The sequence below is a fragment of the Lissotriton helveticus genome, chromosome 2_2 (assembly GCF_964261635.1).
Source record: "Lissotriton helveticus chromosome 2_2, aLisHel1.1, whole genome shotgun sequence".
In the NCBI taxonomy this organism is placed as follows: domain Eukaryota; kingdom Metazoa; phylum Chordata; class Amphibia; order Caudata; family Salamandridae; genus Lissotriton; species Lissotriton helveticus.
In genome coordinates this window covers 403,577,514-403,649,602 of record NC_136060.1, presented here as the reverse complement: position 1 = coordinate 403,649,602, position 72,089 = coordinate 403,577,514, and positions in this window count along the sequence as shown.

Genomic DNA, 72,089 nt, shown 5'->3' with positions numbered 1-72,089 from the left:
GGCCCCTAAGCTCCATCTGAAGCAACATGCTGCTTGGGAGAGATTATTATTATCCTGGGCCCATATCTCCAATCTCTCTAATAGGACCCTCCCAAAGATTTTCGCTGATGAATCCAGCAAAGAGATGTGTCTATATAATTTTTGGTCCTGTTTGGAAGCTATTTTGAATATAAGTATGATCAGTGTTTCGGACCAGGCTGAAGGCGCACTACCCCGCCCAGCCCCATTACACACTAGTGTGAGCAGCGGCACCCAAAGGTCCGGAAGAAGTTTGTGTACGTCTATAGGGGCTCCATGCGGTCTGGGTGTTTTCCCCAGCGCCGATTGAGCCAAAGCTCTCTGCACTTCCTCGATATTAAAAGTAATGTCAGTTTGAGTGATGTCCAAACGAGGTCCGTCTTCATAATCTTGCTCAATAGGTGGTGTAAAGATCGAGGAGAAGTGATCCACCCAGGCGTCTGCCATCATTGAATGTTCAAGATTCTAGCGTATTGTCTTTAAGAAAGGGATTGTTAATGGTCTTCCAAAATAGTATATTATCTTTAATTTCAGCTGCCTATACTCAACTAGCCCATGGTATGCCTTGCAATTTCTTCTTTCTCGTATCAATGGCTTGTTTGTATCATAGTCTAGTATTTTGGATGGCTACTGATCCCTTGGATAGGCATGTAGGAGTTAAATAAATCCCTAGATGTCTTTGTACAATGGTGATCAAACCATCCCTGCGGCCTTTATTTTTTGCCTTTGATTGCCTTTGTTAGATGTTGAATAACAGATTTAGAAATCATAGTATGTAACTTAATAATTGTGATGGTATCTGCGTTGTCTTCCAGACACTGGCATAGTAATTTTAGAATACTATTCTTTAATTTCCTGTTGTATAGCTGGCATTGCTAAAATAGGATCCCCTGTGAGGGAGCATTTATTATATTTCCTGAATATGGGAGGTGAGAAGTTCCAATTTATTCTCGCATCTGGTAGGCCACATGGCCATAACATCAGCAGAAAGAACCTTTCAATACATAGCAGGCTTGAATAAAATATTGGAAAGTGGAGCTGCCTCCTTCTTAGGGGTGATATTAAAAACAGTGGCATGGCAAGAGGGCACTAGTCCAAGTGCAGACTAAGGACGTGTGCCTTCTGTCCATGGTTTGGTTAGTAAAATACATCCCTAAAATGGGTGCAATGGGCCGCACCATTGGCCCGATGCCACTTCACCTGATGAATGAAAGCCACCCCCATGGTGCCAATTTAACATCTTAAAATCAATAGCTGTGTCACACTTACAGGAGTGGTCAGAGGTTGGATGCACACATAATTACAATACACTACAGCGGGGGTAGAGCTCTTTTACAAAAAGGTTTGTTTAATAAAGATTCTCAAGATACATTTCACGTTTCCAATACAAGAGGATTATTTTAAAAATAAGTTAATAATTAAAAATGTAGACTAACTACTCTAAATCTTTACATTTCAGGAATGGCATGTCAGTTAATCATTGATTTCGAAATATTTGCTTTCTACTCTATCAAAATAGTACATCCTGTGTCTGGCTGAGTATTGGACTCTCTCCAGGGTTGCCAATTTGGTGAATTAATTCACCCAGCCATCCACTTTAGCACGGCATCTACTTTTCCACTTCACTATTAGGACAAGCTTCTCAGCAGCCACTACTACAGAATAGCAGAATAGCAGAATGCAGCACGCATAGAAAGAGGAAAAAAACGAGGAGAAATAAAATTATTTCTCCTCGTTGCGTCACTCAGGCGTAGGATTCTGATGCATTTCCAGGATTAGAAAACATTGTAAATCTGGCGATGTGGCAGGTTTCATTCATGTTGCGTGGGAACACCCATGGAATGCCCCTTTCACGCAGAGTAATGTGTGAAAGGGGGCCATATTTACGAGGCCATGAAAAGTCACACAGGGTAACTTTACGTGGCCTTGTAAATATGGGCAAGCCTACTGCACTGCCGGTGGGTCAAAAGTGATGCATTAGCGGCGTAATCGGCTTGTAAATGAGGCCATAGGTTCTAAGACCTTGTAATTCCATTAAATGGCATATCTTGCATAAAGCACCTGACCTCATCATGACATCGCCAGCTAATATTGGATTGCAACAATCCCCGATTTCACATTTTCACTGCATTCCAATGCATTCTAAAACCGCATTTTTGGTTGTGACTGCCTTCCTGGTGCATCACTCCTGATCTAGCTGCGGTTTCTTTTGCTCTGTCCTGATCCACTGCTGGTCAATATTACATCAATGAACTAGACACATGGATGCACTGGCTGAACATCAAGGTAACTTTAAACAAAGTCACACTTCCATAAGCTCATCAATGAATACAGTGTCCACCCCTACCTTGCAACAAATGGAAGACCTGAAATTGACTCAGTATAGGTAGCTTTCCTTTGCTGCTGATAAATATTACTGTCTAGTCAATAAAATCACCAGAGTGTAACTGGCGTGTATGAGCTTTTGCACAGATAATTAAAGTACATTGTTCTCCTGTCTAACAATTACTGGCACTTGAGCAGACAATGACAAGGTCATCTCGTGAATGAGGTCGTCAATCACCAGTGCAAATGCCTTAATAAAGCAATAACTGCGAAGTTTAGAAAGCAACCTCTGAAGGAACAGACAACAAGATTAGTTTCACTGACATATGCTTTCTTAATTGCATAACTGCGAAGCAGCCCAGTAGTTTACACAGTAGGTAATTGGGGTTAATTTTCTCCCTGTCTTCACCGTGACTGGATATTCTGCTGCAATCCTTGCATAAGAAATTCTCTTTCAGAGGGCAACAACATTTGTATCTATTTTCATTAGAAGAATGTGTCATGGGGTTGTCCTGCCGCATTTGTAATTCCAGACAATTAAGTTACCTCACACTAAGTACTTTTAGAGTTTTTAATAGTGTGTATGTGTGTTGATGTGCAGGTATATACAGTGCTTAATTTATGGCGGTAATTACAGGTGGTCGCCACAGACCCAGATTTTGGAGAGACATTTTTCATCATCACATTGTGTCCCAATACAAAAGGAGGTCACCTATCAGAGTGTGTCTGCTGCAGTTAACATGCCTGTGAGACCTAGGTCAGGACCTGAGATGTTCAGAGGCCACATTATCATTGGACCTGAAAATGATTACCAAGTACACTCCTGTAAACCTTATTTATTTATTCATTTGTAGAGCGCTTGGTTACACCAGGATAGCGGGCGGTGCAGTCCAAGGGTTACTCCGGGAGGTGATGAGGGCTAGACACTTACAACTGAGTAAAGGAACCACAACCACATAATTAATCATTATCCATTTGTTACACACAAAACAGAATACTGTACACGAAATCAAGTTGAACTAGGAAACGACAGATCTTTCGAGGCCAGCGTCAGGGTCCAATAGCCTTTATAGGGGTAGGTGCTAGCACTAGAAATGTATTACACGTGACTCAAAGTCAGTGCTTAATTTGTAAAAGAATCAGTGCCATAGCCCTCATCGCGTGGCCACTGCAGCTTGACCACACATTGCCCCTACTAGCTGCCAGTGACAGTAAAAAACAAAGCTACTAACCATCACACTCTTACAAGTGTGACAATTCACACTATTCTAGGCCCCCAAAGCTATAAGAATGGGGTGGGAGGCAGGTATTAGTCATTGTAAATATACATTTAACTAATAAATGGCTGTTATTGTGCTCATACCAAAAGTAGCCAGACAGCGCCACCATGTGGCAGACTGTCATAAGTTCCTGTGCTGGCAAATAGGTGCCTGTGCCAAGCACCTGAAACCACCAGCACAAATTAAGCACTGCTCAAAGTCAGATTCTCTTTTTTGGTACTGGTTAATAATGTATCCATGATCCTGAAATCCTGGATCTTGAAAATGTGAACCCTGACAATCAAATATGAAAAAATATACTCAGGTCTTTTCAGATGTGACCACACAATATAGTTGCTGTGGACTTTAAAGAGGCTGTATAGTTGTGTTTAGCTGAGCGGGAGAGAGGTTGTGCCCCACTTAGAGGGCACAATGTGTCTTAGTGTCTCTGCACTTGCATGCCAAGACCCATTTAGCTCCAAGCCCACCACCCGAATGGCAAGAAATGCCCAACCAGAACTTGCAGAGGTAGTTACAACACAAAAGTGGGTGGGGAAGAAGAGGGCAAGATTCAGATGCCGGGTGCCTCAGATGGAACATCATAGGAGTTCACAAGTTGGCACTCTAAAGTTGGTCCAAGTGTCCACACATTGGGACGCACACACTTTGAAGGGTTGTTCCAAGAGAGCTTAATAGCTTGGTAATGGCTGACCGCATTAAAATTTTATGTTTGGGAATGAGGAAATGTTATTGGCACAATCAGTTTTTCCCATGCCAGTGGTGTCTATCTGTACAGGGAGGGAGCAAAGACCGAGTCATGAAACAAAGATTTCACTGCTATTTCCTCAGCAACCATGCAACTGAATTTTATGAGGTTTGTAGGTTGAACTTAGCAAATCCTCACCTAGCGCTCTCTCAGACAAGCTGCAGGCTAGCAGTTGCATCTCCTCTGCAATAGTGGAGGAGCATCGTCCCACTAGCAGCAAATGAAAAATAAAATGATGTTCTAGCATCGTTTTGTTTTTCACTTGCCGGCTCTGAGCCAGTCTGTGCAACACGGCAGGAGGAGTGCTATGTTTACCCCCTAAGTGTGCATATGTGTTTGGACAACTCTTTCAGGCCGACCAACTACACGTGCGCACTTAGGTTCTCCAGCCCAGATGCATTGAACAGCCAGGCTGGAGAAACCCCCACGGACTCCCTGGCGTGAGCAGAGCATCTTTCCAGTCTGCTCAGGCCAATCCAGGTAGTGCTCCGCAGCACGATGATTGGATGGGAGTCTGTCACAGGGGCAGTCGGGACCAGGAAGAGAAAAGGAAGCAAGACGCATGAGGAGGCGGGCAGCTTCAGGTAAGTTCTTTTATTTTTTTATATATTCTAACACCCCCCCTAAGCACTTCCCCCATTGCGCTCCCCCTTCTGCGTTCCCTCCACCCGACTCACAACCCTTTGTTTGTGGAGGCCGCCACTGGAGGCAAGAAGCGAGACAAAGGTGATCCCCAAGGTCTCGTATAGGGAACTATAGGCACGCTAGTGGGGTGAGGGACAAAAAGGGTCATAAAAATGGGCTTGCATGGCAAAGACTCTGGGAGCCTATTTCTTGTGATGTTTGCGACGAAGGGCCAGGAAGAAGGAGGAAAATGATGAGTGGTATAAAAAACCTCCTGGAATGGACTGTGAAGATCCAGGTAGCAAATGAAAAATGGGTTCAGGTGGCACCACACAAGACAGCATAGATACTGACTGTTCGGAAGGGTATCAAACCTCAAGAACAGGAAACCAAAGTTGCTGATCCGAAGAGGATTCAGAACGCTGAGGAAAACAGGGACAAATAGGAAAACAAGGGGCGATTACACACATGAAAAAAGTACTCTGACTGCTTTGTGATGCAGTGAGAGGTGCTGGCATCCTTCTATAGGGGCTGTACTGGAACCTTGTGTTCGGTTTCCACTAATTTGTTCTGTGCAGAGGAAGCCATAGAAGAATGGTGTCTTTGGAAAAAATAAATTATTGGAATGAACATCCTGGTGGCAGAATGCAGGAATGCCATATGTATATCTTGCGGGGTGCATTGGTCTGCCCACAGGTCCCCGTGGAATTGCCATCAAGCTCCTTGAACTCCTTGTATGATGCAATATCAGGGAGGAGGACCCTCTCCACCTGCTTCACTCCAATGAGAAAGAAATCTGCCACCACGTGGCACCCATTGAAGAGACCAAACTTGTGGCCTACCTTTGAGAAACAGAGCTACTGGCTCCACCAGTCCTCTAAGGTGACCTTCAGCATACCTCCACCATGCAAGTCTTGTAAGTCGAAAAGAACCCCAAGTGTTTGCCATGCCTGGTGCAAAAACACAACAGGCCACATCAAGCCACTGAAGGCAATGATCTAGAGCACAGTATTTTATCACATACACTGGTATGCAGTTCCTCATTCGTCAATGAGAATTCTTGGAACTCTGATTGGACCTGGGAGACCAGGTCTTATCTACAGAGCTTAGAATTTATCTGTGGTGTATAGTTCAAATGTTTGAGGTCTCCTACAATCTTGTCTTTCATACACACTTCATAATCTGTAGATGGCAGGGTAAAAGACCACAGCATTTTCATCAAGAGGTTCCAACTGTTTATTATTAGGAGTTGGACGGATTTTGGTGTGGAGTTTCTGGTACATTATCAGCACTTTCCTCAGCAGGAAATTCCGGCCATTATGAGTTTTTTCCCGCCAATGGATAGTAACTTTTCCAGACCGAGGGTTACTGTTTGCTTTACTGGGCAGTTTTCCCCGATTTTGTTGAAAAAACTGCTAAAATGTTCCTTCTGTTCTGAGTGCCAGTAGGGGGTAGAGGGGCATTGCCTGTTCCTCCCACACTACTGGGTAGAGATCGAGAATTGTTGCTGCCCGCAGCCCCTGGTTCTGCTGCACTGAGAATTGAGGCTTCAGGCCTAATAAGACAAGGCATCTGCCGGACTTAATCTTAACAGACTCTGTATCTTTGTCCTGTGATTCCCCCATTCCCTACTTTGGATGGATCACTCCCTTATCTGTTTTCAAATTCCTAAGAAAACAGCAGTGACAAAAATACATATAGCTAAGAAAAATACTACTAGGCCTTGGTGCAAAGTTACTCTGGATTCCTTTACAAAAGAATATGAGTTTAACACTACGTCAGTAAACTTAGATGTGGATCAAGCACTCCTAAACTATCATAACACTTTAAATCAGGCACTTGATAAAATTGCCCCTCCAAAATCCGGTGTACCATTCCAATATGGCACTCACGCACCATGGTATACATCTGAATTGAGAGCAGAGAAAGGCTCTTGTAAAACACTGGAAAGTTGTCAGAGAGAATTATGAAGCATCCTTAATAAACCTGGGAGTGCCATATCTCCAATCAACAGAAAGGTGGGTAACTCCTTTAAAGATCTTTTCAAGGTACTTAACGATTTTATCAACCCCGTGCCTATGCAGAAGAAATACCTGCATCACAAGAATTATACGACTCTCTTGTGACATATTTCGATGACACATGAATTGGAGTTATCAATATTTCCTAGTCCGCCTGACCTGGTCCACAAGGAGATTAATGCCAATTTATCTCCTTCCAACCGTGCTACAAACTTAAGTAAGTTTAGCCTTTTTCACTGGAGTCACTTCAGCAGATATTGGCCACAGCTAAGTCAGGATCTCCTTTGGACATTTTTCCTCCCAGGATTGTTGCTAGTCAATCTGATCAGCTTGCTCCTTTGATTTGCTTACTATTTAATCTATTGTCAGTACTAGAATGATTCCGTCGGTCTGGAAAGCAGCTTAGTTTACGCCGATCCAAAAGAAGACTAACCTGTCACCTAAGAATATAACTAATTACTGACTGATCTCTTGGCTTCCTTTATTGAGTAAGCTGTTGGAGGGTCAGATAAATAATTAACTGAGGTCAATAAAATCGTGGGCCCGTCTCAGTCTGGTTTCAGACCTTTTCACAGCACTGGGACAGCTTTAGTTGGGTCTCTGAGCACATTAGATGATCCCTCGACGTCCATTCCTTGTATGCTTGTGAGGTTCACTACTGTGTCTCTCCACAGGCTGATACAGAGGCTCAAGGAGATTGAAATCCACAACTTAGCGTGAAAATGGTTCAAGACTTTTCTTGCAAATAGAACTCAAACTATTGTTTTGGGTTCTTATAAATCTTGCACCTTGAACCTGGACAAGGAGGTGCCATAATGCTCATATTTGAGCCCCACGCTTTTTAAAATCTATGTGTCCCCCCCCTTGCAAAGATCATCAGAGTCCCTGTATTTGAGGCAATATGTTACACTGTTGATACGCTACTGAGGTCGGATGTCGTTACAACGCATTCCATTGCAACACATGCCTTTACCACGCATGCGTTACAACGGAATGCTTTTTCCTCGCATAACCTTTACCACAAATATTCCTTTACCACGCATAGATTTACAACCATTTTCATTGTAAATTTATGCTGGTAAGGGCATGCTCTTGGTAAAGGTTATACCCCTTCCCTGTACATTTATGTGACCCCCAGCCCCCACTCCTTATAATTACCTCTGCCCTTAACCCTTAATCTTTTTTTTTTAAACTAAAATTCCCCTTACCTCTTCACATCGTCCCCTCTCCTTCATCTTCCCTGGTGCCGTTGTACGTCGTAAAGAGGAAACGGAAGTTTCTTTCCGTTTCCTCTCAAACGACGCCGATTGCCTCTGCTTCGTCACATCAGATGCATTTTTTTGGTGGGGCTACCCCCCAACCCCCTTTTTATTCCCACACTTTTTTTTTATTTTTAGGGGGTAGGCCCCCAAACCCCCTTTTTCTATTTTTAGCCTTTACCACACATGCCTTTACTACGTATCTCGTAGTAAAGGTATGCGTGGCAAAGGCTTTCGTGGTAACCACGCATGCGTGGTAAAGGTTTGCGTGGAAACAGGCGTGTTGTAGTGGCCGTTTCCCCGCTACTGATAATCCTTCGACAAAGATCCAACGTTAAAGAACGTTTCTCAGTCGAGATGAGAGCAGTTGATGATTTGATGACTGAAAAATGTCTACAGATGAACTGTGGAAAAACAGAGATATTGTTATTTGGCAAGGCCCAACAATTCTGGACTCCTGACTGGTGGCCTATCGAACTTGGCGTAGCTCCACTTTCCAAAAAAGTAGTCAAGAACCTGGGTGTCCGATTGGACCAAATTCTCGCCATGAAGGTGCAGGTCTTGTCTACTACTAGTACTGACTTGTTTTCACATGATGCGCTTACCAAGGAGAGTTTTCACCTTCCTTCCACTTTCAGTGAGGAAAACCTTGGTACAGGTATTGGTCATACGTCGATTAGATTATGGCAATGCAATAGTGGCCTCTGCAAATGGGACACTGTTATCAAAACTTCAAGTTGTGCTGAATACTACTGTCTGTCTCATCTGCAATCTTCCCTAAGGAGCAGCATCCTCTCCTCTCTTGCATTCACTTCATTGGTTATCAGTCCGAAAAAGAATATATTTTTTAATTTGCTGCATAACACACATCTCTCTGAAATGGGAAAGGTCTCAGTTACTTATCTTCTAAGCTTACCTTTTACCGCCCTGCTAGCTCCCTTAGATCCAGTGAGAAACCTTTATTGATGGTCCCACGAAGCAAAAAACCCTGCATAGGGGGTAGATCCGCTTCCTGCATATCCCCTCTCTATTGGAACAGGCTACCCCTTCATATTCGAATGTGCACACAACACTCTAAATTTAGGAAATGACTTAGAACATTGCTGTTTTAATCCTATGCAGTTACCGCTTAGCCTGTATTTTTGCTCTACGCCGAGATACCCCTCTCAGGATGCTTCGTGCTCGATATAAATTATACTAACTTAGGTTATTGCTCTGGGTGAAATATCTTAACTCGCAATGAGAGGGTTAGTGTATTTGCTGGTCCACTGATTGAGTATGTTTGTACCAATGTTAGTGAATTTCTTTTCTTTGTTTCCGTGTTCCGTGTAGGTGTATTTCCTACCCCATTCTACATGTATTTCCTTACCAAGTTTCCTTCCCCATGTAAACATAACACTGTTCTCGTATTAGATTCTTCCTTATTACAATGTAGTTAATACTCATCCTCAGTCGGTGTATTCCTTGTATTCATGTTGGATTTTTTCATTTCACCATGTAGTTGTGTTTCCTGTCCCAATGCTGTTGTATCCTCTGCCCCAGTATGTACATCCCTCTTTTCAATTATCTGTAACTCCTTTGCCACTTACTGTGATGTCCTTGTTTGCTTCAGTTGGTGGTTTCCTAGCGTACATGTATCGCAATCCAAGTCCCATAATAGTTGTTTTCATCACCCAGTCTATTTGCCTCCCTGTTACAGTATCCATGGTTTTTCTGATCCAGTGCCTGTGTATTACCCATCCCAGTGTCAGTCAGTGTTTTCCTTGTCCCAAGTTGTGTGTTGACTTGTCCAGGGCGTTGCTCATCCCCCATTACCCAGATGTGAATTTCCTCATTAACCAATGTTATGGTATTCCTCACACCAATGTACCTTTCTCCCTTTCCCTCTGTCAGTGACTCCAGCGCCAGTAAATATGTCTTCTTCTAGTGTCTGCATGTTCCCTGTGCCAGTGTCATTATCAGGGGCGTAGCATGGTTAGTAAGATTGGGGGGGGTGTGAGCTTTTATTTTCTAACAATCACACTGGCATATAATGTTAGAACTAAATTATATGACAAGCAGGGTGCATGAGAGGGGCCAAAGGGGCAGTGGAAAGGGACAGAAATGCAGATTGGTATGGGGACTGAGTGAGAGAAAACACAACTTTAAAAAAATAACCAACTGTTTTGAGGAGTTTCAAAACAGTAGAAGAGAGAGTGTGTGTGCATTTTTGTCTGCGTGTACGTAAAGATTCCTGGTGAAATCCGACAGACACCTCACCGTACCCAACTGAAAGCACTTGTACCCAACTATTTACCAGAAAATACATTTTATTAGGGGGTTGTAACCTCCCAGCCCCCCACCCTCCCTGAAGCTTCACCCCTGGTCACCATACTCTCTCTCCCAAAGCACTTGACTTGTCCCAGTGCTAGTGTCTTACTCTATTCCCGTATTGGTGTCTCTCTGTCCTAGGATACTGTCTGAAACCCTTGCGCCCCATGTGTGTGGTTGAGGCTCTGAGAATCCTTTTGCTTAGCAATGACAAGCCTTCTTGCTAGTTGAAGGCAGAAAGACACAATTTGATGGTTGTTACATCATGGAAGCTGAAGGTGGTTTTAGTGGTTCGATTTTTTAAGTGATGGAGACTTCAGCCGTAGCTGTGAAGTTAATGTAGAGGGTAGCATGATGTGGTACATCCTCACTTGAGATATTAAGAAGAACATTAGCTGTGTGGATTCCGACATGAAGAGTGTCTACATTGTCAGTGCAATAGGCTATGAGATTGTCACAGAGCTTTTGAGACGACAGGGGTAAATATGGTTTCCTGATAGATTTAAAATAATTCTTTAGACTATTTAATAGGAGACGAGAATTTTCAATATGTAATATTTTGTCTCTATGGAAAAAAGGAATTAAATGGGTATTCACACATTTATGCTATCCCTAGGACTGGTGATGTTCTTCTCTATGAACAAACAAGCCTACTAGAATTTAGGGAGAGGATGTAGCCTTACGTCTAGAGCTGTCGACCTCCAAGGTGGGGAACCAGGTTTGATTCTCGGCAGGAACACTCAACATCCTGTGATCTTGGGCAAATCACGTAATCTCCCGGCACCTAACAAAAATTAATGTGTCCATCTGTAACGAAACTGGTGCTCATATAAAGCGCTCTGATATCTTCGGGTCAAGTTCGAGCTATATAAAACTCTAAACAATTTTTTAAAAAGACTGATAGCCTGTTAATTCCTGAATCCAAATAAATACTTCCACGTACGTCAAAGATCTAAGCCTACGATTTTGAGATCTTCCTAATTTTTGCTTATTGAACTCTAAAGGAACATGCATGGATCTGCAAATTTCCATAGACCTGAGTACTGGGATCTATTTTGGAGAACGAGAATGAGAAGCCCAAGGTGACCTCATTCTTTACATTTGTACATATTTTTTTACTACATCTAAAAGCATTATGTTCGAAATTGCTGTTGTTAGCGCCTAACCTAATGTATACCATTGCAATACTAATAAATTGTATATGATCCGTTCCAATGGCAGTTTGCGGAGGAAATATCCATTATTAATCTCATTATGTGCAACGTGCACAATATAATATATCCATATTGCAGAATGTCTTCTTACGCCTAATTTACATCTGCTAGTAAACAATCAAATGTGAATAGTAATAACCATCAGCTCTGAATGTAGTAATCACAGTGGTTCCTTTGTATGAGTACATTTAGTAGTGGAATAACTTACATTCAGGTTGGAAAGTCACACTCCATAGTGTCGCTCTACAGACAAAATCTATTCAAGCCAAAATAGTGATCTCATCTACTTTTTAGTTATGATAATATTTACATTCTTAGTCCAATATTACCATATTTCATTTATCTACACTTGTTTTTGTAACAACCCCCTTAGATTTGTAATAAAGGTGCGCTTTGCACTGCATTCTATATTGTTGCATAATCTGAATATGCACATAAGAGAGTTACGTTCCACCTAAGGTACATTATATCCTAGGAATTGCATTGACAAATATTTTGTGAACCCCCTCCTATAACAATCTTGTCCAACCAGCTGAAGTTTTACTCTTAAATTGAAGCTAATTTAAGACATTCTTGAAATTCACAAATAATTTCAGGAGTACTGCTCGAAAGCAGCAACAGTTTGCAACTTTTTTTAGAATTAGTCACATGCATAGAAAGTACACATTTAAAAATGTAACAGTAGACCATTTCTGAAAGGGGAAATGTAATGTATAACTGCATATGCTAACTTTTGGTGATCCCAACAATCTGTGTAAAGTTTATAAAAGTCTTTAGAATTTTTTTTAGCAGCAGTGCTTGTAATAAAGGCTAATAAGTTGGGCAGAGCTCACGGGAGTAGTTCCACAATATTTTGAAGAACAATGCGCATTAAAAAAATTATTGAGGGGCGATGCCCGTGGAACCCATAAAGAGATGGCTTGCTTGCTCCACTCACTGAGTTCAAGGAAGATATTTGAGCAACATCACTTTCAACGTTCATCATCCGCCACTGATATGCACTGTATTGCATATTTTAGGTGTGCCACTACACCTTAAAATGTGTCCTCAAAAACTCCAAACAAATACTTTGTCTCCGAAGAAAAACCTCTTCTCTGCGGTGTCCCTCAGGGCTCAGCACTTAGCCCTCTTTTCTTTAATATTTATCTTACTCCTCTGGCGGAAGTGGTTGAATCCTGGGTGGTCAGAGTGATCTCTTATGCTGATGATACTCAGCTTGTGTTTTCCTTTAGAGATCACTCTGACGGCAGCCTGGCCAACTTCAGATGCTGCCTTATTAACATCTCCTCTTGGATGACTTCTAACACCCTCAAGCTCAATACGGATAAGACCGAGGTCTTATTCTTCAATCAAAACTCTCCACTTCCTTCTCTATTGTGGTGGCCATCGGAGCTAAACCCCCCTCGGGTACAAGTCAAATCAGCTCGTAATTTGGGCTTTCAATTTGACAACGACCTGTCTTGTAAAACTCAAATTAATAAAGTCACAGCAGCTTGCTTCGGTAAACTCCGCATGGTTAGGAAAATTCTACCTTTTCTTCCCCTAGACTCTCGCAGGACCGTCATACATGCTCTAATCACCTCTCATCTAGATTATTCCAATAGCATGTATGTGGCAGTTCCAGTTTATCTGATCAGTCGGCTGCAGATTGTGCAGAATGCCGCAGCTAGGCTGATATGCAACACCCCTTATCGCTATTCTATTACCCCATACTTGTTGAAATTACACTGGCTGCCAGTTACCTATCGCATTCGATTCAAAGCACTGGTCTTGGCCTTCAGGGCCCTTAATGACCTTGGCCCGGCTTATCTGAGAAATAGGCTAAAGCCCGTTCAGTCGACCCGAGCTCTCAGATCTTATCATCTTGGCCTCCTCTGTTCCCCTATTTTTCGCCCTTCTACAACGGGGGGTAGCGCCTTTGCTGTGGTGACCGCAAAACTATGGAACAGCCTTCCACTGGGCCTACGACTGATTACATCTGAAACACTGCTGTTTCGAAGCAAATTGAAAAACCTGGCTGTTTTCCAACCTCTAGCCGCGCCTGACCTCTACTGTTGCTCTTCGTCGGGACACCCCCGTTAGAGGTAGCCGTGCGCTTTCGGCTTTACAAGCTTAAAAAAAAAACGTAGAATATTGTTTGTCTCTCTTTAAATGACATTTGTTAATTAGCTAGTAAAGCATATCCTTTATAAAGAAGTCTGTTTGCCATTTTAAAATTATGGTTTTCAGTATAAGTTTTCTGTTTACTTTATTTATTATTTCTTTTGAATTTTTTAATTAAGAGAAATTATGAGATGGCCTATGTTCGTGCAACTGCATCTCTTGGGTGTGTGAACACTAGATCCTATTTCACAAGGCAGAACTTTAGAACGGTGAAATAACCTTAGGATATGGCTACATTACAGGCCGGACTAATCAACCTGTAATACAATATTTCTGATTACTCCTGAAATGTTCACATAATTTTTTCTTTTGCATTACCATTTTCATGTACTCGTTTGAAAGACTATTGTGAATATATATTCGTCTGTACCTTAACTGTCAAGAGTCATTGCAGTAATATTTAGGGATTGTTTATGTTTTATTCTTGTCGCAAACCGTATTAAGCCATGCTTTTAAAATCAAGCGTCATTATATTTTAAATAGTTATGTTACCACATTCTGGTTTAGGGCACGTGACAGAGACGATTATAACCTCAAATAAATGCATTCAGTATTAGTGACATCGCCTGTCACATAACTGATGCGCGCACACGACAGTACCACAGAATAAAGATATTAGGCCTGTCTCATGCATAAGCAGTTCACTTGTCAGCTCCATCGCTGAGCTGTGGATTGGACGGTCCCATATTCCCGGCCTCACATCAATCAGCTTCCGTCACGTGACAGGAGCACAGATATGCTGAAGCAAGCCTCTCAGCTGGGGATTCTGGTAGCATTCCCAGCCACAACCACACGGAGTGGTACGCTCCAAAGCGGGAAACAACCTTTACAATGCACTACCATTACAACAAAACTTTTACAACGTAACATCCATTACATAGCATGCCATTACAACGCAACCATTACAATGCATGACACTACAACGCATACCATTACAACGCATGTCATTACAACGCATACCATTACCATCCAACACTTACCCTACTGTTGCACCCCCTGGAGTTAGAATAGTAATTTTTACCCCTACACTATCCATCACTTACCCTACTGTTGCACCCCCTGGAGTTAGAATAGTACATTTTACCCCTACACTATCCAACACTTACCCTACTGTTGCACCCCCTGGAGTTAGAATAGTAATTTTTACCCCTACACTATTCAATACTTACCATACATGCAATGTAATGTTATGCGTTGTAATGGTATGCGTTGTAAAGGTATTATGCGTTGTAATGGAATGCGTTGTAAAGGTAGTTTTTAATAATTCGTTGTAATGGCATGCGTTGTAATGGAATGCGTTGTAATGGATGTTGCGTTGTAAAAAATGCATTGTAAAGGTGTGCGTTGTAAAAGTATGCGTTGTAACGTCATACATTCCTCCAAAGCAGCCACGGAGTAATCTTTTGTTTACAGTTAGATCATTCCGGAGACAGAGTTAAACGTTGCTTCCAAAAACTAGCCTAACTTTATGGTTTGTATGCATTGGCAAAGGGAAACATCCTTTACAACGAAACTTTTACCACGCAGTGCTGATACAACGCAAGTATTACAACGAAAACCTTCACAACGCATTACACTGGGGGGCGCTCTAGGATAGGGAATAGTTTTAATTTACTATCCAACACCTTCCCTAGTGTCCACGGGGACTGGAGTTGGAATAGTAAATTAAACTATTCACTATCCAGCACCCCCAAGTGTAATGCGTTGTAAAGGCTTGCGTTGTAATACTTGCGTTGTAACAGCATGCGTGGTAAAAGCATGCGTTGTAACGTCATACATCCATTGGCAAAGTCAATAGGTCTGGACATTTGTTGTATTACTGATAGCAAGCGCACAATGGCTCTAACACACTCATGCTGACATCAAGCTTCCTCTTAACCCTTTCACGTCCTCCGCCACGGTGGCCGTGTGCCAAGGACGTAACTATTAAGTCCTCTGCACACATTCAGGAAACCCCTCTGCTGTTTATATCAGTGGGATTTCATTTTTTTCATTTTTTTTTGTTTTATTTTTCCAGTCTTGTGAGCAGGGGAGGAGCTTTCCCTGCCATTTGTATCGGGAGACCTGGGGGAATGCTGGATGGAAGTAAGTTTGTGGCTCCCTGCAGATTCCAGAACTTTCCATAACAGAAATGTGAGTAAAATGTGTTTTTATAGTTAATGTTTGAGGTTTGCAAGGGATTCTGGGTAATGAAACGTGGTGAGAGCCAAGCAAGTCAGCCTACCCTGGATAGCCCTTGGTTGGCTAGGTTTCTCTGGGTGCTATTACCATTTTTTCCGGGACCAGGGAGCATTCACCTGCTTGGCATGGTCCAGAGGCAAAGACCGGGCCCAAGAGCCCAGCAAGGCGCCGGGCTGGCCCTCCCACCCTGGACTCCATCCTCCTGCCTGACGCACTGCCAAAGGCCTGGGACGGGGTTTCATCCAGCCCGGAGAGGCATCCCCTGCTTGGCTGGATTCACAAGCTTTAACTGGGTGAGGACCCTCCCATAATGGGCTCCGTCTTCGTGCCCACAGCGTGGCAAAGGCTTGGGACGGGGTCCTGTGGGCCATGTGAGGCCTTACCTTTACGTCTGGGCCCCGCTGGGCCCCAAATCGGGTGCTCCCATCGTGGTCTCTGTCCTCCGGCCTGCTGTCCTGACAAGGGCCCGGGAGGTAGGTCCGGTGTCCACTGCCTGGCTTGGTTCAGAAGCTCTGACCGGGGCACCAACGGGCCCTCAGGTGGGTGCCTCCCCACCCTAGTCTCCGTCCCCCGGCCTGCCACACAGCCAAGGGCCTGGGACAGCTTGGCTGGGCTTAGGAGCTCCGACCAGCGCCCTTATGGGCCCTGGGGTGGGTGCCTCCCCATCCTGGGCTACTTCCTCCGGCCCGCCATATGACAAAGTGCCAGGGACAGGATCCCGGGGAGGCCTTCCCTCTGCGTCCGGGCCCAGAAGCTCTGGCCGGGACTCAGGGTGGGCACTCCTGCCTTGGGCTCCATCCCCGGCCTGCTGCATGGCCAATGGCACAGGACAGGTGTCCGTCGGGCCCGTGAAGCTTTCCCTACTTGGCCGGGATCAGGAGTCCTGACCAGAGCCCGAAGGGCCCCGGGGTAGGTGCCTCCCTGTCCTGGGCACTGTCCTTTCACTCAGGATGTGGTAAAGTGCCAGTAAAATGATCCCACGAGCCTCGGGAGGCCTTCCCTTCACATCTGGGCTCCCTTCGCAGCTCCGTGCCTGAAGCCCAGGTGGGGCAACAAGCCCCCGGGTTGCAGAGCCCCGGTCCTCTCCAAGGGCAAGCGGGAGCCCTTATCATTAAGCACAGCGCAACCAGATGTATTTCCTTTGGCCCGGCCATCTATTCATACGCAGAGCCTTCCAATGCCGCTACCAGATGGCCGGGCCGCACTAGAAGTCCTGATGGGGGTTCATTTGCTCCCTAGATCCCAGCCAGGGCTCTAGGAGGCTGGGTGCTTTTGCGGCTTCGGTCCCCTCTCTCAATCGGTGTGCACAGATGACAAGAAAGGGGGGTAGCCTTTCTCCGGAATACTAGGCACAGGGTACTCTGGACCCCCTTGAGGTCTGGCGGTTCTCATCCAGTGACCAGATGGGCATGGACTGGCCCACCTCCATCCTGGGCTCCGTTCTCTGGCCTCCCTCCCTGCCAGAGCACCTGGGAAATGTTTCTGCCAGCCAAAGGAGGCCTTGTCTGCATGTTTAGGGCCCGGCGCCCTGTCGAGCCCTGGGGTTCCCTCCCTGGGCTTCGGCCTGCACCAAGGTCCCGGGACTGGATCCTTCGGGCAGGGCAGGCCTCCTCTGCCTTTACCTGCATGTCAAGGTGCTTGGGGGGAGCCCAGGTCGGGGGTCTGCCAGGGTGGGGGTGGTGAGGGATTTCACAGGTGGCAGCTGCCAAGCAGGCCCAGTCCATCCATGGCCTCTGGTGGCGGTGGGAATGGTTTCATGCTTACTATTCAGACTAGCTAATGCTTCTCTGTAACAAAGAAAATTCAATTAACATGTTTATTTAAATTTTTTACTTTCTGCTCTCGATCTGTAATAAAATGTTCTCATATGATGTTCATAAAACTTAGAGGTGGGCCAGCCACTGAAAGTTTGAGCTGGGCTAGAGCCTGAAGCCTGGCTCTGGTTCATCCCGACGTTCTCTTGGAACCTCGAGCCGATCTTCCACGGGAGGGGATGTGGTCTAGTGGCTATGGCTGCTGAACATGTAGGATAGCGCACCTGGCCTTGGCTCAGAATCCTGTGAATACTGGCAGATATATGTATGCTAAAAAAAAAGTGTATGAGTCTGTCAGCTAGATTCATCAAAGTCCCGTTTTGCGAGTCTGTAATAGCGATTCATAAGGAATCGCTATTAAGGACTTGCAAAACGGGATTCATGTAGGAATTGCAAAAAATATTGCGATTCCTACATCTTCCTTATTTGCGATTAGCAAATTGCGAATCGCAAATAAGGAATAACTCCCCATTCATTCCTATGGGCCTTTTAATCGCAAATAAGGAATAACTCCCCATTCATTCCTATGGGCCTAAAGGCCCATAGGAATGAATGGGGAGTTAATCCTTATTTGCGATTCGCAATTTGCTAATCGCAAATAAGGATGCGATTTCAAGGGTGCCAGGGGTGTCCAAAGGACACCCTGTAGCACCCCTGAAAAGCAAATGTAGCCAGATGTTGCGCACACACATGTCCAAAGGACATGTGTGTGTAACATACCACTCAGAAAAATGCACTAAAGGGCATTTTTCTGAGTTTTCGCTATTTACCACGAAGTCTGACTTCGTGGTAAATAGCGGCCAGGAATAGCGAATTCGCTAATAGAAAATGGTTAATGAATTGCATTTAAGGAATCTCAAATAGAGATTCCTTAAATGCAATTCCTCGCAAATATGCGATTTCGCAATTAGCGATTTTTGCATTTGGGATGATGAATCCCAAATGCAAAAATTGCACTCGCAAAGGGCCAGATTCTCAGAATCTGGCCCTTTGCGAGCCGTTTCGGCTTGATGAATCTAGCTGTGTGTCTTTTGCGATGCGCCCTTATGACTTAGGGCAAGGTTCACGCTATGTAAAACTGACAAAAATAAGATGTATATTGCCCACGTCAGGGGCGTTCTAATCTCATCTACCAATAATTAGGGACAAAGCATTAATCTTTGAAGTTAGAAAGATATACCCATCTAGTGCCTGAATTGCACCGGGTGAAACTGGAAAATCTGGGAATATTTCCGGTTTCCCTGCTTGACCGTATTGTATGATGCTCAGCACTTTATTTCACTGAGCCTACTGTCTGTTCATTATCATATATGAAAACACCTGCAAATACATGAGATCAGTGTGTGCAGTGTACAAAAACCTCTCTTGGGTTTGATTTAATATTGCTCCATCCATAAGAATATAGGCATATGTAGAGTATAGTCTCAACTGAATTGTTTCTCTACTAGCATATTCATCAGGGCGGGGACAGGACTGTTTCTCAGAGTTTGTGTAAAGATGGTCAAAGCAGTAGTTAAAGGAGTTACTTTATTTAAGTAAGTAATATAATACAGGTGAGTGCCAGGGAGCATCTGCAATGAAAGACCGCTCCAGCATAACTGACCCTCTACACAAAAGATGCAAGAGCCTACATTCTAAGAGCATACATTCTAACTAATGTCATATGCATTCTAACTAGTACTTGAGCACAGGTCTTAAAGGCATACAGTATAAACAACATAACAGTTTGCTTAAATACTCTCACTTTTAATTAATAATTCAGAACGCTGAAATATAATCTGTGTACTAAGGTGGAAAGCTTCATGTGTTAAAGAAATGTACTTTTTAAAAAACATTACAGGCACCTTATCATTTTCTAATGTGGATGTTTGTTGCATGATTTATGTGCCAAATATTTTCACGGCTCGTGCCCTGGCTCTTAGAGCCCAGCCAGGACCTTGGCTTGGCTCTCACTGTTAATTTGTTGGCTCACCCGCCTGTAGCAAAACTTAGAATGCATATTATCTTTGCGATTGTATTGCTGTATACATGGGAGCCTGTTTGCCCAGCGTTGCAGGTTACATTCAGTCCCTCCTTATAACTTCTGTAGACTTGGGTCATTCCTGGTTGCGCTAATACCAAAATATTCTGAATTTTAAACAAAAAAAATGATGAAGAACACGAGGGGAGAGGGTACTAGAGTTTCATTCTTAGGCTGCATACCATTTACTATCTGGATCTGCATGTAAGTTTAGTTGGATAATGGCACAAAAAAAAAGTCATAACAAGACATCCTTTTGAGCATTCAGGAAAAGTGGACGAAAAAGTCGTTCTTGTACCTAATTGTAAACTAAATTATTGCTAAACGGCAAATAATTACCTAAATATTATCCAACCAAAATAATTATCAATAAAGTTCTGGTCTGTGATGTAATTGCTCCTCTTCTTGCCCGCACTACCTCCCCACACACATGCGCGTGCATGCATGCACACTTAGCCATTGCTAATTAAGACTGTCTCTATTAGAGGGCTAATTAACAATTAGTATAAACATAATTAGCAAGCGTTGACATTTAACTCATTACATTGTTTAAATACATTTCAGAAATTGCTCTCGGAGGCTTTCTGTCATACAGAAATAATGGAAGCACTTTGTCATGTAAATTAAATGGCATTTGTGTTGTTTCCTTGTAGCTCGTGCATGGAAGAAATAATCAAGCCGCATCCAAGCAAGAATCTAGTAATCAGCCCCAAGGAGGCACTAACTGGTGTCCTTTGAGGTAGATTATCACAGAGACAGGCACAATGTATGGCAGACGCCCCAGGGAGGTGGAAGCTGAGTGATGCTGTCTGTGGAAGGCATGATCATCCAGTGTCCATCAGCCAGCACCGAGAAGATGAGAGAAGGAAGTATGAGGCAATACTAAAAGGTGAAGAATATTGTGGATGAGATCAAAGAGGTCATGGTGTCAGCAAAGTAAAGCATGACGGGAAAAGGGGCAACTCAGGTTGGAGGTAAAGGCCGAGCTGAAAAGGAACCTTGAGATGTATTTGTTTATTTAGTTCGTGTCCTCTCCAGAAACTTCAGATATTGAAAAACTGCTTGGTGGCTGACCTCCTCTTATTGTGGACACAATGGAGGCCATTGCCTTGGTGATCTGCCACATCTGGTTTTAAAGTCTCACAGTCTTTTTTTCTCAAGGGTGGTGGTGCTGTGGTCTCTTGATGGTGGTTAGAGGATGGCAGGTACATTCTTGAACTGACTCTTCTTCTGTGCTCTCTTTAAGGATGGAATGGTAGGTAGGCCTCCCAGGTGGGACGTCAAGGTGCCTCAGAGATGCAGCCCTTTGATGGATCTCACACTATGGTTTTTAAAGGTGCGTTTTCATTGGTGACTGCCCGATCTTAAGGTATGGCTAGAGACTACTGATGCAACAGCCTCAGATATTTGATCCTTCTCCCCAAACGCTCTGCAGTGGGATTGGCTTTGCAACCTGCCCGGAAATGAATTTGTGCTGAAATGCTCTTACACAAAAAGGCCAAGTGGCAGCGCTAATTTTAGAACCAGTGCTGCTAAGGATTTCTTCATGTCATTCAAGAGTGCGTGGATTGAATCCTTTATAGAGCTATCCAGCCAAACAGATATGTCGGCCAGTGATTAAGGACCTCCCTTATAGCAATAAGGGTGTTATTTTTCCTGTTCTGTAGTTTGTAGGCTTGCTCTCCCATGGCTCAGGATTTTCTGAAATTCGCTGGAGGTCTCCGTATATGGCCGCTTGACCTGTTCCACTACGGTGTCTGTGTGTTTATGTAGATCGAAGATGCTCTATCAGATGCAAACATCTCACCCTCTTCATGTGAAATCAATTCTTCCTGGATCTTGAATGTTTGAGCCTTGCAAGGTACACCTGTGCCTTTTAAAACTAACCCATCAGCCATGCTGTCATCAGCGTCTTGTAGTGCATGCTGTCTCTCTTGTGTTTTGTCAGCATCCTGGTGTTGTGTCATCACCTGGTAAGCTGAACTTAAATGTAAGGGGATTGTATGACAACGTGTGGTGTGTAATCTCATGCACATCATGTAATGGTCACTGAAATATTGAAGGTCCTATTTTTATACACGTTTAGGATACAGCCATGGACATAGTCAAGATTTCAGTTGCCTGTGGCCATTATCTTTTTTACACTTTTATTTGCAAATACAGGAATGGTTACTTCACCGCGCCCTGCATGGGGGTTTACCTGCTCCATGCCTATGCAAAGTCCCTGTTGTGCCGCCATATATGGCTGTATCAGGTTGATTTATGACAAGGCCCTTCTTGTTCGGATACATTCTACGACCGCGTTTTTATGCACAGACAGCTGTGTGGCTACTGTGTACTTTATACTGACATGGACCTGAATTAGACGTGTGTGTGCAATACACCTCACAGTGTGCCCCAATTTACAAACCCATTGCCACTATGTCCAAGACACATAGCATCTATCCTACCTAACTCCCCTTTCTGCATGAAGTGTGGCTACTGTGTAAGGTCTGACTCTTATATTAGGAAGACATTTGTACTGCATGTGTGAAGAAGGGATACTGGATATGGAAAGAAAGATTTGTGATATATTTACTTGGGAAATATTCTAGTAACATATTGTGGAGTAATGCCATGGTCATGATTATGCCAGATCCTTATCTTATTTCATCAGATCTTACCATTTATAAGGATCTTCGATCGACCGGACCTTTTTATTTGCTGAAAAGTGTAAAGGGAAGAAAACCAATACGATCACCACCATCAATAAAACTTACCATTTCAGACTCGGAAAGAACCACCTGACTCTGACTAACAATTTAAGTTTTTTTTTTACAAAGCCAAAAATAACTGAACCTACAAGCACCTCGAAACGAGGTTAAAAAAATACATGGGCAGTAATACGAAATTCATCCTACGGACCACCCTAATTCGGTGCAATGTGAAAAGAATAATGAATTGTATGAGAATTAAACAAGCAACAATTGCTCCAATATCCAAATTAGTCTTCATCAGTTTTACAGAAAGGAAAATAAATAATCAGTTAATTCTGTCCCTACTCTAGCACTAAGGTGACATCCCTACATAGCATCCTTCAGGCAGAGCCGAGAAAAGGTGTCAGCTCGTGAAGACTTCCTAAAAAGTACACTCACGTTGGAAAGGGTCATTAGTCAAAGATAAGTCTTCATCCTAAATTCGATCCCTTGCTTACCCTCCTAACGGCTCTCTGCTCTCATCTGCCTTCTCTGCCTCATCTGCCTCTCCTTCCCCGGGGCACTGTCCCTAATACAAAATGATCAACTCAAAGGACACGTCCCGAAACACCTCCTTGGGATGGACATCTTCGGCAGGTGATTTTCCACAAACTTGTGCTTCATCCAAGAACGGTTGAGTTGTCCTTGGGTCCCAGGCTTCTCCAGCGAGCTTCCAATTATCAAATTCCACTGTAACATTGTAACAGGTCTGCTCCATACCTAACAGGAATCAAGAACATGAATCCAATAATACTAATATATACTTTAAAGACAGAATTCATTGGTCCAATATGGGCCAAATAAATACCCCTCAATTGGATTTTGGAGACTGTGAGGAGAGTTGGCAAGGGTCTCCTAACAGTAGAAGGTTTGATCTATTGAAAAATATCAAATTTTCTAACACAGTCTCTAGTCTGTTTAAACAAACAAAGTCACCAGTAGCTTTGCTGTAGCATTGCTACTGTTTCATTTACCCCATCATGGGCAAATACCAATCCCTTATGTGCTTCCATGGTTACATCTAATTTGGACAGCCTATTAGGAATTATTCTGTCTCCCACTCCTGGTAAAGTGACAATGGGTGTGTTGTCTGAATTAAGGATGTATGTATGTTTATGAAGAAAGCCTGGAGGAGTCTTTCTACCTTGTGTGGGTCTATATATGGCTGTTAAAATATCTGTATCGATCTTAGTCTGAGATCTGGTAAAAGGTGTTACTCTGACAGTCTGAATTGCAGCTTTGGAAGCTAGGGTAGCTGCACAGTTTCCTTTGGAGTGAAAAACATTATGCAGATGGTCCGAAGTGTACCTCACATGGACCAATGGAAGCTTATCTTGTAAGACAGCTACCATTCATCAGAGATGTTTATATTTAAAAGATTTTCACTTTGAATCCTTGAATCTAATTATACGTGCACACAGAAGGATGAATCGAACAATATGAGCGTGGGAAGTGATAGATTAGCCTTTTGTAACGAAAGTACTAGGGCATAAAGTTCTGCATGTTGTGCAAGATTTTAGTGTGGGTGGGCTGCGGGCGGTATTCACTATCTTTCACTAAATCATGCACTGCTCTGCATGCTGCAAAGTGAATGAATGAATGAATGAATACTAGGATTTCTAGAGTACATAATTACTGCTAGAGTGTCCTAGTACTTAGGCATGGCATTGGGGAGGGGGTCTGAGTTCTTTATGAAAGGTCTTAAAGTCAGGGATAGGTCTCAGAGGTGCAGAGAGTGTGTTCCAGTGTTTATCTACAAGCTGAGCAGACTGAACCACATCATTGTATTAGTCTGGTAGAGGGGATACATAACAGATAAGCTGTCTGGGACCACAGTGGTCTATTAGGATAGTAAAAGGTCAGTATGTCCTGCAAGTATTTAGGACCGGTCCTGTGTAAGGCTGCCTTCATTCCTTTGAAGATCACCCTTTTCTTCACAGGGAGCCAGTGCAGCTGTTTTCGGTAACGAGAAACTGATGTACATTTACATACTGTGACATGCGTTAATGTGAGGGGTGTAGAATATTACTGCTGTCCACGAATTGAGGAAGTTGAACATTCACAACTTTTTCAATAATCTTGGTGGGCCCAGGGAGCAGGGAAATTGGACCATAATTCACTAGGTTGTTAGGGTCTGCAATTGGCTTTTTCAGTATGGGGATCAGGTTTGATTTTTTCCAAGTTGAAGGCACTATCTCTGGGCGAAGGAAAGCAGTGAAAAGCTCATGGAATGGGGGTCCAAGGCAGTCTCTCTAGTAGGCTTGCAATTTAGGCGGTGGGAGGTATCCAGGGGACAGCGAGATTTATTTTTAATGAACAAACTTTCTATCTCTTCCACTGATGGTAGGGGAAATCGCTTGAGTTTAACCAGAGCTTGTGGCATAGTGTGGTGGATAGTATTAGTTGGCTCACAGACTTGTGCTACTAAGAGTTTATCCTGGATTTTCTAAATTTTAGATTTAAAAAAAGGTACTAAGTTGGGAACAGAGTGTGGTCTTGAGATCAATGGGGGTGGAGAACACTTGGGTCCCGTGAAGTTTGTTAAATTGTTTTACATTTATTTGGCATTGTGGTTAGCTCTATTGATTTTGTTAGTATAAAGTTTGGCTAACTTTAAGTTGGTGTGGTAGGTACTAAGTAAGTATGGGCGAATTTTGCGGATTCGCAATCCGCGAAATTGCGTATTTATGGATTCACAATCCGCAAAATTCGCGAACTCTCGCAAATTTTTTTGGGATTTTTTTTGTGTTCGCAAGTGTTTCTGCCGTTTCGCGAGGGTTTTTTTTACCAGTTCGCAAACGCAAACTTACTTGTCGGGTAGCAACGGTCGCGACCATCTTGTTTCTACGTCTGGTTCATCACAGCACCCTCTTTTTCACCACTGCCACCCTCTGTTTCACCACTGCCACCCTCTGGCTCACCCATGCCACCCTCTGTTTAATCACTGCAGATTATGGGGGGGAAAAGCACACCTGCCCTGCCTCAACTGACATGAATGAATTAGGGGCTGATTGATTAATGTGTCACTGAATTTGAACTTTCAGTCTGGCACCTGCTTCCTTATCTGTAATTGCTTTCTGTTGCAGTGTAATTTTTTTTAACAGGACCTTTGTGGCATACTTGTAGCTATTCTCTGAGCCTGCTGTGAGGGTCAGAGCAGGGTCATAGAATAGTTGCAAGTAGGCAACTGAACTCTGGAGGGGCCCCTCAGGAAGCACTAGAGGGAATGGTTACTAATGATAAGATTGAACTTTTGCACCTGCTGAGTGCTTTCAGTTTTGCAAAAATCACTTTTCTGCAATTTCGCGCGATTCGAGGGGCGCGAATTCAGGCGAGATCGATTTCGGAAGCCGCGAATTTGTGCGAATATATGATTTGTTTTTTTTGCGGCGTGTTAGTTCGCGAGATTTTTTGCGTTTTCGCAAGCCGCTTGTAGCGCAACGTTTGCGAAGTTACCCTAGCGGTCGTACATGGGCGCGGCCATCTTGTTTGCGTGACGTAATTCCGTTCCCGGGCGCTATGTGTAATCTCGCAAAGTGTGCGGCTCGCTAGTACATGTTCGCGTGTGATCGCGGGGGAAATCTCGCGCGAACTTACCCACGCGGTCGTGAACGGGCGCGGCCATCTTGTTTTTCATTCACTGCTATGGTTCTGGGCATGCTTTCTGTATCCTCTGTCAATCTCTGCCATCCTTTGCTTGTTTGAAGTTTTTTTTAATTTATTTTACTTATTATCTATCCCTCTATTTTTCTAGCTCTATATTTTTGTGTTTTCTGCTACTTTTGGTTAATTTTAAACTACTTTTTAAAACTCTTTTCTTTTCTTTTCTTCTTCTTTATTCTATTTCTTCTTTATTATTTACCTTCCTTTCTGCCCAGACCATGGTAAAGGGAGCCGGGAAGCAGCCTGAGAAGGGGAAGGGTCCCGCACCCCGTGCCCGGCTCCTGTGCAGGCGTTTGAGGGCGGAGCAAGTTATAGCCCGGGAAATTTTTAGCGCGGAGGAGGTGGCCGCACTAGTGTTTTATGTCCAGCGCCGCATCCCCAGGACCATCATGGGAGGCGGCAAGATCGCTAGCGGCTACGGGCTCCGGGAGCGCCGGAAGCGGTGGGAGAAGGTGTGCCGGGCCATGTTTCAACACTCTGGGGTCTGGCACACCTACAACCAGGCCACCCACTGTTGGACGGATCTCCTGGACCGGGAACGCGACTTGCTGGACGTGCTCGGCATCGAGATCCCCGGGCTTGGTGAGTAGTAGCGGCTATTTCTAACTATTTCATCACTACTCTGTTTTCTCCCGCTCTGTGTGTTATTATATTGCAAATTTTTGTTTTTTACCAAGAGCAATAATGCTGCCGATTACGTTGTAGGTAAATTATATTTCAAAATCTGTGCATTTCAGGTGCACTGCTCTCCTTCTCAGTAGCGTTGCTACTATGCTTATTTGTTTTCGATTTTGTGCTCATTTCATTGGCCTGAGAAATTATGTATGAGTGTAGTGTAAAGAACTGCGTAATGCTAGACACTAAGGGTCAGATTTTCAATTACCGGCGCATCCCTGCAAAGTAGCGGGGATGCACCAGTAATTGTGCTATATTGAATTTTTTATAGTGTGTTTTATGTTATTATATGTGTGAAAAGTGTGTATTTATGTTATAAATAATAATAATTAATGAAATTTGTATTTTTAATTTTTTTTGTTATTTAATTCTGTAGCGGGTTGTGGGTTTATAGGGGAATAGGGTGGGAAGTAATTTAATAATAATTAATTAAATATGTAAATTAATTTATTGTTATACATTTTTTATTATTTGTTAATTCATTTTTATTTGGTAATTAATTAAAATTTAATTGGCAATTAATTTAAATTAATTGATTAATTGTTAATTATGTTGATTTTTCTAATTTATTTTCTGTAGTGGGTTGTGAGTTTATAGGGGAATTGGGTGGCAAGTAATTTATTTATAATTAATTAAATATGCAAACATATTTATTGATATTGTTGTAGAATTAATTGTTAATTATTTATTTTATGGGTAATTAAGTAAATTAGAATTGCTAATTAAATTTAATTTGTAATTATAATTGATTAATTATTATATTATATTAAATTCGTAATTACTTTTAATTAAATATTTACCCTACGCTATCCAATGCTTTCCCTACTGTTGCACCCACTGGAGTGGGAATAGTAATTTTTACCCCTACGCTATCCAACGCTTTCCCTACTGTTGCACCCACTGGAGTGGGAATAGTAATTTTTACCCCTGCGCTATCCAACACTTTCCCTACTGTTGCACTCACTGGAGTGGGAATAGTAATTTTAACCCCTACGCTATCCAACGCTTTACCTACTGTTGCACCCACTGGAGTGGGAATAGTAATTTTTACCCCTACGCTATCCAACGCTTTCCCTACTGTTGCACTCACTGGAGTGGGAATAGTAATTTTTACCCCTACGCTATCCAACGCTTTCCCTACTGTTGCACCCACTGGAGTGGGAATAGTAATTTTTACCTCTACGCTATCCAATGCCTTCCCTACTGTTGCACTCTTTGGAGTGGGAATAGTAATTTACACCCCTACGCTATCCAACGCTTTCCCTACTGTTGCACTCTTTGGAGTGGGAATAGTAATTTAAACCCCTACGCTATCCAACGCTTTCCCTACTGTTGCACCCACTGGAGTGGGAATAGTAATTTTTACCCCTACGCTATCCAACGCTTTTCCTACTGTTGCACCCACTGGAGTGGGAATAGTATTTTTTATCCCTACGCTGTCCAACGCTTTCCCTACTGTTGCACCCACTGGAGTGGGAATAGTATTTTTCACCCCTACGCTATCCAACGCTTTCCCTACTGTTGCACCCACTGGAGTGGGAATAGTATATTTTACATTTTGCTATTGTATGTAAATAAAATTGGATATGAGTTAATTATATTATGTAATATATATATATATATATATATATATATATATATATATATATATGTTTTAATAAATATATTTGATAATTTTTTTTATGACTTTTATTAAATATTCAATTATTATAATTTAATTTAAGTCTTCGTAAGTATATTTTAGTAATTCATTTTAAATTTAAATTTAATTTAACACTGTTTTTAATAAAGTCGATATTTTTATATCTATATTTTTGTAAACGATATTTTGTACTCGATATTTTTGTACTTACCTGTTTGTACATACAAACTCGATATTTTGTCTGTAGATATTTTATCCTCGATATTTTGGGTAGTTGATATTTTGGTAGTCGATATTATTTCGGTGATCCGCACAGTACGTCGACAACATCCACGGCGACACGTGCATCCTCCTCCGCGCTGCCTGGGTCAGCCAGTCAGTGCAGCAGGTCTCCAGCGGTACGGAGGCGGGGTACCGCAGCCACCCGCCACCGCCGAGCAGCAAAGAAATCAGCTGCCCCCCACAGCAGGTGCAAGGCACGCGTGCACCGCCTTTCACTGAGGGTGTCCTACCTCGACCAGGAGCTCCTCAAAACCAAAACCCTGCTTGAGACCCTCCGCAAGGAGCATGCCGACCTGGCCCGAAAAGTCAACAGCAGCCAGCAGTAGGAGGAGACTGTACCTTGCCCCTTTTTTAAAGACTTCTGGGGGGTGGGAATTGGGAGTTGGGTTTTCTACTTTTTTGGACTTAGTTTTCACGGACATTCGTTGGGGTTTGGGAGGGGGGGTGGGTTGGGTCTTGCGGGAGATTATTTATGTTAGGGATATATAAATATACTTTAAACTTTATCTTAGCATACGTGTTTTTTACTGCTTTTGAGGCTGGTGGGTGGGGGTTTAACAGTAAGTTTGTTTTCCTGAAACTTAAGTGGCATCTTGATTCAAGTTGTGTAATTACTAGTAATTGCTCAAATGTTTTCAAAACTAAGTGCCTGTCACAGAGTAAGTGAATTCAATAGTCCTAGGACCTTCAGTCTCTTGTCTCTCCTAATACTCCATTATACTACCTCCCCCCAAATGCTTATCTTACCTGTAATTTGTGTTTGGAAATAGGGCTAGGCACAGGGCTGGCTGCACGGGAAATGGCGATTAAGGTTGGCAATCCTGGGCGGATGAAATGTCATCATTGCGGTGGTACTTGTGGTGTTACACAGTGGCAGTTGCAGCATCTGAAAAAAAGAAAATGAAACCTTGTTTGTCCTTACCGTAGCATTAGAACGGTACGATAGAGAATATAGCAGGTGACAGTACACTAGAACAGTGCCACAATGTAGCCGAACAAATGGTAAAGTATTGAAAGTACTTGCGTTGAATTTCTTTGACATTGGCTACTACTACAAGAAATAATACTGAAGGTGAAGGACACAGCAGCGTAATATTAATTTGCCACGTCTAAGAGGAGGATGTTCTTGATGACCAATCAAGTTGATGGTGCACATGAAAATCTGCTTTCATTTGCCAATAGTGACTCAGTGTCAAGCTGAGTAAGAATATATCCTCGGATTCCTTCACCAGCCTTTGCTATGACCTTATCCTCCCCAGCAAGTATGTGGAATTATTGCTGTCATTTAGTCACACATCAATCAAAACCACACAGCCCGGGGGAAGAGGGTTAGGGTTTGGAAAATAGATGGGAATGGGGGTTTTCGGGAAAGTTTTGTTGAGAGAAGAAAAAAAAAGCACAGCATGGACAAACAATAATTGAAGATAAACAAATCTTTGGGTACAAAGCTATCCATAAATCTTGTAAGTGACATAAAGGAAGTGCATGCACTACTGCATGCATGGGTTACTGACAAGTAAGTAGTACTTTCGACAACCGTGAATGAAAGAATGCGACAGTACAGGGCTGCAGTAATAATTATGCGTTTTCACTTGCCTATCTCTGCACTCAGAGAAACACTTCTTACATTAAATTAGGTTTAAAAAATAGCAGAAGTAAAACCTATAGAATGGCTGTAGGGATGAATTTAGAAGCAGAGATCAAAGAAATGCAGTCACACTCATAGAAGTTCACAGCAATAACATTACTTAAAAGATAATTAGAAAAGAACGGATACTGTATCTGTATGTTTTTGTAGTTGTCCTGTTGAATTTGTTAAGTTGCATGCATCCAACCATTCCTCTTATTAGCGGGACTCCTCCATTCCATCTGACGCTCCGTCCATCAATGTTGGTGACCAGAAGACACCCTGTCCACTGCCTGCCTGGCAGATGCTGAATTGCGGCTCGCTAATGTGAAGCCTGACTACATCCTTTTTTTCCCATTGCACAGGCTGAAACCCGGCCTGTAATTATTGATGGAAAAACAGGAAGTGATATTAGAACACCACTGACAAATAAATATAAGGTATGTACGCTGTGTAGTGCAAAAAGTCACACTTTGAGTTTCCTAATAGACAGTACAATATTTTTGAAAGTGCCTACTCTGTCTGAGTCTCCTTTTGAAGGATAAATAAGTATGGGCGAATTAATTTAGCGGATCCTTCCCCTCAAGCTAGGTGTACTGTAAACTGTGTTTTAGAACAAAATTAGACCTTCCCAGCAGTGCTCCTAGACCCTTACTAAACCCAGTCGCAAAAATGTAGAAGACCCCCAATCAGATCTCCAAAAACGAGGCCTAGTCGAAAATGGTGACAAAATGTACTTGGAAAGTAAAGTAGGCCCAAATCCCCCCTTACCCACCATGGATTGTATTCAAACAACTTGCAAGCAAGCAAAAGTATCCATACCCAGCATTGCTCCAAGACTCGTAAACCCCCCACAAACACCAGGAACCCCCACAAACAGCCCCCCCGAAAACGGTAGAGTGAGCGAAATCTCAGAAAATGCAAAAACTTTTTCCCCAGGGATTGTCTCTAAAACATTTTTTTTCGGGTATTAGACCTTTCCAGCAATGGCCCCAGAACTGTCAACCTGGGCGAAAACAAGTTTAACCCCCCCAACAAGCCAAAAGGAAAAACCCGGGAAAAGCCACACTTAAAAAACTTTGGGCCTACCTGGAATTTAGTCCAAATGCGCTCTGCAGCTAGGCCCTAACTCCCTTTTTCCACCATGGATTTCCTGAAAAACAAATGCAATCAACATTAGGCTGTGCCAGCAGTGCTCCTAGACCCCAAAACCCACCCACAACAACCTAAAAGCCCGCCAAATAGCACCCCAAAGACAGGCAAGTGATCAAAAGCGCAAAATCTTTTTCTGCTCCGATTTTGTCCAAACCACTTTTATCCGGTATTAGACCTTCCCAGCAATGGCCCCAGACCCGTCAACTCACCCGCAAAGAAGTAGAACACCCCCACAATTGCAGAGTCTTTCTTCATTGGGCGTAATCCAGCCACCTGCTTTGAGGGAAATAGGAGTCTGGAGGAGGAGGAGGATAGAGGAGCATGTTCTTGTGAACCTGAGGAATGCAGACTGCGGCACCTTCAAATCAATAAGCAAATAAGTAAAGACAGTTCTGCTGATGGGCTTGTTTTTGTGATTAAAGTTTTTTATATAGATTTTGCAAAACAAAGAAAGACATACACACAGGAATAAAAGTGAATAAGGACGAAAAAGAAAGTTAGTGATTCATTGACTAATTTTCAGGGCTCGGTGTCAGGGAAGAAGAGCTCATCCTCAAACTCTGCTAATTCAGACGGGAGTAGGTCAGTTTACAGGGAAGAACTTCCCTCATCTAAGTTGGTGTCCTCCTCGTCTTCTTCCTGCGTGCATTCTCGTAATTTGTAATCTGGTGGTATGAAGTGCTGATTCATCTTGATCATTGTTAACCTCTCCACATTTTTGGGCGAGAGGCGGGTCCTTTTGGAAGTTACAATGCCACCAGCAGCACTGAAAACACGTTCAGAAGACACGCTTGCGAGTGGACACGACAAGTAATTTATAGCCAGGTTGGTGATCTCTGGTCACACATCTGTTTTCCCATGCCAATACGCCAATGGGTCATGAGAAAGATGGACCTCTGTTGAGTCATTTAGATAGGCCTGCACCATCGACTCAAGGTTCTCCAGGGTTCCTCCACTTTGCTTACTTTTTTCTGGGACCATTTCAGAAGCAAACCTAAGCTGAGTTAGCCAATCCTCTTCTTCACACAATATTACTGTTGTGTCTGGTGCAGATGATACGGTTGCTGGTGTCGTTAACGGCTGAGAGGGAAAATCACTCACTTCTGCCACAGCCACAAATGCAGATGTGGATTATTTTGACTGAGGACGGCCTGCTGATGCTGATGTACTGTCTTTTCCTTCAATTTCCTGCTGTTCTCTTTCAAACCGACTGGCTGACACAGCTAGCCAATGTTTGTACTTTGTAACATCTGCGTCATCAAAAGGAAAGAATACTCTGCCTGCCACTGCCTTTTTGTACCGTGGATCCAGAATAGTAGCACAAATGTAATGCTGTTCTGTGTTGATCATTTCAAAACGATCATCGCCAAGTAGGCGGTGTAATAACTTCTCCGCCAACTCAAATGCTTCTTCCTTTCCATCTTTTTCAAACTTAGAACACACCGCCTTCAGTCAGTGTGCTAGCATGCTCAACAATGGGATAGCTTTCCCAAATTACAGTCCTCCCTGCTGACTGCACGCGTGAAGACCTCAAAAGGACGAAGCATGTCTGTCAGGCTTTTAACTAGGTTCCATTGCTCCACCTGTATCCTCATGTCTATCATAGGTGTACCCAGTTTAAAGAAATACTGACGACTACCGCATACTGCTCATACATGTAGAAGGTTGAGTTCCAACGGGTTGCCACCTCCTGGATGCGTGCTTTCACTGGCAATTTACGTTCATGTTGCAGGCACCTCAGCTGCTTCCGTGCCTTAAAAGAATGGTTGAAATGTGTGCACATTCTTCGGCAGGTGGTCAGTAACTCGTAGACTGGACTTTCTTCACTCAAGAATTTTTTAACAACCAGGTTTATACAGTGCACCAGACACGGCACTCTGAAACAGTTACCCATATCCATGGCCTTAACTACATTGTTTTCTCCTGTATGACTTTTCTCCATGGCAAACATAGCTATTGTTGCATGTTTCCGAGCAGCTTTATAAACTTTGTCCGAGTCAACACCTGCGTTTATCTTTGCTTTAACCCCTGAAAAAGAGACCCAGTGTGCAGTGATGCACATGTAATCAGTGGCTGCGCAACTGGTCCACATGTCTGTTGTCAGATGTATAGTGTGAACAGCACTCTTCTGCAAAGCTGCCCCAATCACCTCCAGCACATCTTCATGTAGTGCTGGAACCGCAACTCTGGCAAAATAGAACCGGCTAGGAACCTTCCATTTAGGGCAAAGCGTTGTCACCATTTCAAGAAAACCCACCCCTTCCACAAAAGAAAAAGGGAGAAGGTCCAGCACTAGAATTTTGGCCAGCTTAGTGTTATACAGACGCGCCATTGGGTGGTTGCGTTCATATGGCGCTTCTGAAAACAACATGCCTTTAATGGTGGGCTGGACCATTTTACGGGATGATGATAACTTCTGCGACCCAGTTATGCTCAGTGATGATGAACTTTTTCGCATTGGTGTCTCACTCTCTACCACACTCTTAGTGTGGCTCATATATCTTGCAGGGAGTGTGCTGCTGACAGGGGTACTGGGTGTAACTGAAGAAATGTTTGACGCTTCTTCCTCCTCGTCATCAGCAGATGAAACATCATCGGATACAATTTGTTGACTTGCAATTCAGGCATCCTTGATCTCCCTTAGGTGCGCATGCCATTTGACAGTGTGCTGTCTCTCAAGATGACCTCTCTGGCCTCCGGTACCATAGTTGGTACCAAGCTTACCACGACTAACTCGAACCTTACAAATGGTACAAATGGCTATGTTTTCCCTTGTTGGGCTAACACTAAAGAAGTCCCAAACTGCGGACTTAAAATGTCTGTGGGGGGCGGAGGAGGCCATACTGGGAATGCTGCTAATGCCAGATGAACTGGAGGATGTGTGTTGCCGAAATTTAGTACGTTGTGCACTTACAGCACCACTAATTGAGGAAATGGAGGCCGAGGTGGATGGAGGTCCCTTCTGGCGAGAAAATATGGACGCTGTAGGTGGTGGTGTACTAGTTAACTGCATTCGTGGTGGTCCCATTCCCACGTCGCCATCATCATCATCACGCTCAGCAGCATTTCGGGCTAGGGTTAAAATGTCTGTGTGCTGCATGCCCGCTGAGGCTGGAGTGACGTCTATGATGACTGCGTCATCGTCGTGAGAGTCTTCATCAGCAGGAGTAGTATACGCCACTTCTTGTTCAGTGTCATCATCACACTCCATAACTCTGAGACTTTCGGGGACCTTCCTTTTACGCTCAGCTACCTTTGTCAGATCATTGTGTGCCTCACTCTCAGACGGCCGTGGTGGTTCCCAAGTTTCATCCATATCATCAGAAGGAAGGGGGCTTGAAGAAGAAGTTGACACCATCCTTGATCTTTTCCTTGCTGGGGATCTGGAAGACAATGAATCATCAGGAGGAGTGGCTTCCTCATGTGATACCTCGGCTTGAATGTCGATTTCCTGATGTGCCCCTACTTCGGGAGGAACAACTATTGTGGGCACTTGTGCCACTCTATGCACCTCTGCTTGCTCCTCTCCTTGCGCCGCCTCTCCTTCCACATGTACTTGGGCTTGTACTACTACTTGCACATGTGGTTGTTGTTGCAGCTGTGGTTTTTGAACACTCGTCAGATGAGTTACAACAACCTGTGTTGATTGAGGGATGCTGCTACTTTCTTGCGATGAGCCAACATCACTGGTCGAAGGAGGGGAAAATCCTAACAGACCACCTATACAATGTTATGACCACCCGAACATCCCCAAATCTAATTTTGTCTGGAGACTTTAATCAGTGCCTCTTGGGGACTTCAGCAAACAATGATATTCAGGCACAGTCTTATCATTGGGATATCCCGAACCAATTATTTAGCAGTCAGTGCAAGGCATCAAAGGCGGCAAAGGCATTAATAGAAGACCTTGAACACATGGGCCTGAGGGTCTTAAACGGAAGATTCGTAAAGGATTCACCATCTGTGGCCTCATTCATCTCAGGCACTACCACCTCTCTTATTGATTATACGTTAGTCTCCCTCACGCTATTTCATCACGTTTTGGGCTACAACCTAGGAGACAAGGGTGAAAGTGACCATCGCCCTCAAGAGGTCAGTTTAGGAGCCCTCCCAGACGATATTCTTCTAAACGCAACTGGGCCGCAGGACAGTTACACCATCAACCTTAAATGTATTAAAACGTCAGTAGCAAATACTGCGGAGGTACTTCTAGCGGCAAAAACTCAATTGACCACCTCAAACTATCCTTCCGGCAATATTGTGGCAGGCTGGGAACAATTTACGATGGAGTTTGCGAACAACTACTCGACAACCGTACGGCATCTTCCACGACCAGGGTGCTACAAGGAAGATCTCGGGCACCCAGAAACTGGCAATGAAATCATACAAAAAAGCGATTAATAAAGCTTTAAGATTGCTAAAGAAAACCCCGGGGGATATAATGCTGCTAGCATGGATCCGCAAGTACCGAGCGGATATCAAAAAGCTGAAATGGGCAATCAAAAGGGCTAACGACGTAGACTTCTGGGCCAAACTGCATCATGCATCCTTGGGCAACAACAGCGCCCAGTTCTGGTCGATCATAAACAAACTGCTAAATCCAAAAATCAGCGGTATAACATCACACATATTGAAATCATCTTGGGAATTATTTCTTGATGAACATTTTAATCACCAGGACAGGAAAATAAGGGGGCCTCTCAATCTTCTGGGTGGCAGACAACCACAAATTCGCTCACCAAGTGAAGACGTCATTCTAGTATCCTCTGCGGCTCAAATCAGGAAACTAATCTCCAAAGGTAGAAAAGACAGGGCAGCTGGACCAAATGGTATTCCCCCGGCCCTCTTCAAACTTGAACCTGATTACTGGGCCGATACATTTATCCCCCTTTATACATCTGTCACCAACTCTGGGTGTCTTCCCGCCTCATGGAGGGGCTCGGTCATCTCACCGATCTATAAGGCTGGGGATAGACTCCTTCCAAAAAACTACAGATTGATAGCACTCCTTGACGTTGAGGCCAAATACTTTACAGGACTCCTATTGATCCATCTGAGAGAATGGGCTGCAAACCAAAGCTTAATACCATCCAGCCAAACGGGGTTCTGCAAAGATATGGGGACAACAACCAACTTGATCGCCATCTCGTTGCTCATTGACAAGGCAAGAGAGACCAAGCAGGCTCTCCACCTCTGCTTTGTGGACTTTAAAGCGGCCTTCGACAACGTCAACCGAGAAATCCTATGGCGAAAACTGGCCTCCTGGGGGATTCCCTCACCTTTACTAAACCTCTTGATTGAGTTGCACACAAATACATGGGTCCAGGTAAAGCTTGGGAACGGCTCGCACCTCTCTAGGCGCATTCCAACTACAAAGGGCCTAAAACAGGGGTGCGTGTTAGCTCCAACTCTTTTCAATCTTTTTATAGCTGACCTGCCACCCGCCTTAGATGCCTGCAACTCGCATGCTCCGCGCTTGGGAGGCAAAGGGCTGACCAGCATTTCCTACGCAGACGACGTGGTCCTGGTCAGTCACACAAAAGTTGGCCTACAAAACCTTATCAACACGCTTCACGGTTATGCCGTCGAAAACCTACTAGAAGTGAACATTAGTAAAACAAAAGTTCTTTCTATAACTAGAAGCAAAAGTCGCACACTTGTATGCTTGGTTCGGATGCAATCTCAAACTGCTCTGAATATAAATATCTTGGGATCCAAGTCGATAAAGGTGGCCGCTATCAAAATCAATTAGAGGCCATCAAGAGGAAAGGCATGCTAATAGCCGTGACATTGAAACAGCTAAAGACCAATCTGACCGGCGAGACTCTACTTCCTCTATCACGAGTAGCTAAAATCAAAATAGAGTCATCAATCACGTATGGCAGTGAGGCTCTAAGAGGAATTGATGCTAAACTTCTGGACACAACCATCTCAAAGGCCTACAGATTTCTTTTTAATCTACCATCCTATACCTCGCAGGCCCAGATTCGGTTGGAATTCGGGCTGACGTGCCAAACGCTTGCTCGAAGAGGCTCATACATCAAGTGCTGGCACAAACTAAAGAATTCTCAAGAAAACACCCTGAACCGACAGCTCTGGCAAGAAATGCTTACTACATCGCGAACGCCGGCGAAAAAATACCTAGAGGAGTCCTTGTCCATCACAGGACTGAAAGACCTATGGGAGAGTCCTGTATCACATGCGCAATTTAAGCGCATAGCGAACAAGAGTCTAAAGAGACAATCGCATGTGGAGGACAAAGCTTTGCTCTCTTATAGGCGCCATGCCTGGATGACCTTGTGCACATACAGAACACCGGGGCTCCAAGCATATTTTGGTCTGGGGTATGGCTGGAAAACAAAAGAGACCTTTTTCAAACACAGGCTGGGGATTCTTCCTGCCATTCCTCACCTACCACCATGGTTGAGGCAGAACTATGGGACCAAATGCCGGCTCTGCGGAACAGGAATCGAAGATTTGGAACACCTATTGTGCACTTGCCAGAGGCTGAACGAAGAAAGAGTAGCTCTGTTGAAAACTGCTTTCAACGAACTAGGAGTTCGCTCACGCAGACAAGCAGTCCTCGCTTGTTTTGATCCTGGTTTCCCGCCACTAAACGGGAAGCTAGTGAAATTTCTGAAACTAGCTGAACGGAAACAAATATCCCAGGCACTTGGCTAAGTGGAAACCCGGGACAGGACCAAGTGCCTTGAACATTTTTTCCCGTGGGGTTTTACTGTTTTAATTTTTATTATTCGATCAACCATGAATTTCTGCTTTTAAGCTCTTTTAAATTTCTGATGAGATTGCTTTATTGCACTTTTGTAACGGTTTTTATTAACCTAAACAATAAAGAATTACTTACTTACACTGGTCGATGGTGATTGAACAACTATACTGGCTGCCTCTGCAGCACTCAAGGGCTTGGACCTAAGTTGGCGTGGTGGTGGTGGCACTGAGCCCAATGGAGCGGAGGTGCTGCTCCCAGCTTGGTCCCCAGCAGACCCCGCTGCTGCTGCAGGCGTAATTTTTTTTCCCCAAAAAATGCGGCGGTCGGCACACCAGTCTCCTTGGTAAGTGGCGCCACTTGCTTCTTCTGCTCCTTACTGGCAACTTTCTTTCTAGAGGAGCTACGGGCAACTTTTTTTGGGGCCATCTTCTTCAGATGTCAGAACAGCAGGCCGCAGTTGCACAAGTTGCAGAGTTGTCTGTGGCCACACGTGACGGTGTGCTGCACACACCGCAGCAGGACTTCTTCCTGGCACTGATGAGGAACGATGAGGCTGATGATTCGTCTTTCTGCACCTAAAAGCAAACGAAGCCAGAGGAACATCAGTTAAATAAATGTTGCATATGTAGCGCTTCAATTAATAGTTTGCAAGTAAGCATTTTTATTATACCCACCCCCCAAAATGGAAAGACCAATAAAATGCACCACTGACAGAGTACCCCTGGGCATAATGGATGAAAGCATGGCAGACTGGGTGCAGGCCTCTGACACAACAAAGCACACTGCCTGGCTTCAAAATTGCCCCTAGACCCCCACCCACATGGCCAGGCCCTGCCTGGAACAGGCCTCAAAATGGCCCCCACCCACATGGCCATGCCCCATCAACACCCCAAAAAATTGAAAAACACACAAAAATCACCACAATCCAATGCCATCCATGCCCTCCATGATCTTTACATTCAAGACACCCCGCAGAAAGACTAGGCCCATGCACCACTGAGTACCCCTGGGCAAAAGGCCCCAACAGCAGCCAAAAAATTGAAAAACAAACAAAAATCACCACAATCCAATGCCATCCATGCCCTCCATGATCTTTACATTCAAGACACCCCACAGAAAGACTAGGCCCATGCACCACTGGGTACCCCTGGGCATAATGGATGAAAGCAAGGCACATTGGATACAGGCCTATGGCACAAAGCACAGCCTGGATTCAAAATGGCCCCTTCACCCCCACCACATGGCCCTGGACCAGGCCTCAAAATGGCCCCCACCCACATGGCCATGCCCCATCAACACCCCAAAAAATCAAAAAACACACAAAAATCACCACAATCCAATGCCATCCATACCCTCCATGATCTTTACATTCAAGACACCCCACAGAAAGACTAGGCCCATGCACCACTGAGTACCCCTGGGCAAAAGGCCCCAACAACAGCCAAAAAATCGAAAAACACACAAAAATCACCACAATCCAATGTCATCCATGCCCTCCACGATCTTTACATTAAAGAGAACCCACAGAAAGACTAGGCCCATACACCACTGGGTACCCCTGGGCATAATGGATGAAAGCAAGGCACATTGGATGCAGGCCTATGGCACAAAGCACACTGCCTGGATTCAAAATGGCCCCTTCACCTCCACCACATGGCCCTGGACCATGCCTCAAAATGGCCCCCACCCACATGGCCACGCCCCATCAACACCCCAAAAAATCGAAAAACACACAAAAATCACCACAATCCAATGCCATCCATGCCCTCCATGATGTTTACATTAAAGAGACCACACAGAAAGGCTAGGCCCATGCACCACTGGGTACCCCTGGGCATAATGGATGAAAGCAAGGCACATTGGATGCAGACCTATGGCACAAAGCACACTGCCTGGATTCAAAATGGCCCCTTCACCCCCACCACATGGCCCTGGACCAGGCCTCAAAATGGCCCCCACCCACATGGCCATGCCCCATCAACACCCCAAAAAATAGAAAAACACACAAAAATCACCACAATCCAATGCCATCCATGCCCTCCATGATCTTTACATTCAAGACACCCCACAGAAAGACTAGGCCCATGCATCACTGAGTACCCCTGGGCAAAAGGCCCCAACAACAGCCACAAAATCGAAAAACAAACAAAAATCACCACAATCCAATGCCATCCATGCCCTCCATGATCTTTACATTCAAGACACCCCACAGAAAGACTAGGCCCATGCACCACTGAGTACCCCTGGTCAAAAGGCCCCAACAACAGCCAACAAATCGAAAAACACACAAAAATTACTACCATCCAATGCCATCCATGCCCTCCATGATCTTTACATTCAAGACACCCCACAGAAAGACTAGGCCCATGCACCACTGAGTACCCTTGGGCAAAAGGCCCCAACAACAGCCAAAAAATCGAAAAACACACAAAAATCACCTCAATCCAATGCCATCCATGCCCTCCATGATGTTTACATTAAAGAGACCCCACAGAAAGACTAGGCCCATACACCACTGGGTACCCCTGGGCATAATGGTTGAAAGCAAGGCACATTGGATGCAGGCCTATGGCACAAAGCACACTGCCTGGATTCAAAATGGCCCCTTCACCCCCACCACATGGCCCTGGACCAGGCCTCAAAATGGCCCCCACCCACATGGCCATGCCCCATCAGCACCCCAAAAAATCGAAAAATACACAAAAATCATCACAATCCAATGCCATCCATGTCCTCCTTGATGTTTACATTAAAGAGACCACACAGAAAGACTAGGCCCATGTACCACTGAGTGAGTACCCCTGGGCAAAAGGCCCCAACACCCCAAAAAATCAAAAACACACAAAAATCACCACAATCCAATGCCAACCATTCCCTAAATGATGTTGAAATTCAACAAAACAGTTGCATCATGCCCCCATAACTAACCCTGGTCCTACTGGATACTGTGGCTACCCACAATATATTTTATTTATTGTTCTGAAAAAGTTCCAAAATTGTAGTTGCAGCAACTGTAATGCCCCAAACAAACTTACATGTGAAATTTCTAATCCAAAAGTGATCCAAAGAAAGTCAAAAAGGCCTCAAATCCAAATATCCAGCAGCATCCACAAAAAGTAATCCTTCCAGGTCAAGATCCAAATCAAAGTGACCAGCACATGAAGAAAGCACTGGGAGGAGCCTACTGGACAGGAACAGGAAGTTGGAGACTGTGGGGCACTTCCTTCCTCCCACCCCCCCACAAAATGGACTCCTTGCAAAAATGAAGTGCAGGCAACGGTCAACCTGAGGAGTTATTCTGCTAAAAATCATAATTTTCAAGGTTTACTGCCTGCTGGTGGATTTCTTGTGCGAAATTGCAAATTTTGCAATCTCGCAATTGCGAGATTGACGCTGCCCGCCGCATCTATGTGTTTGCAAGTGTTTACTCCCACGATGCGTGATCACGGGCCTTTATGACGTACTCGCGTTGCCAAACTCTTGCTGTGCAAGGTGGCAAGCCGCGATTACATAATCGCGGTTGACAAACTTCCGCGGGATCCCGCAGCAAGATCCAAAATGGCGCAGCACACGCAAACATGGAGAAAAACAACTCTTCAAACGCTGAATTACGGTAAGTGAACGCTGCGCGCCGCAAAATTGTATAGTATTCTATTTGGCAAGTGCGACCAAGCAAAAAAATCCGTTTCGCGCGAATTTGGGAATTTTCAGCAAATTTGCGAGAGTTCGCAGATTGCGAATTCGCTGAAAATCCGCAAAATCCGCGAGCGGAACGGATTTTACACCCACGCTTAGTACTAAGGGCCTCTTTATATTGACTTTTCTGTGAGGCCTTATAATCTTTACGCCATGCGTGTTCTAGTGTTTTGCATAATTACCTCTTCTCCATTAGTTTCCTGATGACCCAAAGGGAAGAAGGGTAGGCTCTTTGGGATCTGTTGGTGGCTATAGGAGCTACTATCGAGGTGTCTACTATGAACCAATTGTTGACTTCACTTTCATCAGCGACAACATCTCCAGTTAAAATGGGTTTAGTTTCGGCGAGCGTTTCCTTTAATAGGGGAATGTTGACTCTATTCAATGCACGACTAGGGGTACTGGGCCTTAGTCTTCCTGAATGTTTGGTAGGAGACCAATGCCAGGAAAAAGGTAAAATTAAATGGTCAGACCATGTGACTTCTTTAGGATTGTTCATGAGTGTGTTCGTGAAGATGGCGTCAATCATATGGCCAGCTTTCTGCATAGGTTCGGATGCTAGTAAGGTCAACGTCAGTCATTTCCTCTGACAGTTTTGTCCGTGTAGTTGTCTAATTGGACATTGAAATCACCTAGAATAGTAAGGTTGACATAATGAATGTCCTTATGAATTAGGGCTTGGGGGGTCGAATTAATAAACTCTCTAGCATAGCCAGGAGGGCGGTCAATGAGGAATCCCATGTAGAAGCATTGCACTGAGAAAAGTGATATATCCCAAAGCTTTGAATCAGGCTAGGTTTTCTACCTGGAAGGCAGTGTATTTAAAAGATTTTCTGACTGCAATAGCAACACCGCCACCCATCGTGCTGGTCCTATCTAGATGTATGCAGGAGTAAACAGGTGGCCGTGCATTAGTCTTATTTAGCCAAGTCTCTGTCATGAGGAGGATGCAGAGTTGGCCTTCCACTATTAGATTATATATGTCTAAGGCATGCTTGGGCAGCGAGTGAACATTAATAAGCTCTTCTTTTAGTGTTTTAGACGTGGGTCCTAGTTTTTTTTTGCTGTAATTTTAAGGTTTAATGTGTGAAATGACAAATTACAGGAGTAGTAACAGAATGGGCCCACCGCATCCCAAAGCCCAGGGTTAGTGCACCGCTTAGATGTGGGGTGCAATGTGAGTAGATCATTAGAGGAGTAAAAGATTCTAGGGTTCACCTTTATGCTTTTTCCAGCATAATCACCAGCGCTGGCCGTGGTCGGGTTGCAGAGCACAGACAGGCTTGCTTTAGGCCTGCTTTTGGCATGCCATCGGCTCTCCCGCTGTGTGCATCCGCGGCATGTCCGCGCTGCGGCCATCCTTATGTAGTGCTAGCGACTGGGTGCTTAAATCTCTAGAGCGCTGCCGTCAAAGATGGTGTCCCTCAGTGGACAGTGCCCTGCCTCTGTCTCTGGCCTCACCTCACAATGCCACAGAGCATGTGTTTCGGTGCAGGTCAGGTGTACGTAGGGGAGACAATGGAAGGCAGTGAAAGGTGAGAACAATGTTAGTTGTGATCTGAGGTTTAGTAATAACAGTGCTACAGTGTCAGTGGCAAAAGACACTTTGCTACAATCACGAAGTTAGCAGTGCAAGTGTAATCGAGGAAGTTTGTTTTAAATATTTTTAATTGCCAGTAAAATCCTGCTTTGTTGGTACATTCACACATTCATTCATAGGTAAGCATCAGAAAAAAAAATAGTTTGACTATGTAAAAAAAGAAAGAATTTAAACCATATCAGTCAGTCAGAATATCTTTATTCGACTTATTCCAAGTCATACAAAGAAACAAAACAAAGAAAACAATAAGACATAACATGGAAAGCATACTTGATCTTCCTAATATCTAAAAAGCATCATACAAGATGTTCATTATAAATACTATTTACAAGATTTAAGATAATACATTTATATCTAAAAAAGAATACATATTAACTCATTACAAGAAACAATTTTTAAGACGAAATTTGGCCAGCAGCTTTCACCCTCGCAGCGGCCACTAAGAAGTTTGCAAGACTAAACGTTGTGCGGGGATTTGTCATGAGCTGTAAGTAGAGCAGCGCAGGGCGCACCTGTGTGAACCCTGCTTCTTTCAGAATGGGGAGCAAGTATTTTTTCCTCTGCTCATGATACAGACTACAAAACATGACAAAGTGCATTGTATCCTGCACAGAAAAATGGTCACAACTGCAGGGGGCGGCTAATTCTGGCTTCTGCCAGCCCTTAAAAGAACCAAGATAAAAATGTAAAAGGTTAAACCTGAGTTTGGTTAATAAAAACCTGTGGTAAGGGATTGTTACAAAGCGGAGATAAGGTGCCAAATAGGGTACGCTAACCAATAAGTAATGAGCCCTGACTGCAGATTTCTGCAGTTCGACTGCCTCACGGCATGCTTCCTTCCTTTCTTTGAATACCTTTTTTATGTAGGCTATATCCTGGACCCTAATTTTTTCTGGGCAAAGAAAAAGTTCCGGGCGGCCCAGTTCTTGAAATGATTTGTTTAAATAGGCCAGCCATGGGATTTTACTATATTTATCCAATGATTGGACATCCCTCAAAACCTTATGATTCAGTGGGAGATCGTCGTTTAACCACAATTTCAACCACAGAATCAAGGGCGCTACACTAAGTGAATCCGACAGATATGGCATACCCACCTCCTTATGGATGGAATAAGTTGGGGTTGACTGGGGCACAGAGAGAAGAGATCTTATGAATCTGTTTTCTGCTCTCTGAATGGGATCAAGATTTGCGTACCCCCACAAAGGGGATCCATATGAAGCGATGGCCACAGGTTTACACTTGTAAATCTTTAACATCGCTTCCATAGGCCGGGCTCCCAGCTTACCAGCGAAACCCAAGAGTGCAGAAGCAGATCTGGTTACCGCCAGCCTCTTTGCACTTATCTGCGGTCCCCAGGTACCTTTTTGATCGAACAAAACACCCAAATAGGGGAATGTGGTTACCTCGGAAACAGGGACCCCACAGCAAAAGAATGATTTGTGTCTTTTCTTAGTGCACTCGCGGCCCATGACCATCGTGTGGGATTTGGACACATTGACCTTAAGGTCCAAATTTTCCATAAAGGAACCAAAAGCATTCAGAAGAACCTGGAGTCCAACACCAGTGCGGGCAATCAACACGGCGTCATCCGCGTACAGGAGTGCCGGGATTTGGGCATCTCCTGCGCGTGGAACGTCCGTGCCCTGGCCTCGCAGGTGCGCCCCCAGGCCATTAATATAGATGGTGAAAAGCGTGGGGGCCAAAATGCAACCTTGCCGTACCCCTTTTAAGGATCTAAATAAAGGGGTACACCTGCCGTTGTTTGACACTCGAACGGCTGCAAAAAGCTCCTGGTGCAGACTGGCCATAAACATGACCAGGGCTTCGTCAATGCCCAAATCCAGCAGCGTCAACCATAGTTTGGACCTATTAACGAGATCGAAGGCCGAGGAGAGGTCCATAAATGCGAGATACACTGAACCCTCCTTGGCCACCGTGTACTTAGAGATGAGTAAATGCAAATTAATACATTGCTCGATGGTACCTTTTCTCTCTCTAAAGCCATATTGCAACTCGCACAGCCCTCCACAACCCTCAACATTCTCCCTCAGTCTAAATAAAAGGACTCTGCCCAGAACTTTTATAGTTGAGTCTAAAAGGGATATAGGCCTATAGAATGCTGGGTCGTCCCGCTGGCCTTTATTTTTATAAATGGGGACGATAGTGGATATAGCCCATGATGCGGGAGCTGAATTGCCATTAACGGCATTAAACACGTTGGACAACACCCTCGACCACATTTTAGGCGAATACATAAAGAAGTCAGCCGGGACTCCATCTGGGCCAGGTGCCTTATGTTTGGTGGTTTCTGCGAGTGCCTTTTCCACTTCTTGGGGATTAAATACGATAGGATGTGCAACCCCGCTAGGCAGTTGACCCATATTAATGCCCTCATCAACTACATCACCCCCATATACATTTTTAAAGAAAGACAGCCATTTTTCCTCAGTGATCACACAATCCATGGGTACATTACTATCCTCCGAGAATAGGGGCTGCTTAATGATCTCCCAGAATCTCCTACTGTCCTTCAGCACCGCCGCCGAAAGGAGATTATCCCATGTTTCACGTTTAATGGCTTCTTTGCGGTTCCTTACGGCTATCTTGTAGATTTTCCTTAGCCTCACGATGTCATCTGTTACTCTCGGAACGATTTTTAGAGCCGCCATCAAATCTCTATGGGCCTTCGAACATACAGAATCGAACCATCGCTTGTGACCCTGGGCTCCCTGAAAGAGTTTAGCTATAAGTTCGTTAGAGACCTGGGCACATATTTCCTCGTAGGCTACTACCATGAGATTCCCTTGAGTGTCCGGGTTCTGACAAAGCTCAACCTGGTCTTTAATCTTAGGGAAGCATTTTTTGTAAAAAATTTCCGGGATCACCTTCGCCCACTTCACTCTTCTATCTTGATCGGTAGTCCTCAGGGGATGGGCTGGTTTTATGATTGATGGTGATGCACCCATATGAGCCCCCCAGGCCACTTCGAGTAGCACTGGATTATGATCACTGAAGTGAGTTGGTACCGTACGATAGGCGGAGGTCCGAGTTAAAATACCCAGAGAGACAAAGATATAATCTATCACAGATCCATGGTGACCGCCAGTAAAAGTTGGCAATCTCAAACCGTGATCGGGTTCGTATAGATTATAATTTGCAAGTAACTCTTCGAGCTCCTGGCCCTCCACTGAATGTTCGAAGTGAGGCACTACTGGGGCGGCATCATCATCTTCGCTGGCTCCACTTCCCTTACAGGCTAATTTGCATAAATGAATGTTAAAATCACCTAATAAAATAAACTCAGAAGCAAATGCGATATTCTGTAAGACTGTGTTTAAAATGCTGTCCAAACTAGCAATGTTACAGCCGTCATAGACACTGTTCCCAGAGTTATAGAAATTAACATATAAGGTCCTACTAGTTTTATTAATGACCCTTTCAACAATTAATATATTATCAGATTCAGAGATAATCTGCCTATAACTTCCTTTTAGGTCCAAGGCGAATAAAAGCACCAGACCGCCTTTGGCCCTGCCCATTCTACTGGGGGCAGCAGGTCTTGTGAAACTGGTACACCCGTCCCACCAGATGTTAGTGGCTGTGTCCCAAGTTTCTTGCAGGGCAATGATGTGATGCTTTGAAATATAGCTCCGCCAAACAGGATCCTGGCGTTTAGCGTTTAAACCTGCCACGTTCCAACTTATAATCTTACATGAATCCGTGATAGTCCTTAGCTCATTACCACCCTCTGAATCTCCTTCCACTATTTCTTGCAGTAATGGTGCCTCGCTAATTTTCGCTTGACAGCGGGTCCGTGTGACCTCTCCAATGGGACCCAAGTTAGCACCAACCTCAGACCCAGATAAGATTGATTGCTGGTCAAGAAATGTAGGAGGTTGAGACTCAATGGCTACGTTAAGCGTGAGAAGACTAGAAAGATCATCAGCGATGAAACCGCCACTACTAATGTTTAGATTGTTCTGCCCCACGTTTTTTCGGTCAGCTCCTGGTTCAAGTCAATCACAGGTATTTAGGTCGGATAGGGGACCAAACCTGTTACCTGTAGTAAAGCCCCATGCAGATGGAGTAGTTAGCTGTACCTGTCCATATTGAGCTGGATTCCACAGAGAATGTGGGGTGTTTGGGCGGATCAAAGAAGGGTCCGTTCTCTGCCAACGTATTGGCCTTATACCCCACACGCTATGATCAAGCCCCATTGCGCCAGGCCCCCACCCGTTTGTTCTTATCTCATACGGGTGGACAGACAGGATATTTTGCTCATACGGGTAGATGGATCTTCCTAACTCTCGCTGTGCGGTAGGCTGGGACCGGTCATTTGCGTATCGCGATCCCATGGCCCCTCCCCAACTACTGATATTACTAGGCTTGTTATGCCTACTAGTATTGGGTAAGGTAGTAAACTGAGACTTGTCATAAAAAAATTTGAGAGTTAGTGGGACTATAGAACCGCTGCGGCGTTGAGGTGGGAAAACTTTGCTCAAAATATCTGGGAGGACCTCGGCATTAGCAAGATTTAAAATGACACAGTCGCCATTGAACTTTTTCGGCTTACTGCCAATCCAAGGTACCCTCCTTGTCAAAACTATATCTCCTGCCAATTTGTCAAACCCTTCTTGGGCCATATACATATTATTTGAAAGCCAATGTAAGGCTTTATCTTTGAGACCCTGATTGGACTCTATTTTATCTTTTGGCAGAACTGGGACGTTAGCCAACACCAAGACTACCGGTGAGGCTTCCGCGATGAATTGGACTGAAGCGTCCTCTTGGTGTCTTATCACTGTTACGTCAGTGGGAATGGTGTTAGGGTCCCCAGTTACAGCGTTCTGATCCGGGACAGTTAGTAATAATGGTGAAGGTAAGGGCAACAGCCCTTGTTGGATGGGCTGTAGATTACTATCGGTAGGGGGAACCTCCTCATCCGTGGATATTAAATCCGTGACGAGGGAAGATAGATTCTCTACCTCCTTGGTCAGGTTACTATGAGCCCCACCCAACTTCCTAACTTCAGCAGTTAGTTTGTCCACTTTCCCGATCAGAGGTTTAATAATGGTCCTGATTTTGATGTCTATCATGTCTTGAATCCTGTTGAAAAGGTCGTCGTCAATAATGCGTTTAGACTCAATATCTACCTCGGGATCTACATGTTTACCCGCCCGTCTATGAGGAGGGGTGGCAGGCTTCTTCCTACCTAATTGTTTCCCCCTCGTTTTGCTGGTGGATTTCTGCATGCTCTAACAGCACGTGTTTTTGGCGGCGGGGGTTGTAGATCTTCGTCCGTGGCAGCTATCTGACTGTTTGAATCGGTAATGGCATTGTCAGATAAATCTATGAGATCTATTCTATCCATAACAGGATCAGGGTCATCAATAACCTCACTGTGGTTAGCTAAAGAGTTAGAAACAGCAAGGTTAAGCGGAGAATTTTCTATCAAAGAATCAGACATGGCAGCGCTTACAGCACTTGTGGATGGACTTTCTGCAGGCAACACAGGTGATGGGCTTAGGCCCAAGGATTGCCTTCGTTTATTGTTGATACTGCTGATCACTTGAACGAGATAAGAGTCCAGTGTATTCAAGGTCTCAACAGGGGCAGGTACCAGTTTTTCCCCATACTCTGATATATTACTCTAGAAGGGTCAGTCAATCAAAGCTAGACTTAGACCAAGTTTGATGAAAAATAATGTCATATATGATATGTTATGTACCAAATATCAGGCCGAAAACAGTACCTTAGTATCCACACGAGAGATGTCAGGGGGGTAGCCTTGCCTGGCCTTTCCGTGCCTCGGAGGGCCACAGAGGGCCCGCCCTTTGCCCGGGCTTAGCCCGGCGCTCCCGCGCGCTCCCGCGACGCGGGTGTTTCTCGTCGGATTTAAGCGCCGTCAGCGCGCTCTCTGGTCCCGCCTCCTCTTCCTGGTTGCAGGGCAGCTGGGAAGGGTAGTTCACTGACCCTCTCGGTCTGCTGAGAGACCGGCGCGGTACACCCACAGGGGGTCCGCCTCCAGCGGCGACACAGCAACGCTCTCGCTAACCTTGGCAATCAGGTCAGAAGCACAGTTTTCCTCCTCTGGTCAGTCCCCCGCTCTGCCGGTGTTTCTCGTCGGATTTAAGCGCCGTCAGCGCGCTCTCTGGTCCCGCCTCCTCTTCCTGGTTGCAGGGCAGCTGGGAAGGGTAGTTCACTGACCCTCTCGGTCTGCTGAGAGACCGGCGCGGTACACCCACAGGGGGTCCGCCTCCAGCGGCGACACAGCAACGCTCTCGCTAACCTTGGCAATCAGGTCAGAAGCACAGTTTTCCTCCTCTGGTCAGTCCCCCATAAACCATATATAAAAACAGCATTTTAAAAGATACACTCTACAGTTTGTTTCATAAACAGAATGTACATACAAAGCACAGAAAGCTTGGAAAACGGGTGTCCTTCAACTATTTCTAATACTGCACTTGACCCATTATCTACTCAAAATGGCACATGTAAGAGGAGACCTGACAAGACTTTCAAGGCCAACACTGTCATCTACTGACAGAACTAAGTGTACGTTTAACACAAAACACCTTCAGAATGAAAACAAATATATCAAGTACTTACATAATTTATTTCAATTATTTACAGCACTTCAAAATTCAGCCCCAAGTCGACTACACACATTCCGAAATCTATATTTCCGTCTAAAAGTAAGTGAATATCAAACAATGTTTTTTAATTACAAAAAAAGCCTGAAAATGAAAATATGATAAATCTGTAATTGTTTAAATTACTACAACGATTGAAGAAACACCACCAACCGTCACAAATCGAAGAAATCAATAAATTGGAAAATCTTCTGTAAGTAAAGACAAACAAAATACTTAACAGTATGTTATTTCAAAATTCAATAGGAATCAATAAACAATTAATCTACATTTTTTATTTCACAGGATGCAATCAATAAAAATGTCAACATTCTACCTTTTTTTTTTAAATATTTTTTTTCCAGACAAAAATCAAGATGGCAACTGGAAGACAAGCAACATACCTGAAATCCAATAGAGGCAATAGGTTATTAAAGTACAGTGGCTACGTTTATTGTAAGGAGAGATTAACTGAGCCCAGGTGTCTTTGGAGGTGTGTGTAATATTACTCAACCATTGCACATGCAGAGCAGTGACTCTTGATGACACTGTTGAAAGGACCAACAGTGTCATTGACACTGTTGGTCCTTGAGATTGAGGTTAGAGAAAACATAAATAAAATGAAATAACTTGCGTCCCCCTCCAATGAACCCTGTGGCTCAGTTGTGAGGGAGGTATCTCAAAACACTCCTATGCATGTAGCAAGTTGTATGCCCACAATCCCAAATTTACGTGGAATTATACAGCTTAAAAAACAGGCAAGTAACCCCCTACATGTAACACCCCAAACATGTTTTTATTTCTTTAATTGTTTTTCTTAATTGTCTGCTTTTCTTTTTTTTTTTTCTTCTTTTTTTATGGAAGCTTGAAAAAGAAACAGCAACATATTGGCAAACCAAAGAATACAAACCATGGCTACAAATTATACATACATCAAAAAAAAAGAAGGAAAAGCCGGCTTTAAGAGAAGCCAAGAGGAAAACATAAAGAAAGCAATCTTTAAACTAAAAAACTTGAATCACACATCAAGAGCCATTCCGCTAGGTACCAAGCCACTCCTCCAACGGGGCCCAGATTTTCCGGCCCTGTTCCCACCTCCTTCTGCCCCACCTCTGAAAAACTGCAGACTCTAAATTATAAAGAGCCAGAATCCTTGCTCTCCAATTTACAAAAGTGGGAGCCTCAGGACTAATCCATTCCGATGTTATACAGAGTCGTACTAGGGACATAGAGATACAGAGAAGGGCAGATGCATTTCTTGATCTCGCCAATGCACAATTACTCCCACACCCAAAAATAGCAAGCTCGGAGGAGAGAAGAGCCGGAATTTTTAATCTAGAATTGATAAACAGTTCTACCCCCTGAAGAAATGTGGTAAGGCTAGGGCATTCAAAAAACATATGTACATCGTTGGCCGCTACCAAACCACACCTTGGACAACAATGACCCCCTCTCCCTCCCCATTTAGAAATTTTGGCTGGTGTGTAGTAGAGATTGAATAATGCCATATAGCATTGAGAGCGTAGACTTCCGGATATTAAGACACTGTTTGATAGTTCCAAAGCCTGGGAAATATCAAGCCCTACCTTGCCCAACTTTGACTCCCATTTAGCATTTTGAGTAAAAAGGTCATCCGGAAGGCCTGAGAGTAAATGCTGATACAATATACCTATTCTTGATTGCCTCAAAATCAATTCCATCAACAAATTCTTGCAAAATAAACTGGATTTTTGAACCTTCAATTTATCTACAAAACTTCAAATTTGTAGATATTTTAAAAATTCGTGAGTATTTAAAGAAAACTTATCCTTTAAAAATAAAAAGGTGGCCATAGACCCATCGGATCCTAAATCGACCAAAGACATTATTCCCTTTGCCATCCAGCTAAATGTGACGTGATCCTGAAATATATGGGGTAAGAGTCTAGCTGCATCAAAAGGTGTGTAGTAATTAAGATTAGGAATAGACCATTTGCGCCGGACCTTGCGCCAAACTGTAAACATTGCTATAACCACCTTGAACTTCGTTTTCTTTTAGTAACTAGGTTCCAAAACCCGTAGTAAAATCCCCTAGGCATCCTCCCCAACCCTATTTCAAAAATGGAAGGACTACAGTAAGATGGCAACAAAGCTCTGTCCCCAAATAATGGAGCAGCAAAATGCTGAAGAAAAGCTGACCACCAATACAACACCAAATTAGGCACAGACCACCCTCCTCGATCACGCGATAGATGCATCCACTTGGCCGCTCTCCGGGGTTGATGATACCCCCAAAGAAATCTATTACAGCATCTCTCAGCATAAGCAAGGCTGGCTTGGGAGAACTCCAGCGGAATAGTTCTGAATAGGTACAAAAACTTAGGTAAAACCAGCATTTTCAAAACATTCCCCCTGCAATATAAAGATAGATGAAGATTGTCTAATCTAGTCAAAGTAGAATTAACAGATTCGATAACAGGTAGGATATTCAAGTCAGGGATCTTTTCAACTTCAGCTGTAATTTTGACCCCAAGATACAATGCACTTTTTGTGAGTTTTAGTAACGTTGAGTTTATATCCGGACACCCGACCATATTGCTCTGCTAAATTTCTAATAGCTATGAAAGCGGATGCTACATTGTTGGTCAAAACTATAATATCATCGGCGTAAGCCAGAGCCTTATTTTCTGAAATATTAACCCTAACTGAAAGTATATCCAATGAGTTCTCAATTTTGCTTAACAAAGGGTCAATATACAACGCAAACAGCAGGGGCGAACAAGGGCACCCCTGCCTAGTGCCCCTGCTGATACTGAATGATCTTGATTGCAACTCTGAGACCGAAAGAGTAGCTTCCGGGGCAGACTAAAGTGCTTGGACTGCCCTGATGAATTCAGAGCTGAATCCCTTCCACTGTAAAACCGCCCATAAGAACCCCCCGGCTACCCTGTCGAATGCCTTTTCGGCATCCAACAGGATTGCACCGAGGGGAGATTGCATAGCTTGGGCCCAGTCAAAGAGTGCAATTACGCGGCGGACATGGTCGGCCGTGTCCCTGCCTGGGATGAAGCCATGCTGACGCAGGGAGACTAATGGAGAAATTACCAAGGACAGTCTAGTGCATAAGATTTTTGAGTATATTTTGTTGTCTGCATTGATCAGAGATATCGGGCGGAAAGAAGATGGATCTAGTTCTGGTTTCCCTTTTTTTAAATTAAAATAATCATGGTTTGGTGCCATGTAGCTGGTATATGGCCAAGATGAGCCCCTCTAAAATTGAAATCTAAGCAATAGCATAGCACCCCAAACATAGGGGCACATTAGTATGGTGGGCAGACTTTGTCCGCCCCCCATACCAGTGGGGAATGGGACCACCCGCAATGCTAGTGGCCCTCCCCCACACTCCATTATGATGCACCCCATGTGCACCCCCCACCCTCCCAGAGTCCATGGGGGCCCGCAACGGGACCCCCAAGCAGACTCTGCATGCCTTTCCATAGCAGCAATGCCGACACAGAAAGGCATTCAAAAATGCACATTCTAATATGGCTGCCAGTGTCTTTCAGATACCGCCACCATATTGTACCCTTTTCCGCCCGGTCGACATGTCGACCGGGCGGAAAATCGGCGGACGGTCTTTCCGTCTGCCGCGGACTGCCCAGCCATTGTAATATGGCGTAATATGGCGGGGGTCTTTTCTACAGGGATGGCAGGCGGATTGCCCCCGCCGGGCCAGCGGTGACTACTGACGGCCCGGCGGGGGCAATCCGCCCGCCATCCTAATGGGGCCCATAGTCTGATATTAACATTCCTGTAACTGTTACTAATGAAACCTTTCTTTTGCATGATAACAAAACCCCCTCAGAAAAGAATACTAATATTTAGCACAACCCATAACCTCACAAAATTTGAGAATAGTGATATATGGATGATGGATAGCACTTTTAAATCTACACCCCATCCATTCACCCAAATATGCACTATTCACTCGTACATTAATAACACAGTAGTACCTTTAGTTTACAGTTTACTCCCTGATAAGCAAACCTCAAAATACACAACATTTTTATCAGTAGTAAAAAATAAAACCTTGAACAAAAGTCCTAGAAAAGTGTTAATTGACTTTGAATTACCCATGATTAACACCATTACCAAAATGTATCCAGAAAACCAAATTCAAGGATGTATTTTTCACTTTTCACAGGCATATTGGAGAAAAAAATCCTTAGTTGAGGATTACATATCAGACAGTAAACTCCAATTCGAGTTAAAAACAACTAACAGCCCTCTGCTTTGTTCCTCCAGATTGTGCAGATGAATATTACACATCTATTACCAAATCTGAATATTTTACAACAAACAATGAAAAATTGGCACCCCATCTAAATTATTTTGAGGACACATAACAGGTCAGGCCGCAGGAGGAAATCACGATTTCATGTGGAGTGGTGGAACTGCAACACGACCTGCTTAGAGGGAGGAGCAAAAGCAAACAATGCCATAGAGGGATGGCATAACTCCTTCAACAAATCTATAGGAAAATCTCACTCAAACTTGTGTCATTTTGGGGAAATTTTGAAAAAAGAGCAACGTTTCCAAGAAATGAGAATAGCACAGTCATTGACTGGTAGTTTAAACCCACAAATATAAAAAAAAGAACAAAAAAAATGTACGGGTAACCATTGGGTCAAATTCAACAATTTTCATCAATGGTGGCATCAGACTACCTAGACAATATTGCACACATTCTAAATTTCTAATCTACACTAACCCGTATTCAACCTTACTTGCCTGTATTGAAAATCATTTTTACAAATTTAATTGGCATTTTTCAAAAATACGTTTAAAATTTTAAATAGAAGTCAGGTTTCCTACCTTAAGTTGTCTTCTTTCTTTGGCTCTTGGGCTTAAAGTAAAATCCCACATTTCACTAAGAGTCTTGTGCAGTCCGTAAATCCAGAGAAAATAATTCAAAAACCATGTTGAAATCCAAAACCCGAGTCAAACTTTCGAAAAAAAGACCACAGTTGGGCATAGCTATATTTTACAGCTAAATTAGTGCTGCAAACAATACTGTGTTCACCTAAACAAAACGCGTTCCAAAAAAGAAATACTGAAAAAGTTTGGAGGCAAAATTCGCAACAAGTAATCCATTGATGCAATCCTCTATCCACAGTAATCGACATCATCACAAACTTTGTTAAAAAAAAAAACTTAAACAAATAGAGCCCCATTAGGGTGGCGGGCGGATTGCCCCCGCCAGGCTGGCGGTAGCCACCGCCGGCCTGGCGGGGGCAATCCGCCCGCCATCCTTGCTGAAAACACCCCCGCCATATTAACATGGCTGGGAGGTCTGCGGCGGACGGAAAGACCGTCCGCCACTTTTCCGTCCCGGTCGCCTTCCGACCGGGGTGGAAAACGGTTTATATGGTGGCAGTGTTCATCAGACACCACCAGTCATATTAGGATGCGCAATTTTCAATGCCTTTCTGTGGCGGCAATGCCTGCCACGGAAAGGCATGCAGAGTCTGCTCTGGGGGCCCGTTGCGGGCCCCCAAGGACTCGGAGGGGTGGGGGTGCACATGGGGCGTACCTATGGTACCCTCCAGCAGCTCCATGCACAACATGACAGGCACCGCGCGGTGCCTGCCATGTTGTGCATGGAAGTGCACTGCATGCCTTCCTACCATTGTGGCGGGCGGTGCTGAGTGCACCACCCGCCACAGTGGTAGGAATGCTGGAAGCGCCCGCCACTGTGGCGGGCGCATCCTAATGCCATGCACGGGACCCCCACCCTCATGGCGGGCGGTCCCTAGTAACATGAGGATGGCGGGTGGGCAAAGTCCGCTCGCCATCCTAATGGAGGCCATAGTGTCTAGAAAGCAAGCAACCCAATGTTGGCCTACAACTGCTACCTGCACAGGAATGAAAATGTGGGTTAAAACATTCAAAACATACAAAAATGACTATCCTAGGGGCTCCTAACGATGGCCATCTTATTGAGAATTATCCACTGCCATATTAGCATGGCAGTGGGTATCTCGGTGGACGCAAAGTCCTTCCGCCGGTGGCAATCATTACGATTACCTGTCGGGCGGAGCTGGGCCACTAATGTGGTGGTGTTGCCTAGCAGGCACCGTCCGTCATCTTAGGATGTGGGTGATGTACAGGCCTTTCCATGGCTGCGATGCCGCCATGGAAAGGCTGGCGGGGATTGGCTTTGGGGGCCTGTTGCGGGCTCCCTCTGGGGGGGTGGGGGCAATGGGGGAGTACTGCGTAGTGCAGGGAAATACTGTGCATGCTCCCATTGCGGACGGTGCTGCAGCCAGCAGTACCGGCCACAATGGTAAAAGGACAGGATGCCCCCACCACTATGATGGGCGCATCTTAATAGGGCTGGTGGGACCACCGCATGGCTGGCGGGCGGTTGCATTACCGTTATGATGGCGGGCAGACTGATGTCCGCCCACCATCATAATGAGCCCCTTAGTTCTAAATACCTCCTTCCGCTCTCCTTACTATAAACTAAGCCACATACAAACTATTTTTTTAAAATTCTAAATTGCCTTACCTGAGCGCAGCTCTTCCTTCCATCCAATCTTGATCGCGATGCTCCACCAACTGTAGAAAGTTACGTACAGCATGCAACATCATCTCTATTAGTAAAAATGAAATGAGGGCATTTTCCCCCATTGATTTCAATGGGGAACTGGGGGAAAACCTAAAAAAAATATGTTAGAGTACAATACAGTTGCAATGTGGATTTATTTTAAATACAAAAAATGGAACTTTATTATTATATTTGTTTTACATTTAAATTGACTAACATAATTTTTCAAGAAATAAAGGGGCATATTATCAAGGGGGGCGATAGGCACTTTTCGCCGGCTTAGCGGCCGTTTTCGGCCGCTAAGCTGCGAAAATTCTATCGCCCTATTATCAAGCTGTCGCTAACAGCAGTTAGCGACAGCTTGAAGGTGATAGCGAGCGGTTTGGGGCTCGCCATGCATGTCAGCGATATTTATCGCTAATGACATGCAAAGTGGGCGTGAAAGCAGTCGATAACGTCGCTATCGCCTATTCACAAGGCTGGCGTAGCGATGGAAATATTCCTGCTATCGCCAAAAACTAACGCCTGCTCTGACCAGTTCTTAGCCATGTTATCCAATGGGAGGTGGATAACATGGCTAAGAGCATTTCGTCGCTAATGCGAGAATATCACTATATTCTCAGCGATATTCTCGCATTACGCCGCTATCGCTGGATATTTTAGCGCAATGGAGAAAAACTTTGCGAATAGCATGTTTTCTCCGCTAAAATATCCAGCGATAGGCAGCGATAAAAAAAGTCGCTAAGCGCATTTAGCGATAAATATCGCTAGTTGTTGGTAATATGCCCCAAACATTTTTCAAATGCATTTTGAGTTCTCTTTATTATTTAATATCTATATTTTATATTTTGATATTTTGAATAATCTTAAATAATTAACTACATTTACTCTGACTTAAGCATGTTCACATATTATTAATTATTTTATTAACTATTTTTTGCTTTTAATTCTTTAAATATCATATAAAAAAGTATTACACATTAACTCCAAGGTATTAAAATTAATACCTGGGTATTAATACAGCCCCCACCCATAACTCCTGATTCCCTTGCATCCCATCCTAGGGGATGAGTGTCAATCCCTTCTATTTTTTTATTTATCATTAATAATAATGATATTAGAAATTACTGCAAAAAATGATATCAGTACAAATTAATACTCAGGTATTCATATAAATACCTGGGTATTAATACACTACCCCACCCAAAACCCCTGTTTCCCTTGCATCCCGTCCCAGGGGTTGGCTGTCAAACCCACTTCAAAAACTAATTAAAATATTTTTTTTAGATTTAATACATTTTGCAATATTATTTAAGTTTTAAATTACTCAAGTATTAATATAAATTAATATACTAGTATTGAAATTAATTCCTAGGTATTAATACACTCCCCCACCCATAACCCCTGATAACCAAGCATCCCATCCGAGGGAATAAGTGTCAAACCCTTCATTTTAGATTTTTTTCATACTCAAGTATTAAAATTAATACCTGAATATTAATACACTAACCCACTAAAAAAACCTGTTTCCATAGTATCACATCCCAGGGGATGGGTGTTAATCCTAGTTATATTTAATTCTAAATGTAAAAAAGAATGTTTAAAGTAGAAATTAGTTTAAAAAGGTCTAATATTATTAACAATTAATACATATTTATTACATTTAATACCTGGGAATTAAAACAGTACCCCACCTAAAACCCCTATTACACTAGCATCCTGTCAATCCCTCTTAAAAATAAATTAAAATATTATGAATAAGAAATATATATTTTCTTTAAACTCAACTATTTAAAAAAATGAATACCTAAGTATTACAACACCACCCACACCAAAATTTACACTTAAAAAAATAATATTAAAAAACCCCGTACCTTAAAAATGCATTGTAATGGCATAAGATGTAAAAGCAGATGCGTTGTAATGGCATGCGTTGTAATGACATGCGCTGTAATGGCATGCGTTGTAATGGCACTTGCAATGTAATGCCTGTGTTGCAAAGGCATTACGATGTAATGTCTGCGTTGTTATGGATGTCATCCCCAGGGCATCAATAAGCACCGTATGGGGGGCCATGTGTCCCCCTCCTTTTATAAAATACAACCAGAGCCTGGCCTACCTGGAGGTCGATTAGCGCAGACTTGTTTTTTTTATTACATTTTCAGTGGGATTCAGGGATCCCGAGCGACTCCCGCTGAGAATGTTTAAAAATGCTTTTTTTCCCTTTCTAGTTCCTGGTGGGACCCCCCCACCCCCCCCAAGAGGCCTAGGGGGACAAGGTGTTTTTACCCTGCCCCCTTTCCTTTTTTAAACATTTTTTTTTCTATGACCTGGTTCAACAGAGTCAGAAGATGAGGGGTCAACACTTCCTGGTTTGAAGTGTTGGCAGCTAGTCAGATCTCATCACGAGATGGGGAGGGGTCGCAGATCGATCCTCTGTGTCCCTAGATATACAACTGGAAATTTATTTTATTAACCCTTCAACTACTGAAAGAATTCACACTTAAAACGACACTACCCTGTACCAACATCAACCATCCTCTCAAATTAGGTGTAATTTCGTTCAGCCAGTGAAATGAACATCAGGAAAACGTGTTTTGGAACCCCCCTCTTTTTCTCGGCCCCCACTTGATCGAACACCCCGAAACTTTTAAGACAGCAGCTGAATAGAGCATCAAACTAGTTTTGAAAATTTGACGAGGATTGGTGGTAAATGACGGCCAAAATTGTTAGCAAATGAAAAAATGCTCTCCCTAGAGAAACTAGGTCCTAACTATAACAAACCGTCAGTAGGTAATATATATATATCTACTGAAAAACAATGATTAAAGTAACACTATAGTTAGGTGTTGGAATGAGACATGCACTAACCTTAAAAATAAATTAAAAAACCACTGGAAAAACACCAGTACAGGTTAATGAACTAACTACACTGCCTTTGTCCATCATTGCATAGTCATTCATGGTCTCTTATTATTCAAAAAGGCACTGAAACATGTATAAAGCAGAGTTTCGTCTTCAGCATTGACTTCTTTAAGAGTCAATGCTGAAGACCATTACCTCGCTACGACTGCAAGAACTCCTTACAAATTTTCAAAGAATTGTTGAAATTTCCATGCTTTTTATAACCAATAACCATTATGGGCCACATTTCGATCTCGCTGGGAAGGGCTCTGAACGGGATCCTAGGCGTGCGAGTCCAATTCGGAGCCCATGTTTCCGACTGAATTGTCCCCCGTTCCGGACGAGCAAGTACGATGTGAGTATCTTGTACGCGCTGAGCTAATCATCTCTGACCCAGCATCTGTCTGTCCGACTCATCTGGATCTGAATCGTTCCGTGCAATAGAGCTAGATACCGAATGAGCGAGAACAATGCAGGTTTCGGACAGTTGTATCGACTTGGTCTCAGCGAGACGAAGCAGCTGTCGGAATCGGACTTCGGGGGGCCAGAGCAGGCCCCGCTCCACCCGGAGCCCTCTGAATCTAGCTCCACATGGGTCTCCCCAATGCAAGCATTCACAGTGTGGTGGGCAACATAGGGTGCCCACCACGGTGTGTACGCTTTTCCCCACCCACCCCTGTTTTGCTATGGGAGCCTGTGTACGCGTCCATACAGAAGCTCCCATGGAGCTTAATTAAGAAGAAACGCCGGTAGCAAGCAGTTAGCAATTAGCACTGAACCAACTGATTATTGAATGGTTACAACCACCTCCTTTCATCTCAGCCCGAAGATGCAGAGAGTAGTACAAAGCCCACTGATACAGTCAAACGCTGAGAGCGCCTAGAGAGAAACAAAAGCCCAAATTCAAATCCAGTTTCTTTCTCTTCGTTTCCCCCAGCAATCGTAGCAGTCCTCTGGCTTTTTCACCTCTTAACAACGTACTAAAGTGCACTGATCATACTCTCCTGAAAACAATTGCCCGGAAGTCCATGCAGGCAAAACGCAAACAAAAATGCACTGCAAACCCACAGTACGGACGATTTCCAGATTGGGCGCTGCTTCGGCGGCAATGTCTGTAGCAGTAGCAATCCAAAGAAACAGGCAATGAGGCAATGACAGGCAACGAGCGTAGAGATGCTTGGAGCGAGCACAGCGTTAACGTGCAGCCGAGAGCAATCTATCCGGACACATTGTTTCTTACATCAAAGCCAATGTCTATGAATTGAAGCGCCGCTCACCTCGCTCCGCTCGTGTCTCAACCAGAAGCCTGTTTCAGAAGGGACTCCAATCCGTACCGGCTTAATTGGCCTCAGCAACTTCGGAACACTCTGCAAGCACTGAGCACAGCACCAAACGCCGAAGCAGCAGCAGACGCCATTGACCTCGAGGTGAGGCGGTGGAGGAGTCAGGGATAGGTGCTCAGGCTACGTGGAGGCGTGGAGCTCCTCCGTAGCGTCCATCTCCTCTCGAAGCCCGAGAGACTCTCCACATAGTAAGTTTCTTCTTAATTAAGCACTGAAAATAATAGATACTGTTGTAGGTGGCTTCTTTAGGGGGAAATAAGACTTCTAAGCGTTAGAAGCATAGCGTGGGAGGCATTGGCACTCAGAAGCAGAAGACTCCTTACAAAAGAGAAAAGCAAAAACGAAGAAAAAAAAAAAAGAGACAAGAGCTGGGAGGCTAAAGCAATTTATACTTCCTATTAGCCCACTGACATCTTTTCACTTTTAAGTACGGAAAAGAAGCGGTGAATAATAGGACCGCTTTAATGGGCAAACTTACTGGGGTTCGAGCCAGAGCTAGAGCCCGTCACCTCCAAGCAAAAGAAGAAGAAGAAGCAGCAGCGGCGGCCGCCAGAGTAGCAGCTGAAGAAGGCAAGGAGGACTCTTTCTTGACTTCCGAGGAGGAGACATTTGGGAACATTAGTACCTTACAAGTGCACCAAGAGACCTTGGACGGTAATCTACATTTAAGAAATATGACGACTATTAAAAAGCCTTTGAAACAGTTTCCTCTGTTTGATGCCAAACTCAATTCATTAGCTGCTAATAATTCCGCTATAACTATTTCTGATCCAGACCCTGGCCCTGGTTCCGGCTCAACCCTAGTAATGGCTGTTTCAGACACAGAGCCCCCACAGATTGACACGTTATCTCTTAATGCGGATACCTCATCGTCTCATCCTTCAAATCTAAGGGCAGTACCCCTTCCAACAGGGGTGGTAACCACTTTAATGAATAATACAGATAATCTAACAGGCTCAGTTGCCACCCATTCGATAATTTGCCCAACTGAAGGAGCAGACGTACTAAGCCCAATTCTAGATATGGATCCAGAAACCACCCAGACAGTTGGGTCACTGCAACTATCAGTTAAAGATATGCTAAATCTGATATTAGATGAGATACGGGAAGTTAAGCAATTTCAAAGGGCTGAATTGGTTGGGATCCAGAATCGTTTGGATAAAATTGAAGATCTTGTATCCACTTTTCCCCCTCGCCTTATGGAAGCTGAAGCTAGGATTTCAGTCCTAGAGGATGAGATGTTTCAGGTTAAAAAGGATGGTCAAAATACCGCTAAATCTTCTAAGGCTTTAGAAGTCAAACTTGATGAACTTGAAAATTTCAATCGTCGATCAAACCTAAGAATAGTCGGGGTTCCCGAGAAAATTGAGGGGACTGATATGGTCAAATGGGTGTCCTCTTTTTTGCTACATGAGGTTATACCGGAGTTCAAAGGTGACCTGACGATTACCCGAGCACATCGGTTACCCGCCCAGCCTTTTCCCAATTCTGCCCTCCCTCGTTCAATCCTGTTGAATTTTGCTGATATTCGAATAAAAGAGACCATATTATCAAGGGCCATCAAACAAGGCCAATTCGCCGCCAGTGCTACAGCTAAATGCAGGATTTTCTCCGACATGTCAGCTGCCGCTGCTCGCCGCAGAAAGGAATTGCACAACAGTCTAAACTCAGGGTGCTGATCAAGGGCAAATTTCATTTATTAACTGATGTTGCAGAGGCACAAGAGCTGCTTAGTAAAATGTCGTCTGGATAAAGATATGTGATGGAATTGTGGAGCCTGTGGGTGGGGGGTCGGGGAGGGGTGCTGGGAGTCAGTGGGGTGTTATACCAAGACACCTCTAAGAAAAGGGAGGAGCACCAGTGGCCAGCGTGGGAAAGACAGGAAGAAGAGGGCCACAGGTGAAAGTGGGGGTGGGGCTGGGATACTGGGGGAAAAATTCGAAAAAATTGAGGTTGTATGCAGTAGAACTATTTTTTGTAAAAATTCACTTTCTAGGTACTTTGGTGATCTAAGATATTTTTTGGTTAGAATCTCTATTATTTTTAGCAAGTAATTTTGTGTCATGTCGATCAATAAGGGGTTGAAATTGATATTGTTTAATGTAAATGGCTTGAATAATGGTAGAAAAATGCGAGCAATAGAATCTTGGATTAGGTCTGAAAATCCTGCGGTGGTAATGTTACAGGAAACTCATATTTCTGCCTCCAAAAAAGAGGATTTTAACATGTTTAAAACTTGGGCTTCGTATCGGGGTTTTTTCATGCGCAATGGGTTCACAACGTGGAGTTGCTCTCTTTTTTAATAAAAATTTAGAGATTGAGATTGTTCAGACAGAAAGCGATCCTTTAGGTCGCTGGTGTTGGGCTTCATGCAGATTTAAATCCTATCGTAATCCAATAACTTTTGTTTGCTTTTACGCCCCAATAGAGGATAGTCCCCAGATATACGAAGCTCTGTTTCAATCTCTGTTATTGGTGGTGGGTGGAGACATCGTTATAGGTGGTGTTTTTAATATACTTATGAACCCTAAGTTAGATTCCACTTCGTCCTCTAAAAGACAGTCCAAACCCAGATCTTATAGGACTATGTTAAACTATATATTAATATTAGGATTGTGTGATCCATGGCGCCTGATAAATCCTCGAAAAATTGAGTTTACCTGCTGGTCTGGTAGGTTTAAATCCTCATCCCGTATAGATTTTTTTTGGGCCTCTAGACAGCTCAAATTTCTCTCGCAGAAATTCTACCATAATGGTTTTTCAGACCATGCCATGCTGGTGATTAATTTCGACTATGAAGAGAACATTCAAACTGCAAAAAGATGGATGTTTAATAAAATTTTCTTACAGGATATGAAGTGGGTATCTGCGCTAAAATTGGAGATTACGGAATATATTGATCGAAATATAGGCACAGCCCCTCTTCATATAATTTGGGACTCTTTAAAGGCCTTTATACGGGGTATAGTCATTAGCAAAGATGCGGCTGAATGGTCTGCCGTGAAAATCACTAGGAACTCTCTATTACAAAAAATTCAGGATCTTACATTAAGTCAACACTGTAAGCCAAATGGTGATGTATTAAATCAACTGAGAGAGGCCAAACATGAACTTAGTACTCACTATTACGAACAAAGCGAAAAGGCCTTCCGAAAACAATCACAAAAAGTATACGAAGAGAGTAACTTTACAGGAAAATTTCTAGCTTGGCAAATAAAAGAGCAGGCGGCTTCAAATATGATTAATTTCTTAAAAGATCCTGTTACTCACATCGATACATTCGTTCAGGTCGAAATAAATTCCATTATGCTTCAACACTACGATAGAATTTACACTATAAATCACACTATCGATCAACAAAAATTATCTGATTTTTTGGGGCGTCATGAAATTCCAAGTCTATCTCTGGAAGATCAGATACATATGCAAAACCCATTTGTAAGAGCAGAACTGGAAGCAGTGGTAAAAGATCTGCCATTAGGAAAAGCCTGCGGCCCTGATGGCCTTCCTTCAGAATTCTTTAAAGTTTTTTTTAGCTCCTTTAGTGATTTTTTTCTATTATTATTAAACTCAATGCTTGAAGGAGGGCAAATCTCTGAATCCTTCCATGAAGGTACAGTCATTAGTTTATTGAAAAAGGGGAAGGAACCCAAAGATCCCAACTCATATAGTCCAATTACCCTACTAAACTCAGATTATAAAATAACCACCAAACTGCTTTCACTTCGCTTTAATAATTTCACGGCGGAGTTGATCCATCCCGATCAGAACGGGTTTATCATAGGTAGACAATTATTTACAAATACACATTTTTTAGTTGAGGCATTAGATTATTTTGACTCACGGGGGACACAGGCCTTAGTTCTTTTACTGGACGCAGAGAAAGCTTTTGATTTGGTGGTTTGGGACACTCTTTTCTTTATTTTAAGAAAATTTGCGATTCCACAACATATTATTAAATTAATACAGAATCTGTACACGGGTGCTAGAGCAAACATAATTATAAATAAATCATCAGTAGGCTCAATAGCAGTACAACGCGGCACCAGGCAAGGTTGCCCCTTGTCACCCATTATTTTAGCTTTTTTTATTGAACCACTAGCTGTTGCCATCAGGAATTGTCTCCAGATCACTCCACCAGTTACCGCCATGGCCAAGATCAAACTTTACGCAGATGATATTATGCTACTAATCAAACCTGATCTTGCATTACAGACACATATACTCCAAATTTTTGAAGAGTTCGAAACTCTGGGAGGCTACCGCATTAATGAAAAAAAAAAACGAAATATTAGTTTGTGGGGGCGGCAGACCCAGTCCTCCATAAAGAGCTACAAGGCTGCATCAATTCAAAACCGAAAAGATATTTGGGGATCCTGTTCTCCCCTAATATCCTAGATTTATATACATTACATTTTGTTCCATTAATTAAAAAAGTCCAATCAATGTTTGCTCGCTGGGACCCTTTACCGTTATCTATTCTTGGCCGCATTGCTTTGATTAAAATGTCGATTCTTCCACTTTTTAATTTCTTATTTTCATCAATTCCAGTTTATTTACCAAATAAAAATAGAACCTATGTTTTCTAAATTTATTTGGGCAAACAAAATGCCTAGAATAGACTTGTGAACTTTAACTGCAGAAACTGAATATGGAGGTCTTTCTTTACCGAATTTGAAAGATTACTATTACGCATATTTTGCGCAGTACCTAGAGAGATTCAAAAATATAAACCCAGGTACCAGGTTTTTCATAAACTTTTTTTTTGATTTAATATGTTTAGAAATTCAAATCCCATCCCCTTTGCTTGTACCGAAATCACCCAAATTTGTTCAATATAAGACTTGAAATTGTTTTTTTAAACGGCGCGATGCTATGCATAAGAGATATTCGCTTCCCCCTATCCACTTAACAACTCCCTTAATTGGCGCCTTTTCTTTTTTAAGGATTACGATCGATCCAATTGTTATAGAAAACTGGGGGCAGGCAGGGTTTAAAACATTATCTGATTTCTTAAGGAATGGGACCTGGATCTCTGTCAACGATATGACATGCTTGATTTCCGGCAATTTTTTGTTAATCGGTTCCTACACTAACTTGATATATCCTACATTAATGCAATTAGACCCTAGTACTAATACTAATAATTCCTCTCCATTAGCATTAGATCTTTTTGTTAGCAACCAGATGAAGAAACCTGGGGCATGGAAACAGTGCCTTGCACAGAGTAGGGAGGATGAACTGACCTCTAAAGCTATCCGTAAATGGGATAAACAGGAAAATCAAGTACTATCAACTAAAATATGGAAAACTATTAACCAACTTAATTTCTGTGTTTTGCGTGGCGCAAATTGGCGGCGAATGCTCTATTTCAGCAAATGGCTATTATACCGTACACCAGTAATCATTGCTAAAATGTATAATGATGCATCTGCCAATTGTTTCAGACATTGCATTTGCATGCAGGCCAATTGGTCTCATATTAGAGTGTATTGTCCCAAAATTAAGTCTTTTTGGGAAGAAATTTTTGTTTTTCTGAAAACTTTCTATATTTTATTAATTCCATGTAATGCAAAAATGCTTTTATTTGGATATGACCCTGAATGCACATTTACAAATTATTTGACAAAATTGATTTATATCATAATGGCCGTTGCTAGATCTTTATTGTTACAGAACTGGCGTTCAACAAAAGTTCCGACGTTTTTTGAATGGTTCGAAAAAATGAAAAAAGTTAGGAGAAGTGAACAATTATATGCTAAAAGAGTCGGTAGTATAAAAAAGTTTGAACAGATTTGGGGTTGTTATTTTGAGTAAATTGTTATATATTGGGAGGAATTTAAAATGAATGTAATTATAAGCGTTTGTGAAATTTTTACTTTGTGATATATAATGTATAATACTAAATACAACTTCAATAAAAAATTGTTAAAAAAAAAAAAGAAGAAGCTCCCATGGAGTGCTATGGGAGTCCGAGCTAACCACACCATGTGGTTGCATCATACTAGCTCAGTAGTACTTGCACAGTATATTTCACTAGGAAAGCCCTCCGGATCCGATTCATACAGAGGGGTTTCCTAGCGAGATCGGAATCAGGCCCTATGTTGTGAACTTTTCATTGTTTTTCTCAGAAAATATTGCACAATGAGGTTCATGCAACTAATGCTGCTGGATGAAAAAGGTCAATGGTCACAGCCTAAGTTGCAGGCAATTCAAATCTTTAATCATTAAATCCTGTGTGATGGCAGCAATAGAAACCATAACATATATTTTACATTATCTGGGAATACTGTTAGAATATCACACTTAAGGATGTTTGTGCTTAGGGTTTAGACACAAATTATGGAATTACATTATGATTATGTACAGAACTGTTACTGGATTGTTAAAGTAATACATTTTATGTTTACAAGCTGGTTTACTTCTGATGAAGACCGTATTTATCTGAAAATAGGCTGAGTGGGCAACATGTCAGCTTAGTGGAGGACATTACCTTTGGAGTATAGTAGGAGAGTGGCGGTGGCTGATTCCTATATTTCAGTATACCTTCAACCAGCCGTAGTGCATGCTCCCATAGTGAAATGGGAGGTGCGGTTCATCCCTGCACCCCGTGGCAAGCACCTCAAGGTGCTGGCTACAAGGTGCAGGGATGAGAACAAAAGGGGGCCCTGCTGGGGGCCCGAAGCACGCTTTTCGACATGGTTTCCATGTCGGACAGACCGGCATGGAAACCATGTCAGAAACCATGATTGGAATCTCAAGGTTGGAAAGAGCCACCCTTGAGATTATTTGCTTGCTTCTGAATGGTGGACGTGCTCCCCTAGCCCGTCGGAAGCCAGCCAGAATGACTGGGCCGTTTCCTTTCTGACCGCCTCCATCATAATGAGGCGGTCGGAAAGGGAACGGAGCGGCCCATTATGATGCAGCCCTAAAGGTTTTACTGGCCATATCCTAATTGGCCCCTAAATAGGTTTTCCAATGTTTTTCTAGGGGGATTTAAAAAAAAATCTCTATAACATCTCGTACATTTTTCACATGCATTTTTTTGTCTTCTTAATTAACTTGGTTTGTAGGTTTTAAGTGTCTGTATTTCTTAATTGTTTTGTAGAGCTAGGAGGCAGGTGCAGGGCAGGGATGGATGGAGAGGGGTTGGGAGAGTAGGGAGCGAAGGCGTACAGGGAGAATTGCATGCTTGTCCCTTGCTGTAGAAAATGGTTGAGCAGGTAATCGAAATGATGTTGTACCTCTGTTGTAGCCATGGCTTTAGAATATTTTAACTGCTCTTTTTTCCAGCCAGTAAAATGGGGAGAGGCCTAACAGCTAGAGGGGTTGACCTCAAAGCTGGGGAACCAAGTTCGAGTTTAGGCAAGGACGCCCAACATCCTGCGATGCTTGGCAAATTCAATAAATCAATCAATCAGGGGTTTGTAAAGTGCGCTACTCATCTGTGAGGGTCTCAAGGCGCTGGGGAAGGGGGGCGTAGCTCCGGATCAATCAAAGAGTCAGGTCTAGAGGCTCTTCCTGAAGGTGTGCAGAGTGGGGGAGTGTCTGATGTTGACTGGGAGCTCGTTCCAGGTCTTTGCTGCGACGTAGGAGAAGGCTCTTCCACCTGCTCTTGTCCTGCAGATGCGTGGGGTCTCTGCCATAGCAAGGTCGGCGGAGCGGCGGCTCCTTTTGGGTACGTGCAAGGAGACTCTTTCATTCCTATTTGGGTCCGATGTTGTGGAGGGATTTGTAGGCATTAGTAGTGAGAAGCTTGAAGGTTACTCTCTTCTCGACAGGGAGCCAGTGAAGGTCTCGTAGGTGCTGGGTCATTTGCTTGTGTCGTGGGGTTCCAAGGGCGAGTCTGACTGCGGTGTTCTGGATGGTTTGGAGCTTGTGTAGCAGGGTCTTGTTTATTCCGGCATAGAGGGCGTTACCGTAGTCCAGTCTTCTGGCTATGAGTGTGTGGGTGACGTTGTTCTGTATTTGGGGGGATCCACTTGAAGGTCTTGCAGAGGATGCTGAGGGTGTTGAAGCAGATGAAGGTGACAGCGTTGATATCACGGGTCAGGGTGAAGGAGGAGTCTAGAATGATGCTGAGGTTCTGGGCGTGGTCTGTCAGGATGGGTGGGTTTCCGAGGGCATGGGGCCACCAGGAGCTGTCTCACGCAGTGGAGGAGGGTCCAAAGACGAGGACCTCGGTCTTCTTCGAGTTAAATTTTAGGCAGCTGTCGCTATCCAGGCTGCGACGTCTTTCATTTCTTCTTGGAAGCTGGGTCTGATGTCTTCGGGGTTCTTCCTGAGAGAGAGGATGAGCTAGGTGTCATTGATGTAAGATACTAAGCTGAGCCCATGCTGTCTGACGATGGCGGCGAGGGGGGCCATGCAGATGTTGAAGAGCATGGGGCTGAGCAAGTAGCTTTGAGGTACTCCACAGTTGATCTCTGTAGGTTCGAAGAGGAAGGGAGGGAGTCTGATACCTTGGATTCTGCCGGAGAGAAAGGAGCGGATCCAGTCGAGGATGGTTCCTCGTATACCAGGGTCGTGGAGTCTGGCTGCGAGAGTGTGGTGTGAGACGGTGTTGAAGACTGCGGAGGGGTCTAGTAGGATGAGAGCCATAATTAGTTAATCTCCCGGTGTCTAATAAAATGAAAATGTCCGTCTGGAACAAAACAGGTGCTCATAGAGAGCGAACAGATACCTTGGAGTCCGGGTTCGTGCTACATAAGTCTCTAAAACAAAACAACAACAAAAACTTATGGTGCTGCATGGGACCTTGATGTTGTAAAATGTCATCCACCCAAGTTTTTCAACCATAGATAGGTGTAAATGTTGAGTGCATGCTACATGTGAAAATATAATCCTCAGCAACAAGACCCCAGTTTACCTGACAAAGAAACTGGCCATGACTGGGGGGACAAGGCCAACAGGAGCCTGGATATCCCCAGACTGGCACAAAACATTCAATCAATGACATAGAACCTCCTGAGGCGGAAGCCGGGAGTTGTGATAGCCGATAGAAATTGTTTTAACTGTTAAATACTGTGATTTTAAAACTTGCACCGATCGTTTGGGCACTAATCTTTAGACTTCCCCGCACAGCAGATTGAACGCTGTCACGGGTGAACCCATCCTTCTTGCCGCCATTACCTTCGAGTGAGTGAGCCAGGAGACACGCCTACCTGTGCTGGCCACGCCCCCCCTCACCAGGTATAAAAAGCGCGCACTGATTACAAGCGCCGCATTGACATAGAACCTCCTGAGGCGGAAACCGGGAGTTGTGATAGCCGATAGAAATTGTTTTAACTGTTAAATACTGTGATTTTAAAACTTGCACCGATCGTTTGGGCACTAATCTTTAGACTTCCCCGCACAGCAGATTGAACGCTGTCACGGGTGAACCCATCCTTCTTGCCGCCATTACCTTCGAGTGAGTGAGCCACGAGACACGCCTACCTGTGCTGGCCACGACCCCCCTCACCAGGTATAAAAAGCGCGCACTGATTACAAGCGCCGCATTGACATAGAACCTCCTGAGGCGGAAGCCGGGAGTTGTGATAGCCGATAGAAATTGATTTAACTGTTAAATACTGTGATTTTAAAACTTGCACCGATCGTTTGGGCACTAATCTTTAGACTTCCCCGCACAGCAGATTGAACGCTGTCACGGGTGAACCCATCCTTCTTGCCACCATTACCTTCGAGTGAGTGAGCCACAAGACACGCCTACCTGTGCTGGCCACGCCCCCCCTCCAACGCCCCAAGCACTCCCATAAATTATGTGTCTTTGCCGGAAGCGCAGCGGACGAGCGCAGCGGGCGCGACGATGGCGCGCCGAAGGAGCGCTTAAGGCAAGCTCGTCTGCGCTCGTCCACGCTAGGCAGAGCTCAGAGCCAGACACTATAGACAATGCCACCCACCCCACGCACATATACTCAAGGGACGCTCTACTACATTTAAATAGAGAGCCAAAGGGCCCCTGTTTACACTCTGTATCGGGGGACTACTCCTTCAATCACTGTCTCCACTGCCCGTATAAATTTACACCCATTATGTCTGAACATTCTTCCCCCATTCTAATGCACATGGCTCTGATCAACTGTAGATCACTCCCTAAGCACTCATTAGAAATCTACCATACGCTTGAAAACCATGAGCTAGATGTTCTTTTCCTAACGGAAACCTAGCTTGGGCCTGATTCTGACCCTGACATCGTTCAGTCCCTCCCTCCGGGCTTCCTAATTCAACATATGGACCGATCCAAAGGGAAGGGAGGGGGTGTCGCTATAATCTATAAAGACCATCTCTCCTGCCGACTGCAAGGCAGTCCACTCCTAGACTGTGAAAATGTTCTGTTTTCAATCCAAGCCTCCCATGTAGATCCCTGTCGGGATTTCTTATCTACCGCCCTCCAGGACCCATGGGCCAGTTCACTGAATCTCTTATGGAACATACATGTACACTGGCTGCCATTCATTCTACTTTTATGATCCTAGGTGATCTGAATATCCATTTCGATAAAAAGGAAGTCAAACCAGCCTCTGACCTAATAGCAAACCTCGAAACCCTTCAGCTAAGGCTACAAAGTCGACTACCCACCCATTCATTGGGCCACCTGTTGGATCCGATCTTCTCCAACATTAACGATCTTACTATCCTAGATCACATCCCGGTACCCTGGTCTGACCACTTTTTTAGCCCACTAATTTGGCAGCTGCCTTATATCCCCCGCCCCAAAATTCTACCTAATAAGCCCACTCGCTCTTGGGCTACGCTAGATCCAGAAAAATGGAAGCTACATCTAGAACACTCCCCCCCTAAACTTGACTCCAACCCCATTCACGCCGACGCAGAGTTT